Source organism: Empidonax traillii, unplaced genomic scaffold (assembly GCF_003031625.1).
Source record: "Empidonax traillii isolate 1590-97213 ecotype Southwest subspecies unplaced genomic scaffold, ASM303162v1 scaffold20:size5563877, whole genome shotgun sequence".
Lineage (NCBI taxonomy): Eukaryota > Metazoa > Chordata > Aves > Passeriformes > Tyrannidae > Empidonax > Empidonax traillii.
In genome coordinates this window covers 1,550,369-1,614,000 of record NW_020955213.1, presented here as the reverse complement: position 1 = coordinate 1,614,000, position 63,632 = coordinate 1,550,369, and the positions used below count along the sequence as shown (strand labels likewise).

Below are 63,632 nucleotides of genomic sequence, written 5' to 3'. Positions count from 1 at the left end.
AGAGAGTTAACTGGGGCCCAGGCAAGAACCAGGCAAGGAGAAGGTAAGGCACTTAAAGCCTATAAAAAAAAGCTCAACATAAACTGCAGACATGATGCTGGTAATGACTGGTGCTTTAGATAATGTTTAGCATATAAATAAAGTAATTGACCAATTAATGAGCACATGGTAGATGCTTGATACGCTGTAACAAGTAGGGAAGGGTGTGATACAACACCAGAAATTGATTAAAGCAATATAAAAGCAGAGCAGAGTGTGGGAGAGCAGTGCCTGGGCCCTGGGCCAGCTGCGGTGGGCAGGTTTGGGGTCAGGGCCACAAGAGCAGGGAGAGGGGACAAGGGTTTGGTTCCTGCTGGGGGGCAGAGTGGGGCACAGTGGACTGTGAGGGAAAGGGGATAACTGTGGGATAACTCATATGTACTTTAAGTCCAGAAAGCCAACCCTATCCTGGGCGACATCACAAAAAAGTGTGGACAGCAGGTCAAGGGAGGTGATTCTACTCCCTCTACTCTGCACTTCTGAGCTCCCACCTGGAGCGCTGAGTCCAGCTCTGGGGACACAACATAAGGACTTGCTGGAGCGAGTCCAGAATAGCCCATGAGGCCAGAGCCCCTCTCCTATGGAGGCAGGCCCAGAGCTGGGGCTGTCCAGCCTGGAGAAAAGAAGGCTCTGGAGAGAGAGCACCTTCCAGTACCTGAAGGGGCTACAAGAGAGATGGAGAGAGACGTTTTACAAGGGATAGGACAAGGGGGAGGACTGATAGGACAAGGGGGAATGGCTTTAAACTGAAAGAGGACAGGTTTAAATTAGGTCTTGGTAAGAAATTCTTCCCAGTGAGGGTGGTGAGGCACCAGTACAGTTGCCAGAGAAGCTGCGGCCACCCCATCCCTGAAGCGTTCCATCCAGGCTGGATGGAACTCCGAACAACCTGGTCTAGTGGAAGGTGTCCCTGCCCACGACAGGGCGCTGGGACGAGACGGTCTTTAGGGTCCCTTCCAGCCCCAGCCGTTCTGTGATTCTGTAACGCCAGGATGGATTAGGGAACCAGGAGGGGGATCTGCTGCCGTGCTCGGCGCAACACTGACATGCAGCGGCCGGGATGGGGGGAAACGCCTCCTCCTGCCACCGGCACGGCCACAGCCCCGGGGACCGCCGTGCTCCGGGGGCAGCCGCACGCAGCGAGCCTCAGGTTTATCCCTTCCGTGTCCTCGGTGAAGCAGATTTTTAATATCCTTCCAAGCCTTTCGACAAATATTGGATTTGAATTCCAAATATGGGCTGAGCAGGCTAATTACCCAAAAAATCCTGCAAAATTAATGTAAGAGCCACAGTCTGATCTGAGGCAAATAAATATAAATGGTGTTTATTTAATATTCCCCTGCCCTTTAAACAAGGGAAGTTTGCCAATGTTGAGGCAAAATGCCTCATTATGGAATAGCTGAAGCTGCGGCCTATCACAGATGCTGCAGATTACACAGAGCAATTAGGACATCACATCACACAGGGCTTAATTAATGGGTGCAGGTTTTCCCCAGGACCACCACCCACCCAGCATTGTTTGTTCTTCCCCACAACCCTCTCAAATGTAGTCAGAAAATCACTTAGGTTAGAAAAAATTTAGGATCATTTAAGTCCAACTCTTAACCCAGCACTGCCATGATCACCACTAAACCCTGTGCCCAAGAGCCACATCCACACACCTTTCAAACACTTCCCCAGGCAGCCTGTTCCAATGCCTGATCAACCTTACAGTGAAGAAGTGTTCCCTTATATCAAATCTAAACCTTCCCTGGAGCACTGAGATCGTTGCCTCTTGCCCTGTTTGGGAGAAGAGACCTGGCTACAATCTCCTTTCAGGCAGATGTAGAGTGACAAGGTCCTCCCCGAGACCCCTTTTCTCCAGGTCCCAGTTCCCTCAGACACTCCTTATCAGGCTTGTGCTCCAGACCTTCCCCCAGCAATGCTGCCTTTCTCTAGACCTGCTCCAGCACCTCTATGTCTTCCTTGTTGTGAGGGGCCCAAAACTGAACACAGGATGTGAGGTGTGGCCTCAGCAGTGGCCAGCACAGGGGGACAGTCACCATCCCGGTCCTACTGGCCACACTATTGCATCAGCATCCCCAACCCACATCCCTTCTCTGCCACATCAGCGGGAGAAGTAGGTGAGGGATGAACCCTCCTGCCACGGCAGGTACTCAGTTCCTCAAAGCTGGATTGGAAATGATTGTTTCAGCTCACCTTTCAGTGTCTGGGATGCCAGACAGTCCCCTGGTTTTTGGGTGGTGTTCAGTGGCCCCAGGGTGACCTTTGCCCAGGTTCACCCACCTCGCTGTGACAGCCCTGAGCCCAAGGCAGGCTGGTGGCTGCAGCCCCAGCCAAAGCCTCACCTCTCTTGCACTCCAGAAAATCCCAAAGACCAGAGTGACTTTGATAGAAGTATTTCATTTTAGAATGCTCTAATGAGTTAATTTAAAGTCTGAGTATTTAGCTTGGCTATTGTCCTTTTTAGGAATTCTTTCTCACCTCTAATGAGCTGGATAACTCTTACTCAATTCTCTTCCCAATTTGTCTGTGTCTTCCCTGCACTGCAGGCCAAGGGTTTGCAATCTTCTACAATTCACTCAGAAATAACCTCTAATTAATCAGAACAAAGCTAATCACGAGAGTCTTACTGATCAAGTCTATAAGCGCTAAAATCTCTTTAACATTCAGTATTACAAACACAGCCAAGACAACACCCCCCTGTCCCAAACCTGATTACTGAAAGCACAGAGCACCAGGAATGCTCAACTTTTCATGAAAGTTCCCTTTCTCTGGATTACATTAACAAAAACCCACCAAAACACCAACAAACCAAACCTTCAGAATATTTAAGAGACAAGCAAGTCTCTGTGTTTAATAATATTAATATCTGACCCAAGAGGAGATCTCAATGAACTTTGGCTGCCTCAAATGAAAGGTGTAAACTTGACTGAATGCAGGAAGGCAAACCCTGATGTGTCACTTCACAGCAGGCACCACACTTCTATTATACGACAGGTGCAGAAGACTCCTCAGCAAATTCAGAAACCACCTTCCCACAAATTCCAATTAATATCCCATTTTTATAATAAGCCATAAAGCAATAAAGCGACCACACAGAGAATGATTTACGACCCATTGAGAAAACTATTGTTTATTTAGAAAAAAGGTTACACTGGTAGAATTCAGCAGATAAAAAAATTCTTTTTTTTTTTTTTTTTAAAAATGTCATTGTGAAATCTTCAGACTAAAGTTCAGCAATACAAAGCTCCTGTAGCTGTAACTGAAACTTAATTTATTTCAGTTTTGAAGAGAGCATTTCCAATCAATCTAAAAACAACATGACAAACAAAAGGTGTGACAAGGGACAACTGAGCACAGGTTTAGGCTGGGATGGGACAGGGCTCATTCTTTGTTTCTTTAAACAAGTCAACGTTATACACAATATACAAATAATCCCTAAGCATTGCATGAAAACAGTGCTCCCACTTAACTTTTGTTTTTTTAGTTACTGATATTAAAAACAGGCCAAGTAATAAATAAAAACTGAGTTTAAATGAGGTAAATCCAAAAAGGTTCAATAACTGTTTATTTGTGGTTTTCAAACATCTAAAAGAATGCAATTTCAAATTGAAAGAATTACTAAATTCAGGCAGTATTTTCGACAAACTAAAGTGGAACTATGTACACATGAAACCTCATTTGCACTATGGCAACTGTTTGTTTGCAGCACATTGTGCTAAAATATGGAATAGGTAACACTTTCAGCCAGGTACTGAAAATAAATGTGTAAGAAACTAAGCAACAAGTTAAAAATACAGTAATGTACAACTTAACAATTAAGTCCTTAGCACGGGGAAATAAAGCAGAGAACTGAATAATTTAAGGAGATGCAGATGGGTCCTCTTCATTCACAATTTTCTGTGCAATCTATACTCTGGAAAATACATTTCTGGTCACAGCTGGGTATCTTCCCATTTCAATGTCACCTGCAACAAAGGCACACATAATTGGAATTAGATGTTGTTCAAATGAACACTGATCTCACAACTTCACATTTTGCTCCACTCACAATTCAAAGAATAGATAGGGGAAATAAAATTATTTTCACCATTGTCCAACTCTAGTTTATTCCCCAGCAAGAACTCCATTAATTTAAGCACTGCACTGTAAGTAGTGAAACACCAATTAAGAGACACAAATAGGAAACAAGCAGTCACTTGTGAAGGTATAAACTCTTTTGGAAGTACAATCCCCTCAAAATGTTACCATCTCTAAATCAGGCAAGAAATAAATGCAGTCAATCAGATATCGTCCATTAGGAAGAAGGTTGAAGATTTAACAAACAGGAGCAGGGGATCAGATTCCACAGCTGTGCTGCTACACACAAGGCACTTCTTCGTCCTTCACTGTGCACACCACGTGGTGCTGTCACTATTCCAGGCCAGATGCTCCAGTTTACACAGCTGGATGGGAATTCTACTGTGCAAGTGACATTTACCTGAGCACTCATTACTTACAGTCATCAGAACACAGTTGGGCTATTTTAGCTGATGACAATCCTCACTTTATATTGAATTGCTAGTAAAAACTTCACATTTTATTATTAAAGAAGCTGCAACTGCTCTGTAGTAACTTCATCTACCAAGACTGCCTTTTTTTCTTTTTTTTCCAAAGTAACATTTAAAGAAATGGAGGGAAAAATGAAGATCCATCCACAGTGATCAGACAATATGGCTATGAAGGACAGAGAGTCAAAAAAATTCTATTAAATTCTTTCCAGAAAGCTCATAGTTTTCAGTTTGGAAACTATTGACAGAAGTATCTTCACAATTTCAAGAAGATTAAAAAAAAAAAAAAAAAAAGAATCGTACTAAGAAGCAATAACCTGAACTCCCATCCTTTCTACTATCAACACCCTTCAAAGAGCACATGGTATCAGCATGTGCTGTTACCCAAAACCCCTCCATGTGTGCCCTCACCTTCAGTGGGTGAATGAGCCTCAACATCAAACACAACACAAGACCCTCTTTGCAATAAGCCCCCCCTTTGCTCGAGGCCACAATCCATGAGTGGAGACTTTCTCCCCACAAGACATTTCTAGATGATTGAAAGGTTTCAGAATTCAAATGTTGTTCCTAGTTTGTTTTGTTGGACCCTCAGCAGAACATCCTGTATTTATGGAAGCAAACCTGCAATCCTTAGGCCTCTTGGACAAGGATTTCCAACAGCAAAGCAATTACACCTTTCAGATTTGGTCCCTGTTAGACAGAGGCAAACAGAAGAACTGGAGACTACGTCACAGTCTTTCCCTGACAACCACTACAAGGAGCAATGTTCATCTCAGAGTCCACAGCCAATAAATCTCATCACTAAATTTCGCCTTAAGTATTCCCAAACCTGATATCCATATAATTGAATTTCAAAACCAATGAGGTTGGAAGGGACCTCTGAAGACTGTCCAGTCCAACACCCTTGCTCAAAAGGCAGAATGAACTAGAGCAGTTGGTAGTAGACTGATTTTCAGCTATTTCAACTCTCCCTCAAAATCTGAGACAGAGAAGAACTTGGGTATTCAGAAATGCTGACTTCCCTCTCCAACAGTATGGGTTTGTCTGATACAAAAGAAAACTGCCTGTCTTACTTGGTTTTCAGTATCACTCTATGAAAGCAAATAACTTCAAACCGTGAAAAATGCATGGCTGAATAAAAAATTGTTTCTACTTCATTTCACAACTGCTCATAGAGTCTACAAAGTTTTAATAGAAACAATTCATCAATTCTAAATAGAGAACAAACACAAGAATTATAAAGCACTTGGGCAATTTGAAAATCAGGAGAGGAAGAAGTCATTCTTTGATATTTGTTGAATATTTTCAGTCATTTTCATGCTTACCCAACACAACTACACTTTTAAAAATGTAAAATTGTCTACTGCTTTATGAAGAAAGATTAATAGCAGTCTGTGACTGAAGTTGCATAGGTAAGGTGAACTCATTTTAAGTTCCCTGGGGCACTGTCCTACCCAAATAACTGAAAACAAACATTTTATATCTCTTAAAATGGCTCAAAGAAAAGAGGAGAAAAAAATCCCACCCTCACACCTGTAAAACAAAATACAAGCGTCCACACGTTTGCATAGGTCTGAAAAAAACCAAATCCTGAAACACTCAGGGGACCATCAACTTCAAAGAACAATTGACTTTTCCAAAAGATCTAGTCTGAATATGGGTTATTCAAAATACCCTAAAGTTTCCTTTTTTTCTTTAAATAGTCAGTGCTTCTATGCCAAAGTTTTCCTTTATCTTCTTCCTCCTCAATTCTGATCAGATAAAAGGATAAACAGAGATACTGAACTGACTTACTACACTGTGTAGCATTTTGGTTTAAAAGTTGCTGCTTTTGTTAAGTAAGAAGAGGATACAAAACTTGATTTTACAACATATTAGGCAAGACACTTCTAATTAACAGGTAGATGCTCCTAAATCACAACCAGCCCAAAAAAATCCCCACAAAACAACCAAAAAACCCCAAAACCCCACCCAGCCAGCCTGGGTGATTTCAGGTTGTTTTGTCTGTATATCCTTTACCAGTCAACAGGACCCCTGGGAGATATCAAACCAAACAAAGTAAATAACAAAAATTTTTACCTTGACTGAACGAATCTTCATTATCTATGCTTGTCTGAAGACTTATGAGTAGACTCAATGTTAAGGAAAAAAAAAAATATAAATTTTGCTACATATAATAAAAAGGAAGCTCATTTTCAGTAATTCTCTGAAATACTAATGAGTAAAAGGATATTGTTTCTTTTCTTCCTTCCCTCCAGCACTGTCCCGTTTATCTTTCTTCTCTGCTTTTTCTTTATCGTGTCTTGATTCCTTTAAAAACACACATATGGGAAACAGCTCATTATGGTGCACATTGTGCAATCTGATTAGAACTGTAATATTTAACCTTACAACTGGGCACAGTTTAAAAAAAAAAAGTCAGAATGACAGTACTCGGCTTCTGTGACTTCTGGTATTATTTTAACTTCCTCTTCCAGTTCTTTCATGACCACTGGCACCAGAGTTACAACTTGCTGCTACTGTTTGGTGGTTTACAAACACAACTACAACGTATCTACCTGTTTTCACCAAAAAAAAGCTGTGCTGACACAGGCATGTGAAAATGCAATATTAAGCTTGCTTTCATCTCTTTGCTTTCTACAGCAATCTGCAAATATTCTAGATTATTCAAAACCTGAAGGGCAAGTTCTGAATTTTCTTGGTTACTGCCAAAATGAACTAGTCCTCCATTTATCCTGCAAGGTGAAATATTTAAAGCCAGAAGATACAGAAGTTTCAGAAGTGTTTTCCTACACATTCACAGCGTATCTTTTTAATTTAGGTCATAAAGCAGCAATAAAATTTTTGGGGGGGATGGGGGAATCAGCTTGTTCTGTCAACAACAACAACAAAAACATCAACAAAATTAAAACAGCTTATTTTACCTTTTTGCTACCAGAGGAACTCTTCTCCATCTTTTCTGCCTTGATTGAATCACCTTTCTCTTTTCCTGAAGATTTTGATTTGTTTTTCTCCTTCTCTTTTTCATTTAAGCGAGGGGAATCAGAAGGACTTTCACTTTTGCTGTGTTTCGAAGAACCAGCTAAAAAGAGAACAGAAAGTTGTAACCCCCAGCAAGCAAAAGCCTGATGAACATCCCCACAGAAAGTGAAACACATACTTGTGCCATTTTCCTCCTTGCGTCGTTTTGTGGAATCCTGCGGTACCTCTCGGTCACTGTTTGAATGATCCTGGCACCAAACACAATTAGCAGATGTTAGACTAAAACACACTCCTGAAGCAGCACCTGCTCATAGTGTCACTTTGTTGACTACTTGAAATGTAACTGGAGTTGTTACATCTTGTGTAAAGTTCCTTGAGATCGGTTTGGAGGGGGAGAAGTTTTGAATCTGTTACTGTAAACCAACTTTTGAAAGGGTAACAGAACAAAAAGCCAGCTCTGATACCTGATCTGAGTCACTTCTACTCAGATGGGCTGCACAGCCAATTATTACTGCAAGGACTCGGAACAGAAGGCTTCCCAAGCATATCCCAACTGTCTAAACTGGTTCATTAAAAATGTCACCAACCCTTTTTCGTTCTTTCCTGTCCTTCTCATCTTTCTTCTCTCTCTCTCTGGATCTCTCCCTTGACTTGTCCAAATCTTTCTTCTCCACTTCTCTCTCCTTACTCTTGGACATTGTTGGAGTGGTGTGGTTTATGTAGTGCTGTTAAATTAAGGCAACATCACCAAATATTAATATGTACAGCTAGATGTGTAAATAAAAAGTCTTACTCTAACATACCAGTTCTAGCTCAAAGACCAAAATTAAACATAAATATTTTAGCAGCAAAACAAGTGATTGAAGACACGTTCAAACTCGTCATCTATAATTTAACCTTAACTTTAAGCTTATTGACTCAAGACTGGAAAATCAAGAATATTTTCTCTTAACTGAAACACTTATATTTAAATACACACAACGCTGTTCATCCCAGCCCTGTCGAATGCATGAACACAAATCAGACAGTAGGGCTACAGGAACACGATATGCACATCACTGGACTGAATTAACACTTGCAATCTTGCCTGAAACAAATGAATGGAATCAGCTGCTTAAACAAGTTATTATTAATTTTCAAGGAATAATCTTTATCAGCCAAGTATTTAAGCCAATACTTTGAAAAATGTGTCTTTTCATCTAACTCCTAAACTTCAAATGATAAAAACATCTGAACATAGACGAGAATTGGTTTTTTCTCCAACGTGTTTTAGATTTACTCCACAATCTCCTCTAACCAATTCTGATAAGCTCTGTAAAGCATACTAGTTCCACAAAGCTGAATATTTTGAATATAAACTGTGGTCACAGGGGAGGAGAACAGAAAGTAAGTCACAGTAATGTCAAATGTAGCACTTGTTGAAGTTTAAATGCTACTGTATATATACACATATATACAAGGTAGCACATATGTTATATAAATACCTACATTACAGTAACTAAATCTGTTTTTTTAAATATAGTTTTAAGTTAGATCTCACTAAGAAACATTAAGAGCATATTTTAAGTAAGTCTATCAAATACCAAGGAAGTTGGTTTTAAGTTACAGCAGCACACAGATTTAAACCAGTATAACTTTAATCTTTCCTCAGTTCCATAACATAACAATTTTATTTTGGGAAAAAAATATTTTCTTCAAATGTTCTCTTTATTTCTTTTTTGAGAGACACCTTACTTAAAAGGACACCAACAAAAAAGGTAAGTGAAAGATTACTTCAGAATGATCTACAAATCACTTAAACCAAACCAGTTAGAGCTTCAAGTAACTTTATTCTTTTAATTAAACTAATCCTGTCCTTCCCCAGTTTCAGTAGATATTTAACTTACCAAAACCTGATGTTACTGGTCCTATGTTAAAATTCACACTGACAATCTTAGGTCTGTTTTCCTTTATTGCTTAACTGGAATTTTATTTTCCTCCTACAACACGGACTGAACCTTCAATACTTCACGGGATGTCTTTCTTTTTGTTCTTTTTCCTCACTCCTCCTCTTTTCTTATTCCATTTCCTACAATGCCATTCCACAAGTAAATTTATCCTTGCTCCCTTCTTTGCTGACAGTGACATGCAAACATGTTTTCTCTAAGCAGCTCCATTCAGTTGTCTCCCAGAGATGATTTCCATGTGAGAAAATAAACACGTAGTTCTGTTTCTGCTATTCCATTTATGTTCTCATGGCTGTTCACAACAGGTTCCACTGCTCTTCTACCATTCCAATGCAGAGTTTTGGAAAACTACATCCATCCTGCCCAGCTTTACAGGAAAAGCTTTATCAACTTGCTTCTAGAAGTGCTGCCAACTGGAACCACATCAAATTTGGGGCACTGCTGTAAATTGTAACTTGGGCAAATGACAAAGAAGAATAAACACAAACCTAACTCAGGTTTGGCACCATTTATTTTATAACCTGCAATGTAAACCAACATTTCCATAGTCTGCCTCTGGAAAATGAGCCAAGTGAGGAAAAAAAAGCAAGCCTATAAGCAGACAACAGCACTAAACTTCTAAACTTTCAGTGGAAGCTGAACTCACATCTTACAGGCTCCTGAATATCCCATCCCTTCCCCAAACCCGTACATGGCAGTAAAGAGAGTTTTCTCTTATGCCACGGACAGGGGACATAGTCATGAAGTGCTTTAAGTCGGCTAGAATGGCACTGAAGAATGAAGATTATTCATTAAGCAGAAAGATCAGAAAAGAGCATTTAGAAGAGGAAGGAAAGGTTTGGACACACCCACTCCCAAAACACTAAAAGAATAAATCCATTAAAAAGTCACACAACTGTAATATTCTTCTAGCTAAGTCTACACAGAGTTATTTCTAAAATGTAACTTTTCAAATTAAGAAAAATAAAGCTGTTTGTTAATCATTTAATTACAAATAGCTCCACCGTCTGCTTGATTACATCAATGTGCTAACAAGCAGAATACATATTTTTAATTAAAAATTTAGATTAACTAATGAAAATGTGAGCAAAATTTCAATTAGGCAGTTGAATAAATAAAGGAGGGAAGAGTGAGATTATACAGATTCCTACATACCCCACTACAGATAGAGGTGAGCTCAACAAAAATATTGTAATCTTCTAATTTAAAAAGAAATTAATTAAATATATAAGATACCATGATGATGATTTATAAAAGTATCTGGATTCAATCTACAGACACTAATTTCATCAACTGTAAGACTAAAAGGACACTCCCTATATACACTCTCCTATAAACAGGTATAGTTGGTATTGAAAAGATTCAATTAAAAATCCATCAGCAAGTGCCCATTACAGACTCACAGCTACTTTGATTGAAAACATACCAAGTGTTCTCAACACTGTTTACACAAAAAGAGCTACAATTAAAACAACAGTGTAAACACAATAGGAAGTGGTAAGCCATTATGTGCATTTTTAAATGAAGTGAATATAAGTAATAAATTATCCAGGAAGTCCAAATGGTTGGCCTTTTCCAAGTGATAAATATCTGTACTGTTTAGTTACACACTGGTACTGACTGTGCAGCCAAAGATCTTTATAGCAGCTTTAGAAGATCAGATCCATCTCCCATTAGTCACACACCCAGAATGTATTGGCACATTTGCAGTGGTTGTGACTGTTACTGTACAAGTTATTATGTGCTTGAGTTCTAAAAACAACAACACAACAGTTACAGAATCTGTCTAAAATACAATATTCCAAGGGCTTGTCAGGCCACACCTGGAACACTGGGCTCAGTTTTGGCCTCTGCTGTACAAAAAAGATGTGGACAGGCTAGAGATGGTCCAGGGTAGGGCCACAAAGATGACCCTTGCGAGGAAAGGCAGAGAGAATGGGTTTGGGGAAATCTCATCACCATGTCCCAGTATTTGAAGGGCAGCTACAAACGGGATGGAGACGCGAAAGACAAGGGGTAATGGGTACAAATTACTCCTGGGGAGATTCCAATTGGACACAGGAGGAAAAACAATCAGCCATTGGAATAACCTCCTCAGGGAAGGGATGGACTCCCCAACACTGGACACGAAGCTCTGGCTGCACAGGGTGCTGGGCCATCTTGCCCATACCATGTTTTGGTCAAGGCAGGCTGGACCAGCTGATTCCTGAGGTCCCTTCCAACCTGGGATTCTGATTTATGAACTCCTGAGAGCATTCTTTAGTAATACTTCTCATAAGATAGTGAATCTGAAGAGCATTTACAGGAAGCAAATGCACAAAGATGATACTTTAGGAGTTGTCTATGATGCTCAGAAACAGCACTAAAGCACAAAAACACAAATACAATTGTATGGGGAAAGAGGAACAATACTGCAGAGATATGTCTCAAATATTCTTTAACTAGCTGGTTTTTAATTTGTATACTCAAACTCCCCAAACTACTCTAAGAACTATTTTAGCTATTTATTAGGTTTTCAACCAAATGAAGGACTTTACCATAAGGATACTTCTATATATTTACAAGTTTCAGAGGGGAACAGAAAACATACTGATCTATAAAATCTCTTCAAAATATTGACAGAATGGTTAATTCAAGGGATTTTTGTTATGTAGCTTCTACATAACCAATCCTCTCTCCTGTGTAGAGGTTTTTTTATGGCAGGACAAAAAAAATCCCTGTTAGTACACTAACATTTAAAGGAATGGAATTTGAATTTTTGGATGGAGTTTGCCACAAGAGCAAAAGTTCACTTGTCTCTGCAACAAAGCATGAAAATAAACTTGGGTGCTTTCTAAAAGATTCAAACCTTTGCTGAAGAGTCCTTGAGTTCGTTGAGGTTGTCCTGTAGAAAATGAACGGAGATGACACGTGAGCTGGAATAGTTTTCAGAAACCAGAGGGACTTTGGGAAGCACGGCCGTACCCTTGAAACAAAAAACAGCTACTCCTTCTGGAATAAATCTTATGTTAATACTGTACTCTGAACAAAGTTAGGAACTGATATACTTATTAAAAAGAAAGAAGAAGGGGAAAAAAAAAAAGACAGTCATATCTATTCTCTAGACTCCTATTAAATAAACTATAAAATGTGTCTATAATTAATTCTTCCTAAAACAGTAAAAAAACACTCTCTGCCTAGACAAAATATAAAGAAAAGGTAGTCTTAACTCTGAATATAGGTGAACCAGAGGTGAGACAGGTTTAAAATACTTTAAAACCTGTATCTTCTCCACTTTCAGTTAAAGGTGGTAGAAGTAATTTTGGAATGATTTTATGCTGCCATTTACAAAAAACTCGATCATTATGAGTAGTTATCACTGTCACCTGTTTCCTCAAAACTAGTTAAAGCTATTTGAGTTTTACAAAATTAAGCTAAAACTTTCAAGTAAATCTTACATAGAAAAAGATGTACTCTTTGAAAAAAAAAAAAAACAGGAAAAAAAAAAGAAGAGGTTGTTCTAGAGTTGGTAAGATGGTGAAGTTTAAAGACCCACATAATCCATCACAGTGCTCTCGATGAAGTATTAGTAACTTACAGTTTTAAATGTTCAACGTACTGCAAATTCAAAGATTCCATGAACATAGATGGTTTAGAAATAATACAAACATGGAGCAAGGAATGGCTACCCTGAGTCTTCAAGTAGGCTACGCCCATGGTTTTGTGCTGCGCTTGAGTGCTTGGGGTTTCTCTTTGCTGGATAGGAGGCTTGGTGGCCACATCTGGTTTTATCGTAACGCAGGGCTCAACATGGTGGGAACCCATTGGGATTAAACAAACCTCGAAGGGAAGGTACAACAGAAGCTGCATGCGCACTGAATTTACACAACTACAGGAGAACTGATCACCAAGGAGACTTTAAAATGGAACTCCTTTCCAGACTCCTCCTTAGAAGGCACATATCGGTATGATGCTCATCAAGAAGCCTGATGATTTCAGAGGTATCGCACATCCCGTATCATCCAGGAATCTTCAGTGCTACAGATTCTTCAATAGAAGTGCAGAAAAATATGCTCCACTCTGTTGCAAAGACTCATTTGCTTGTAGCTACCATTGCACTCCAAAAAAACTGACTGCTTAAAGCAATGAGGCACTTCTGTGTAAAAATTCTCTTGCCATTTCCAAACACTATTTTACAAAATTTGTGCTAGGTCCTTGAAGTTATTACTTTGGTTAATTAAAAAATATTTTTATAGAAAAAAGACAGTCCGCCAATAAAGAAAAGGAATGCATTTTCTAATGCAACAAAAAACCTCCAGTGGTTCCAGTGTATACTTGGCACAAAACTTGAAGGAAGTCGAATACTGGCATCCCAAACTCGTGAGCCTAACATGGGTGCTGCCTTCCTCAGGCTATACTAACCTTTACTGTTGAGGAATGTGACGGAGAAGAATGTGTATCAACTTTGCGGCGTTTTTGTTCTGGGGAAAGAACAGAACAATGGCATTACTCAAACACAGCTAAAAGAGGATAATGCAATAGAATCACTTTCTGAAGTACCAATGCAATTTAAGCTAGAACTCATTTTTTACCACTACGTAAATTTTGTTTTCCTTACGCTATCTAGAGTTACCAGCATGCTTTGACCCTCTTTATGAAGGGAACAAACTGCTGCTAAATTATGCTCACTTCAAACTTCCACTTAATGGAAGTCAGTATCTGAATTTCAGAGTTGCTACGAAGACCCTGAAAATGTGAACCCAATGAAAAGCATTACAACCCTCCCTTATATGGTTTGCCTTAAGCAGCACAAGTACGAAACTCAACATCAACCTCGGATCATAAAGGTTGAAAATATCAACGTTAAGGATTTGCTAACCCTTAATATAGGAAGCAACTAATAAAGCTTCCTGTGTCCTTCTTAAGGACACAGACCTACATCTTCCACTCTCCCTCTTTTCTTCCAATACATGGAGAGTTTTTGTGATGAAACTCTCCAGAGTACAGTACTGAGGTTTTTGCATTACATTTTTGCAAAACTTGAAAGGCTTAAAGTTTTACAAATATATTTTAATAGAAGACTGTCCTAGACTTATAGTAGAAAAAAACCTGACAGGCTTTGTGAAAACAAGCATTCACAGAAGACACGTGAAGTTCACACATTCATAGTTTGCCTTTTTGAGATATCCTGATCATCTATTTTAGATACTGTATTGAAAAGCCAATGCCAAAATCCCAGCTATTACACAGGGATTCTTTTTCACCTTCTCCTGCATTTTTTGATGTTCAGTGGTTTTGCGGTGACATTCTATTTTCCTAGACAAGAACAGATATCCAAACTTACCCCTTTCAGATTCTGATGTTTCTGATCGGGGAACAGGTGACTTCAAGGACCCAGCTACTGGCACCTTTTCTCCTCCTTTAGCATTTTCCTTGGATTTCATTTCCTTCGCTAGATCTCTCTCTCTGGACGGCTCCTTTTCTCTCTCCTTTTCTGCAGTCGACTTTGACTCAACGATGGTAACAACCGTCTTGGACTTCTCTTCTTTTGAAGCTTTTTCTTCTTTCTTGACTTTTTCCTTCTCCTTGTCAGATTTCGGCGTTTTCTCCTTGATCTCTCTTGCTTTCTCCTCTTTGTTTGCCCGTTCTTCCTTCGGTTTATCTTTCCCATCCTTCCCAAGTGCCTTCATCTCCGGAGTGGCAGCTGGAGTCTTGTCTTTTTTTTCTTTATCTTTTTCCTTCCCGCTTTTTTCTTTATCATCTTTCTCTTTAATTATTTTGCTGCATCAAAAAATACAAAGGCCAATTAGCATGCATGCAAAAGACAGCTCTAGTTTTATCACGTTTTACTTTTAAGGTTTGATAGCATTTCCTGAAGCAGTCAATGCAAGATTTCAGATTTGCTGTTTCTTTACAGAACAGCAACAAGCAAATGTTCTCATTTGCTTTATCTCTGTTTAGCTAAAATGGAATGCATTTAACAACAATGTCTGATTAGTAGAGCTGTGTATTTTAAAAGGAATAATCTCATTTATAAAGAAATGGAAACAATCTATTCAGAACTTGAAAGTAAAAATAAAAGGCAGGTCATTTTCAAGTATAGTTCTGTGGCTTGGAAGGAAGAAAACTGAGAATAGGTAAGAATAGTTTTTCTCACCTATTAGATGCACTATTTCCATTGCTTGTTGTCACTTTTGGTGTAGCATTGACAGTTTTATTAATAACTTTCACCACACCCTGAGACTTCTCCTTCAGTTTATCTGTTTAAAAAAACAGAACAGCTCTATTTTAACAAGCTAATATACCCTATTGGTTAAAATAAAACAAGTAGCTAAGCATATTCATGTCTGGTCACGTGTAGCTAGCTAGCAGCTAAAATAGGCAATTAGATTAAGAACACCCCCTCCCAAAATCAAGTAAAAATACAGAATGTACACTGACCCTATTTAGCACCACATCTATATTTTTTCAGCTTAATGAGCCAAATTCTGAGAGAAGCCTGTAATGTCAGAAGAACTCTACCAAGAAATAAACATATAATAATCATAGGTGTGTTTACCAGTCTCCTCAGCAGTGCCCTCTTCCAGTCTAACTGTATTTATTGTGAGAGACGTTGGCATCCCAGCACCACCTGGCCCATTTTGTACTGTTGCAGGTACAGCATTCCTGGCAGGTGGGTCTTTGTGGTGAAATTCATTTTCAGGTATCATGAAAGGCTTCCTACTTTTCAACTGTCCAGAATAGCTGCAAGTCGCACAGATTGTTAAATATGCACAAACATAAAGCAAAACATGGGTTGAATCTTAAATGAGGATCTAATCTAACAGTTCATCTGTTATTTATTTCACAGTTTTTCCTAACTGATACGCAGTTTCTTCCCCCTTTATTGATGGGCTCAAAAGAAAAGAAAAACAAACAAACCCACTAGACACAGAAGCAGCCCTACCTCCACACCCTCTTCATCACCACCACACACACACACACACACACACCTGTCAAACACACAGAACCGCTGACAAAACTTAACTGTTCGGGCAACCTGAACTGCCCCTCAGGCACACGAGGATGATTCCACATTCACCACAGAAAGATGGAACATGTAATTTAGCATTTCTGAATCATAAACTTCCAAAATCTAAGCAGTCTTGCAGAAATAGCCCTTGGCTTTCTTCATTTTACTCTCCCTCCTATCTCCTTGCTGCTACACTATTTCTCTAAAATACAGCTATGCCCCTGCGAGTGGAAATCTGTACTATTTAAAGTGTTTCACTAGAGTCTTGTAAAGGAAATTAGTGATCATCCAGCACAAAATGAATGTTTCCATTCACACTGCCAGCACCGAGACGCAGGATAGCAAATCTTCTGTGATAAGGTAAAAACCAAACGTTAGGACTGTAACAGTTCCGAGTCTTTAGATGCCTTTCATGATCCACTTTTAACCACTTTCTTAAAGTAAGTTGTTGTTACCCCATAGCCAATGCATATAGATCAGGTCTCTTCTCTTTCTCTTCCTGACATATCTTGTGTACTCTTCTTTCCAAGGCTTGACCCAGGTTCAGCACTTTTGGATACCAGGGAAGGATTTTGGTCAGCACAATCAGGATGTTTCTGATATGTGTATATTCACCCGTTTCCAGGCAGTGCACAGAAGCCTAAAGCACAAATTAAACTTAATGAAGTTGTTTGGTTTGGTTTTTTTTTTATTAAAGCTTCCAAAAATCTCAGGTTTCTGGCATCTCTATTTACCTTAGTTAATTTATAGTGCCATTTGTGTACCACGTGTCTAAAATTCTCATAATCCAACTGATCAGCCTTATTTCCACCATCAAATCCAGTTGCCCGTAATATAGTCAGGAAGCCTGGATAGTTGCCACATTCCTACATTTGCATCAAAGAAAAGAAAAAAATCATTTTTCAGGAAACAAAACTGGTAATTTTAAATTCTAAAGTCTAAAGAATAAGACACAATCACACTTTACAAGACTTACACACAGACTTTTTTTCTAAAAGTTTATTTATGTCAAAATTTTAGCTGTGGGTGAGAGAACAGATTATTCATAATTTAACTAGGTTTTTTTGCAAGGAGTATTAGGAGAGTTTCTACATGTTCCCTAAATTATCTTCCAAGACAAGCTAAGTGAAAAATCAGAAATAGAAGGGTTTTTTTTAGCCAACATATTAAAATCCAACCACACTGTTTTTAAATCTAACTAAATTTCACTAAATCCATTTTTACTAGGCTGAATTACATATTCCAAAGTGGTCATGAGATATTCCAAGGAGAAGCTCACACACCTTTTCATATATGACTCTGTCACTGTGCCATCTAGTCACGGTTTCCAGCATGCAGCACAAAAACCTGCCATATCTACTGGCTTCATTTTCGGTGCAACTTGCAACTGTATATATAATATCAGAGAAAACCTGTGAATAGAGCAAGAAAAAGTTATATGGTTTTACTGAACAACAAAAACTACAAGAATTACAAATTCCTCTCATCTAACCCACCATCAAGCTGGTTTCTATAAACAACAGAAATGGTTTATAAAATACTTTGTTTGTTTTCAAGCCTTTGTTACCCAACTGCTGGCCCTCCACACTTCACCCAGAACGGAAGCACTGTGTACAGCTGCTGCTGACACACTTTTCCATAGTTCAAGTGTCTTCACTGACACAGCTCTTTTGTTTTCCTCTAAGAGGAGGTCGTGGAAATGTATAGTGCTTAAAAGGTTGCAAAACCTGAAAGCAACTCCTATGTCTGCTAATGGCTTTGCTCTGGAACTCTACCCTCGTTAGGGTACAACACAAACATAAACCCCTGAAGCTTTAAGAAAACTTGGCATGTAAGACCTGAAGTATAAAAGTGAACTTCTGGTTGTTAGAGACTGTGGAATTAAACTGCAGTAATTACTTGTTTACCTCTTTTGAGAGGTAGTGGAGACACTCGTGGTAATGATGTACACACACACACACAGTTGTAGCTACTTACTCGGTCATAGCAGAGAAGTGTGGAGAAGTTGGGTGTTTTCTGCTGATGCACCAGTTCAACAAAGTGAGCACAGTAAACTGCATCAATTGCCGAAAAAATGCATCGAGGAAATATGCACAGTTGCAAGAATTTGGTGATAGTCTCATTTTTGGTAGATTCTTCAGAAACAAAGAAGTTGAGAGGGGAAAAAAGAAAGGAAAAATAAAGTAAGTGAATGGGTCAACATTCAGCTACTCTCTTCCCAAGATGTTCAGTTATCACATATCCATACTCTGGTGTTGGTACATTTGGTCACTTGTATTCCAGACATCCCTTTGGTACTCATCAGAAAAAGTCAAAGTGAGTGTAACTGTTTGAGGATGGGGGAAGGATAGCAGGGTGGATGTAGCAAATGTTTATTTCTTATTGAGAAAATTCTTCTACTACACAATGCAGGAGAAAGGTTCTGGAAAAGCTTCAGTAAAGTTCTCCACTTGCTCCAATTGGGCACATCAGCAAAAGGAACACCCCCTGCTATTTCTCTACAAGACTTGCTTTCACCTTTCTAGACAGGGCTGACTTTCAGCTCTGTTTCCTTAGAAACTGAAGAACTTGCTGTCTACATACAATCCATTAAGAATAATTTTTCCAATCAGTCAATTAGAGGAATTTAAAGAGGAACAGTCTTCAGAAAACCACCACCCCAACACACACATTTTGTGAAAGTTTCATTCTAGCACTGAGTAGAAGACTGCACAGTATGCTCGAGTTATCTGTTTCCATTTGACCAACCACTAGTTGGTAAACTCAACAGCCAAACACATTCCCAAACTCGTCCTCAAATGGCAAAGAGGAGCATAAAAACAAACCAGGAGGGATGTGCAGCACAGAAAGAAGGTCGGAAGAAAAACATACAGATGAAAGCCTGGAACTGAAGCCTGCAAGTGGATGCCTTCAGAGGAAGAACAGCCATGATCCTTCTGAGGGCAACTGGTGGTTTTGCACAGGTCACAAGTCATTAATAACCAGGATTTACTTTGATTTTGTGATGCTCACAGAATAAAACTTGTTCAAGAAAGGACTGTCAGTTTTTGCTAACTAAAATCTTCATGTTAAGTTTGTTCAATTTTACTATCTACCCCTCAAAGGTTGTAACAAACCTTTGGCACTTTGAAAAAATATATGAAGAGAACCACAGTTCACAGGACAATCAAGTGTGTGTTACTTCAAAAATTGTACAAATAAAGCAAGTAAGCAGCCAGTCAGAACAGCTAGTCTCCAACTGCTAAAGGTACCAGTCTACTTAATCTGCCAAAAATTAACCAATTCTTAATGATATACTCTATTAAAACTTTCTACACAAGAAGCCAGTCTTTTTAAAAAATTAATTAAATCTTAGTAATTTTAAAAGTAATAATAAAACCCCACTACTACAGCAGATGTGCTGTTCAATTTCCTCATATAGTACAATTACAGATTATTTATTTCAAGGGGGAAACTGCTGAAACAGTGTTTGTCTCTGGATACAATACTGGGAAACTTCTTGCAGCTGAAGCCTGAGCACTCAAGAGCCAACAATAAGCTACTCCCAGTATCCCACAAATGCTTGTACTGTGAAGAGCATGTGTTTATACACAGATAACATCTACACAATTTTCTGCACACTTTTGGGTGCTTTCTTAAGCAGACAAATTTACCACAGAAGCTCTAGACCAAGCTTTAGTCAGGTAGTAATTTTTCAACCAGTAATTTCACGAAGCTCATTCGCTGTCCACACCAGCACATTAAACATTTATAGGGAGTAACTTCTCTTGATTTAATTGTGTTTCTTCATTAAGTCAGGTGGGTGGATCTTACAGGAGTCGGACAATAAAACTCTTTTCCACTGGGTTACTCTAGGCTCCTTGGGACAGACGAACTACTACTTCCAGTTACAAACTCAAAGTTCATCCAGAGAAGAAAACTGACCAGAGAAAAACATTTCAGATTAACCATATCAAGCAGAGTTCACAATCAACATGAAACATTACAGAGGCTTTGTAGGAGAAAAAAAACTTGGTTCTGCCTCCTGCATATCTGCCATATGAAACGTGCATGCTGGTTCACTGTGTGGTGCTGTTATGCTGCCACAATACCTGTCATTGGAATGTGGTTTATGCTGCTGCCCAAACACTGGCATATTGCTCCCAAGCACAGGATTCACAATAAGTTAACTCAAACCACTTACTGAGACTCTCTACATGCCTACTTCTTTTAAAGCAGCCATTACCCTAACTCAGCAGCATTTTAACTGTGAGCAAGTACAAGCCAGCTTGCAATTACAACCTTCCACTGAATTGGTCAACCTCGTACTTATTTCCTAAATCAATACAATGTTTAAAAGGTCTTGAGATTGCAAGAAATACATAGAACATCTCTCTGAAAACCTCAGCATTTGCACAGACACATTACATTCTAACTAAAAATTTACCTTGCTAGCAGACCTCAACATGTAAAGAGATCGAATTTTCAAATAACCATTAAAGTTATTAGTGTAAGCAAATTCTGGGGATAGTAATAACTACAAAAATATCCACAGCATTTCCCCTGGACACACTTACTTGCCAGAAGCCAGTTATCTTTCTCTAGTTTCAGTCTCTGTAGAACCCTCTGCACATGCTCCAACTGCTTCTTCTCCTCTTCAAGGAGCTTGTCCTGCAGAGCTGTGCAACGTTCTTTTTCTTTTTTCTTTTTATTTGGAGGCTACAAAATGTCAACATAACTCATTTACTGTTATACTAATATGTGCTAGAGACAGAGCAATAAGTTCCTGGAAACACTAAAGAATATTTGAAAACCTTTCCATTTCAGTCAATACTTTTCTGCTCTAGCAATAAACTGATTTTATGAACACTAGTTGACTAAAGATAAAAGCAAACAGATAAACCACAGATACATGTGTCAAGAACTGCTTTCTGAAACAAATTTTCTAATAATTCTCACTAAGTGGAGTCGCTGGTACTTTTAACGTGGGAATTACAAAGAAATACAAATCATGTTAATGTGACAAATCAGAATGGATGAACCAGGTGACAAAACCTCCCAGATCTAAACAACCTCAATAAAATGCTTCATGAAAAGATAGTCTGGACCACAAAATTGCATGTACATACCATTTCCTGATTGTCATCTATGGCTTTCATCTGGACTTTAAGTTTATTGACTTCTCTGTCATAGCTGCTGTGTGGGACGGCAAGGTCATACATAGTCAAAGACCAGAATGTGGCATAAAACTGAGGGCTGATGTCATCCCAAACTTTGGGGAGGTGCAGAGAAATCACAGCTTCGTGAACAGGAGCCATCACCAGCTCACACGATGTAATATATTTGTGAACTTTGTGCTGCTGTTTATTCCCCTTCTCTGCCTTTTTTAGTTCATCATACTTTGACTGCGGGTTAGAAAACATGAAAAACAAACTGTAATCTATATACCCACACAAAATTTAAACTTTAGCAATATAATTTTTCTCAGAACCTCTCGATGTAACATTTACACACATGAAATGTCATTTAGGTACATTAAGCACTGAAGAACATGACACAGAACTTTAAGTATTCATTTGTCTTCACTGATGCTGCTACCCGTTGTTATACTACACCAAGTAAAAACTGTTCTCCATATTTAATATTTTAGATGAGGGAGCAAATTTATTTCCAACACTTTCAGTTACCACACCATTTGGCAGTTGCAACACTTTCCTCCACAGCAAAAATCTAGAACACCTGCAGAAGAACTTACACCTTTGGGGGAATAGGGAGGGGGAGAACTCCTACTGATGACCCAAGACATCAGCTTTGTTAGCTACAACTTCTGTCAGTTGTATGAAAGTCGACACGTGGACTGCATTTTCCAAGAAGACTGAGGACAGCTTCTATTTCGAACTCTACTCACAAAACTTTGCAAGCTTTTTTTCTGCCAATTTTATCAGGAACCTAACGTATCTACTGGTAACACCTCACAGAGCAAGCCCAAAAGCAGCCAAATGGCAGGGTTGTACTCACTGAAATGTGGTGTGCATACATGGGCCTGGAGAGGAAAAACGCAGCATCGTGAGGGGTGTGGAACTCGTTACAGAGAACATCGATAGAAGGCACTCGCTTAATGTAATCCTCTGTGCTCAGGTTGGACGCTAAAAACCCACCAAACTGCACCAGGGTGTCGTGGCACTACAAGTGAAAGACACAAAAAGTTAGCAAACAGTATTATTTTGTTCAAAAACTAAGTCAGGGAGAGAGCTTGAAAGCTTGCTTTTTTTGCAATGCCACAGAGTAGAGCAAGAATTTGAAAGCCAGTAGAACTGTAAGAGCATTTTGTTCTGCCAGAATGGAATGCAACCAGTTCCTATTGCCTAAGGCAGCAAAAGAATTCCTTTAAAAAAAAAAAAAAAAAGGAAGTTCCACTACCAAAGTAAGATCAGAAAAACATGATGGACAACTAAGGAGGTGTTCTCATAAATACAGGTGGTTTTACTTGCCTGATCATACAGCTTTCCCACCAGCTTCAGATGTTTTTCCCCTCCCTCTTGAAAGATCACACCATTTCTCTGTTGAGCCATAAGCAGACACAGTGGGAGGGCAAGATCATGGTCCAATAATGCATCTTTTAATCTCTGAGATGATTTCTTTGTATTCCTGATTTGGCCAAAGTATCCACCCTGCACAGTACAGAAAAAGTTACCCAAGTTTGAAAACAGTACCTCACAAACACAATTCGTGTGTGCTGGCTGCAGGAACACTGATGAATTAACATCAATTTTCTGTCCATCAGTATAACTCCCTGGGTCTTGTACTGCAATGTATGGATAGAAGAATCAGAAACTAATGAGTCTTGCTTGCTATTAACTAGTTTTTTTACTCCCTCACCAGGGAGCTGCTACCCCCAAGGCAGGGCTGTGCCAGCAGGGCTGCACCACATCCCAGCTCGCTGGCTGCTGCAGGTCACAGGCCATGGCTCATCAACAGCAGATGCTGTGACACAGTTCGGGTCCCCATGCCCTGCCCTGCCTGCCCGTCTCAAGCCCTGTAAGCTCAGCATAGGGGGAAGCCCTGATGAAAACACATCACCTTTCTCAGCTATGCTGCCAGAGCTCGTGAATCAGAATCTTTAGAACCAGCAGGAATGAGCAACAGCTGTTATTCTATTTAACACAAACACACCTCAGCCTTCAGCTGTTCTCCACCAGTCATGGCTTCCAACTGCTCCATTGTCATTTCTTCAGTAATTTCTATCCCTGCCATTTTCTGCACGACCTCCTTTAAAATGAGCAAATCGAAGCTGCAAATAAAACAAGAAAGTAGATTAAAGACAAGACAATTTGTTTAAGAAATGGAAGCTATGATATTCAATACACATTAAAAAGCAACACTACAGTGCATGTTAAAACAACATTTTCATTCTTTCTGAAGAAGAAACTAGTATGCTGAGCACAAGGGTTTCTTTATTGCAAGTAAAAAGTTAGTGCTTAAAATCAATGCAAGCAGTTCAGCAGCTGGATTTTAGAACCCCTTCAGAACAACTTCATTGCTTTTGAAGCTGATAGTGAGTATGGTGCTATTAACTTGTAAGTATCATCAAAGTAATCACAAAGTTTATTGCTCCCTTTTGTTGTTTGCCGTGTTTCAAAGTGTATCTGTGCAGTTATTTCATCAACATGGAATATTTCTTTATTTTGCTAGAAGTTTCTAAACCAGTACACAGCCTTGGAAATGTACTGGAGAGGTCAGTCTGGAAAGGTTATTTGAAAAGACAGAAGACTTTTTTCCTTTACTTAACACACAGAACACAAAACATTCCAATAATCACCCTGTCCAGAGACAGGCTTTACTTCCTACTCTGAATTCCATAAGGACAATGACTTTTCCCCAACACAAGTATAGTAAATTGTATCACAACCACGCAAATCAGAAATGTTTTCCAGTTACTTCTGAGATTTGTGTGACCTGCTTATAAAAATCATTGACCCATGCCCTCCAAAACAGAGCTTTATATTTCAATAATTTATACGGCTTACATTTTAGTTTGCTATTCCTAACAATAAGCATGTTTTCTGTCTAAGAAATATGCAACACCAGGATATTCTCCCAATTCAAACACCTGAATATTGCAGTCCTATGGAATTGGTCCTACTGGTAAATCCACTTTATTGTTACGATCCCAAGTACTAAACCGATTTTTTTTCCCCCCTATTACTTAAAGTCTTAATTCTGGGGAAAGACAATAAACATCACTTACCCTTCCTCTGTAGCTCAATGTGATTGTACCATCATCAGAACAAAACAAATTAGGGACAGGGGAGCACATGAGACTGAGTGTCTACATTGCAGGGAAGGGGAAAAAACTAGATTTCTCAACATAAAAACCCTAAAATAACATGCCATGTGATCAGCACTGGTAAGTTACCTTTCCATAACCATATGGGGATTCCTACTAGAAAAAAAGTTGATAATCACCTATGTGATAAAATTAAATAAGTAAATGAAAACAATAATACTAAGTGATGACAATGGAAAGACAAAAGGAAATCTGCATTGCAAACCTTGTTTATAAGTATTTTTTGAGTTATGATTTACACTGGCATATGAAGAAGCAAGTCAACTGCCATTAAATACATTGCTTAAAGTATTTAAATAAGATGTTAAGAGCTGTCCCTACAGGGAAGACATTATGAGAAAGGAAAAATTAAAACTGTAACGTTCACCTTCCTTTATATTGGATACTTGTTTTTGAAATAACAAACAATAGCTTCTATGATAAAACAGACTGGCAGGTTTTCTCCCCATTTGGTTAGCTGTTAAAAAAAACTATTAAAATAAGTTACAGATGAAAAGTCAGTACTTCAAGAATGTCACAGTTATATAATTAGAGGAAAAATGTACTAAAGAGATATTATTCTTTCTGCTATTTAAATTTTTTAACCTTTCCAGTGACTGTAGGTGGAGTTTTACCACTACTAAAGCAACTACTACATCGAGTGCCCACATAGCAGTAAACACACAAATAATACATTATAAAAATGGAGTTCATAAAGATCAATTATGCAAGACTTGCCTTTTCCCAGCTTTCAGTTGGTTGGCTACATACTGCAGTAGACCAGCAAGTTCAATTGGGTATTTTCGGAAAACTGCACCACAAAAGCTTGCCAGACCTAAACCAGAGAGAAACAGCTGTGACTGCACCTCATGGGATACTAAGCATTAAATAAACATTAACAAAGTGCATATGGGATGTTAGCAATAAATGCATTTTTGCATTACAAAGGAAACACTATTTTCCTATTGATTAAACTTGCCAGCTCTCCATTTTGTTTAAAAGAGTAGCCAGTAAAGTGCAAGTGAAATATTGATCACAGTGATCAATGGTATAGTAGATCACAGGGAGGGTGAAGTATTTGAAACACTAATGCAACAAATAAACCAAGAATACTAACTCTGCAGCCAGCTCGAGATTGTAGTGTCATCATGCTTCATCCTCTCCTTCTCAGGGTTCGCCAGTGCTTCAATGATACAATCTTTAGTGGAGTTAAAGACAATATTTTTCCTCAACATGTAAAAACAGAAGATACACAGACCTCTTTTTCTGGCTTCACAGTTTGTAATATATGAACATGATAGGCAAGTACAGAAAATCCACTAACACAGTTATGGTATAAAAATATGAACCCATGAAAGGTACAATAACTTCAAAACAGTATTTACCTTACTATTTATAAGATTGTTTTGCCTTCAAGAACAGAGTGAAAGTAATTAAAACCCCTTAAAAATAAAGAACAATTTTCACAGATGAAAGAATTAATAGAGAGGGTTCCATAATCCACTAGAAGTACAAAGGTATTTGCAAACCTCACTAAAATTTCCAGCAAAAAGCAGCAAGAATAGAAAGCAACAGAAGGTATTTACTTACAGACAACAGATTAAATCTGCCTACAGCTGCAGCTTCATCAACAACTAATGGATTGGTTTACATTAAAGGATACATGCCAAGACATCGTAGTTGAGGGAAGTGAGGTATTTCAATGAATCAACGACCGGAGTTATTAAGTTATCATATTTTTGTATTTGTGATAAGATCTGAAATTACAAAAGACATGGAGCTGAACACGGACAGTATTCTGTATCTTTCACAAAATAAAACCATTTGTCTTTAAAACCTACAAAAAACATGCTTTGAAATTCATTTTTTCAGAAGATTCTAAACCACTGTTAAAGCAACAGATCATCTTATTAATTTCTGGTATCTTAAAAGATACCAGTGAAATATATCTCAGACCTGTGCACTACTAAAAAATGACCACATGTTAAAATTTGCATCAGAAGTAAAAAATAATGAAATCAGAACTGCAGGTCCCTTCCTGCACTTCAATATCTGTTGTCAGAATAAAATAGGATTTAAATACATGTAGCTACATACATAATCAAATAAAATTGTAGGATTGCTGTGGCTGAGCTTCCCAATTTGTCTCCCAGAGGGTTTCACATTTTCCTTAGTTAAACGCCTGTAAAAGAGAACACATTTTATTGCAACAGACAAGCTGAAAGAATATTAAAGCAACAGGTTAGTTCCAATCATGAAACATCTTTATTAGTCTCAGAGATTTAATTCTCACTAGCAGGTGTGTTTTCAAAAAATCTAAGCACATAAATACTACTCCTCTGAGAATCAGAAACTGATGATCCCACAAGACACAGATGGTACAACCAAACCAGTTGTCCCTGTACTACTATGGGCCATATTCTCATTTCACGTTGGAGCACTTGGCTTTCAGAAGTCACCAGTGAAACCTGCACCACATATAAAACTACCATGTGATGCTGCTGATCCCTCCTGAAAATTTATTTTAGCCACAGATTGTTTTATATTTGTTGCATTCTGTTCACTGAAAAACAATATGAATTTCTTTGTATTACACTTGCACAGTGGAAATCCACCCTACAAGGGAAGGGAGGGAAAGTTTTATGGCCTTTGCAGCAAGTTAGAAAGGAATCAGAATCAGTGTTTCTGGCTTTCACAGCTCCAAGTCCAACCCAGTTACACACAGAAAGGTTCTGTTATCCATGTTATAATCCCACACCATCTGCTTTTGGCAACAACAAATGGAGAATCCAAATCCCTGACAATGTCAGAGACATTAACTGTGAGGTAAACCTGAAACTGCTGTGAACCCACATGAGAACGAATCATTTTGTTCAACTTACTGCCCTCCATTCAAACCTACAGAAACTGTGACAAGATTTTAGAGACTCTTTGAATGAAAGGGTCTCCATACTCAGAGAAAATATGTTGCAGTCTTATATTTCCATAAGTGAAGTAACTTAGGAAACCATAGTATACCCATGGAAAAGGTTTTAAATCACTTAATGGGACATTTCTCACAGATTAAATACCCTTGTTGGTGACAAATTTGTCTGTATTCTTGCTTAGTTGACATTTTTTAACCACAGTAACATTAAATACTTCACAAACAAGGACTATCAGTGAAATTACAGAGTCATCAGAAAGGGCATATATTTACCAAATCTGGGTTTTTTTCCTTCAGTTGGTGACATGCAGTACATTGTATCACAGCTCCTAATTATTTATGGGAACAGATTACTTACTTCATGATATACTTGGCTCGGTCAATGGTCTGAGCTTTAACTTTCACCAGAAGTGGGTGACTGTTGTACGTTTCGTTCTTCCACTGCCCGTACAGGCGGTACCTTGGGACGTTATAATGGAAAATTAACTTCAGTACTGACAATTCAAAGGATCATTGCAAAGAGTGGAAATTAATTATTCTACCCACCTGTACTGGTATGGGAAAGTTTTGAACATCCCCCATAATTCCTCAGACATGCAGGCATTGCAGTCCATCAGGGAAAGGGATGGAAGCAAGACTTGATCGGTGATGCTCAACAAACAGCTGAACAGCGTCTCCTGAGAGGAACAAAACTCCAGTAACTCCCAAGGAAGGGCCTCAGGAGGAATGCTATGCATGCAGTGCAGACACGGTACCAATTTCTGTATTTTTAGTATCCCATCCTTACCCCTTCCTAAACATTTCTCTTTGCCATTAAGCTATTTTAGAATCACTGTAGCAGCAATTAAAAAAATCCAAAAAAACAAAAAAACCTGAAGAGACTAATTTTCTCTGCAATTATTCAGGAAGTCAGAAAATCATGTTAAGCGAGAAAGAGGAGGAACAAGTAATAATGAAAAGTGCACAGACTTCATACTTAAAATTCACTTGGTGATTTAAGGAAAAACAACAACTTGTTTTTTAAGCTAGATTTCAGCTGGAGACTTGTGAACAATCTTGATAATTCAATAACTTAGACAATTTAGAAGTAAATAAATTAACCAATTTAAAAAATAACCACTGTACTAATAAACACCTCCACTACTTCCAATTTCTCTTTTTCTCTATGCTTTCCCCAGTAAATTCTTTTAGATACCATGAAAAGTGTATTTACAGAATAAATAGCTGGAGGTTCTCCAGTTGATTCTGAGAAAAAAGGAAGTAAGATGCACTGGACTAAAGAGAATAAGATTAGGTCTGAGGAATGCAGGGAGAAAGAAAAACTAAAAAAAGAAAAAAGGACAGGAATACAAAGAAACCCTTGAGACTGGATTGTATTTACCTATAAGAAAAAAAGACAAGTCTATACCTTTATTATAGTATAAAACTCTACAGAATTTTACAGAGTTCTACAGAGGTGTCTTAACAGTTGTTAAACATTTGGTCACAACTACAATCTTCCATAAAAACACCTTCCTTCAAAATAAACTCACCATTTTCTCTTTATCTTCTTGTTTGCTTCCATCAGACTGAAACTATAACACAGACACACACGTTATTGTAGCACAGTTAACACAACAGTTGCAGTTTCAGAACAAGGGCTACTTCAGCAAAAGCACAAACCTGCAGGGCCACACATATATTAACTGTTCAATTTGCCAGATCTGCCAGCATTAAAATATTTTTTAACAGAAATTCAAATGCATAGCCTTTGCACAGTTTTGTCCAAAAAGAGAAAATAACTAAAACTACACAGAAATTTGCTATTATATATATGAAATACTGAATCTTCTTACTGGAGAGAGGAAAAAAAATGCCCTAAGCATTCACCTTCTACCTAAAATACCTCAGGACTTCGAATGCAATTATCAACAGCCATGGACTATTTCCCCAGCTTTCTCTCACAGTAACACTCTCTTAAGCTTTTAGTCTCCATTATTAAATTACTTTTCCACTCCTCTTGCTCCACTCACCATGAAAAGCATATTAAGCTATCACACCAGTAAGTGCACGATTATTTTAAAGGTACACTTAAGCATGAAAGCTGCAGTGCAATGTTAGTAGTCTACCTTTTAAACTACTGGATGGGTTAACTTACAGTCAAATTACCTCCAGTTACTTCTACTGTGTGTTAAATGTAGTTTCACAACTAGAACATGCTGATGGAAACAGTGCATTAAAAATAACTTTCCCTATGTTACCTTAACCACTCTGTCACTGACGAATTTCTTCACAGTTCCAACCTAGAGCAAATAGCTAAAATGTTGCTCATTCTTGTCAGAAACACATTAAACTACTATATAAATAGATTCACAGTAAACCTGCACAAGAGATTCCTACAGCCAAGTAATCTCAGTTCCACTGCACATATCCACAGCAACAAGGGATTTCTCATAAACTGAAAGTGCCTTAAGTTGTTCATAAAAATGTTTATTGATCGTAAAAATGATCAAAAATGTGTAAAATTCTCCAAATTTGTCTTAAGTCAAAGAAATTTATGTTTTATGATTCGAATACCTACACAGTTATTAGACATGAGCATTTTTTGACATCAGAATAATTGGTATTTTTCCAGTTTTGACCAGTTGTTGTGTCATACCAACCTCTTTCATAAACGCTTTTCCAAGGCGCACGACTTTCGCAAACAAAATGGGATCGTGGGACAGATGAGGACCAAGGTAACAGAGCATGTTGAACACTTCCTTCCTTAACTCCTCAAAGCTCTCTGCTTGTTTTGGTGCTCTCTTGTTTGGCAAAGAAGCAATCGGTGACCCTTTCGCTCCTTTAGGAACACCAACTCTGAAAAATAAGACGTGCAGTATTTAATATGAAACAGAAGTGAAAATTTTAGAAATGCCTCAATAATTAGGCTTATTGGTGAACTCAAGCTTGGAAAGAAATGGTTTTCCCCTATAACAGAAAACTGATCTTCCCTTTACCTGCGGTACAGAGGCTCAATTGTCACGTGGACGAGCTGGCAAAGGGCGACCGCGATCGGCTTGTGCGAAGTAGCGTAAAAGGGAGGCATCTGATCCATAATACTTTGTGCATGGTGCCAATCACCAATTTTCAATAAGGCTTCCAATAAGCCAAGCTTCTGATTATCAGGAGGCTGCAAGATAATAAAGGAAAAGTCTATTCATGAAGTCTTTTTAATACTTGTTCTTAAGCAGCTGCAATCCAGAGCTAGAGAAGAAAAAGAAAAAAATTCAGCTAGACATTTAGACAATACGCAAACTTCAAAAGAAATAATAAAGCGGTCCACACAGAATCTAAGACCTGGATCAAAGAAAAAGTTAGTTAAAAATAAAATTTAAACCAGGAATTTATGAAGTTGCCTGACAAATATCTGATCATGTACTTTTCAAACTGTCACAATCTACTGCAGCTTATGTCTTTACCAGACATTTTAAGAACAATGCAAGCGTTTAAGAATCTTTTATGTTGTGTGTTTCTCTGGATTTAAAAGCACAAATTTCTCTTGCAAAAGCAGATTAAGATAGAAAAAAATAAAAAAAAGCACCAAACCAATCCCAAACCCTCTTCCTGTCTCTTAAGTGTGCCTGTACCAAAAGTTTCACATTACTAACTATTCCAGGAGATTCTGGACTTAAATGCAAGTCTCTCCCTATTACAGAGTCAAATGCATCTTAAAAGGCCAAAGCAGATAATGTATTTATCAATACTAAACAATTCATATTAGAGCTATGAGACAAAAATGAATTTTAACCACACAAAAATAAGCACTTTGTGGATTTAAAAGAAAAGTCACGTCAGTAATTGTTAAACACTGCTTTCCTTACCCAGGCATTTATTCCATGGTACTGTCTCAAAAATTGTATATTAAAATAACATCCTGGATAAGAAGTACTTAAATTTAGACCGTCAACAGCTTTCACATGTAGTTACTCCACTAATTGCTATGAAGTGCCCAGCTAAGCACAAATAAAAATACCTTTAACACAGAACAAGCTTTTCAAGAAACAGCATGTATTGCATAACAGTGTCTACAGTCACAGAAATTGTTTTTTGTTAAGTACAGCTCTTAATTTTCCCATCACACAGGCTCAGACTTTGTTATTTGTCATTTTAATCCTTCAGAAAAATGCTGCAGTTTCTGCTGCAGCTTAAAATTCCCTGGTTCTTAATTCTAAAGCTTAGCCATAAAAACTGTCTTAATTCTTCTGACATTACTTGCAATCCATTCACTCCCCATGTCCCATCAAGAGTTTGTTTTTCCATCAGATGATGGTGAAATTCCAGGCAGCCCCATCTGACTGCAGGGAAGGTGGACCAAAGCAATGCGGAGTAAGGGAGAAACCTAAAGCCAGTGAAAGGAATCAGTGTAAGCAGCTGCTGTGGCTGCAGCTGAGAGCCAGAGAGAGAAAAGTGTATCAGCTGCCTGAGGAGAGAAAAGGGAATTAGATTTTTCAAGCTACGCAAGAAGAAGGGAAGGAAGAAGAAAGGTCAGAGATTAATAGAATCAAGGAGGATACAGAAAATCAAAAAAGAAACTTTTAAGACTGATGGAGCCCTCCCCCCACTCCAGTATGCCACTTACAAAAAGCAAATATCAAGCTTTTCTCTAATTTTTTTTTTTGTTAAGGTAAGACGTTTGAGAACTACTTAGGCACTCAAATGAGCTGGACAACAGAAAGGTTGCTAAGAGATTAAATAATTTTGTTTCTAAAGTAAGGCTTGGACACACTGAAACAAATTAGACTTAGGGTAACATGAATATGACACAGTAGGAACTTAAATAAAGAGTATAATACAAATTTATGCATGTGGAGATACAGGTTTAAAGGAAAGTACAATGAACAGTTACAATTAAAAGTGCTCAATCACAACCTTTTTCTACAATGCAGGATAATTATACCAACATTCCTAAGTCTGGTAATTCTTTATATCCCAATTCTTCATTGAGAGAAATAGGGAATAAATTCTCACTGAAGTCCTTCCTTTTGTAAAATCAACTAGGGTTATACTTCCACAGGTCCTAGAAACACAGTTATTAAAGACTGTGAGGTGTATGAATGTTGGGACATACTGATACAATAAAAAGGGAGGAAGAAAAATTAGTCACTGAATCAAGAATATTAAACAGAGAAACCCAGACCAAACACCAAACCATGCATTTTTCACTTCCATATAATGGAAATACAGTCAGAGGATAGAGAAGCCATCCAAGAAGTACATAACTGTATTTCAAATAAAAACAAAACTGTTTTCAGAACAATTATTTTGTTTAGTTTGATGTAATTTAAAATCATTTTATTGAAAAGAAAGTTACTCAGATACACACCTTTTCGGTTTTCTCCTCCTCTTTTTCCTTTTCTTTCTCCTTTTCCTCAGTCTTTTCAGATGACAAGACAACCATTGTAAGTTTTCTGACAATCTGTTTGGCTTCCACTATCTCTCGCTTGTGCTCCTCCATGATGGCATTATCCCCTGGAAGAAGCTGAAAAAATAAAACAAATATATCTGAAAACTGAACTGACCTAGTGCTGCTCTGAATCACTTGAGCTCAGAGTAGAAGTTTGTCCTTCCTTGTTACTAATCAGGTTGCCTTTCAGGGAGTCCGTTTCTTTTCCTTGATGCCATCATCCCAGGGAATGACACCAGTAAGAGACTGTTCTAAAATCGAGGACTCATGAGAAATGACACTGCTCTATTTCTTCACAACCATCAGTTGTGCAAGCTCGTGTTCCCCTCCCCAGTTCACCATTCAGCTGTAGCTGTGAGGTGACAAATTCACACACAGATTCCACGATAACACTGACACAACTCAGTGCCTTTAAACCAAGTGAATATTCAAAGGCATGGATTTTCACTTGCTCATCCAAAGAAAAAAACATAATTTAATCACCAAGGAAAACCAGATAACCTACTTAGCCACACATTTTGACTGCCCCTTTAAAGCAATACCATTTAAAGCTTACTAAATTTTCTATTTATCAGCAATGTGGGTTAAACACATGTAACAGCTGCTCTTTAAAAGCCATCTTAGATTAAAAAGTACCTAGTATGATAAGACCTCAGCATAATCTTGTACTTGAGAATTATCAGGGTGAGGAACATAACCCTACGCTCAAAAATTAAAAGGTCAAAGTGTAAGACAAAAGAAAAGCTCTTTTTCTGACAAAGCCAAACCTTAATTTAGTTTTTAAAACCAAACTCAGTCTTAACTGCAAACAAGTAATCAAAACTTACTGCAGAGTCATGACCTCTTTGACACAATGATCTTTTCTTTAAATGTTTTTAACAAGGGATTTTTTTACTAGTTTTTCTTTCCCCAAACTGATGAGACAAAAAGAAAAGATAGTAGGATTCCTACACTTCACAGAAAACTGGGGAAGAAAAAAATACCACTTGGAAAGGTAAAGGGTTTAAAGAGCTGCACTTTCTCATTTGAAAACACAGGGAACCAACAAACACCTAGTGCAGACTTTCAGTGGGTAAATTGTGTCTTCAGGATGCAATACACATTCTCAAGGGCTGTGTTTATATACACACCAACAGAGAACAGCTCTTACAGGCTTTGGAGGGAGGGCAGAGGTGGGGAGAACATTTTGGGTATAACAATAATCCTACAGTGCTCTTGCTCACAACATGCACTGCCTCAGACTCAACACCTACATGCTAATTATTTTCTAGAAACTGTAAGTTAAACGAAGCTTGAACTGGAAAGAGATAAAAAAATATGCCATCCCAAACCGACACAGAGACTTGGCAGAAAGATTCTGGAACAAGACTAAGAATCACCATCACTCAGGTGAAGAGTGATGTCACAGGACAGGTCCTCACCTGCACAGTCTAAGTTGAGATTGCACAGGCCACTCTAACCCCAAGTCTGAGCATGTTCTGTAGGCTTACAAACATTCCTGAACAAACAAGCACTATCATCACACATTCCTCCCTCCACACCAATTATCTGAGACATGCACTCCTCCTCCACCCAACACATTTTTAGCCAAAATACTCAACAGTTATTGACAAGTCAGATTGTGACTAATGGTACGAACTGCCACACAAATTGATGGCAGGACTACCTTCCAAAACTTCCACAGCTGTAACTAGAGCTCATTCCCTTGATTTCAGTGCAAGAGCTGAGTCTTAAAATACCTCATCTTGAAATATCTAAGGATATTCTGGAATTAAAAATTCTTGTATAATGTAAAATTCATCTGCTAACTGTAACATTCTGTCTGCCATTTGTCAAATTGGGATGGTGGGTGATTGATGTCTGACTGTCAGACTGCAGAGAAGTCTCTGATTAAATCTGAACATGACTCCATTTCTCTTTCAACCTAGCAAATGGTCAAGATTGTTGTGGAGAATGAGAGACCTATTCAGAAACATGCAGGAGCTTAAAAAATCTAATCCTACTACTAAACTAAACAAAGAATGTTAGGAGCCAGCTGTCCTACCGTTTTTTTTTCAAAAACTGATCTTGTAAAGTAAAATTCAAAGGGTCTAACTCTTCAAAAGGTTACTTCGGGAAAGTTACTGGGTTACTGACCTCCTATTCAGCCAGGAGGTAAACAATCTGGAGAATGTTACGTAGATAATTCAAATAAAGTTTGTCACCATTTGTGTTTCAGTGTGTGCTTTTTAGAAAGCACTGAAAATTTTAAAAGATGTTCAATAATGCACACATATAGGCATTAAACAGTATGCCATGAATCTGAAGATTCAGATATAGGGTAAGGAATCTGATTTTTTTTTTAAATGTCCTAATGGCATTTGACAAGGGTAGTACTTACATGAACATAAAGATCTTCCAAATCGATGAGATTGTGTTGCAAAAGGACAGCAGCAACTCTGTATAAGGAGGAAGGTGTCTCACCACTCGGATCCTAAAAAGGGCAACATTGCAAATTCAAGAAAAAGGCAATCAGACCACTGTAAAAGGTTATGAAACAGAAAAGAAACCACTCAAACTTCAGATGAAACATTAACTCACAGTTCTTCTTGTTATCATGTTATTTAACTGCTGTTTCTCCAAACCCACTGGACTTACTGCGATACACAATCAGTATTTTCAGAAACAAAACCATTCAACTTTCATCACAACTTATGGTGGTGCTTGCATGCAATTGATAATTATACATTTAAATAAAAACCTTCAATATTTTATCAAGTATCAACTATGACTCCCCTGTAAACATGCTCTTCCCTCTCAGGATCAAGTCTGTTGTTTATAAAGTACAATCTCTTTGTTCATGCCAGTCCTTACATAATTACACAAGTTCAAGTGGAAGATATCAGGACTGTTTTCAGTTCTTTTAGGGAACCCCAAGCATTCTCCCATAAGAGACTTCCACTTAAATGATGAAATTATTGCTTTTAATATTGGAATTTTACTCATTAAAAATCTGCAGAAAATCTCCTATCACTGAGTGCAATTCAACATTGTGTATAACCAGCCATCCAATCCAACAATTAAGAAAAGAAATATATTACCTGATAAAATTTGAATTTGAACCCAAGGATATGGCAGAGAGTTTGAGGTTCACACATGTACATGTAAGACTCTATCAGTGGTACAAAGAAGTCATCATACTCAGGCCTGCACTCATAGACTTCAAGGATAATATCCAAAACTCTGTTAGGATCAAGGTTGAAACATCCTAGTGGAGAAGAACAGAGTAGAGAAGTTTAACATTGTTAATTTTCATCTTAAATCTGTTTCTAAAATACAATTGCATTAATTTTTAAAATTAATTTTTTTTCAGTTAAAATTGAGCCTGGACTTATCTGCAGCAAAATAATCTGGATCATCCATAAATACAGCACTTATCATTTTGTCTTGCTGGATATTGAACCAGGCAAAAATACTAAACAGGACTTTCAATTCAGATTATAGAAAAAGAACGAATTAACACCCTAAGAGGAACATTTAATAAGTAAAACCCCAGCCTCACTAACACCACAGTGCCAGCAAAAGGCATGGGCTGCTGCTTCTCCCTTGTGCTGACACATATATCCATTCAGTCACACCCATCAGCCAGGTAGTAATTATTTTACACTTATTTATTTTATCCAGACACATCCACTGTGCAGATACAGAACTGCATCAGTCTTTCCTCCCCCAAAGACATTTCCATTTCATGAGAACCTACTGCAAGTCAGTACTTTCAAAGAACTGACACTTTGTATGAAGTCTATTTGCAATTCCTAAAATTCCAGAAGACAGAGAAATGTCTTGTTACAAAATTCCTCCGAGTGTATTTTTTGCTGTAATAACTAGCAAACCCATCCTTCTCTCCAGATCTCTTCCTAAACAAGTATTATTGTTACAGGGATTTGATACTCAGGCAAAATACTGCGATAAATGAAATGATTTTTTGTTATAACATAGCAGCATAACCTTTTGCCCATTACTGCAGTGGCAACATATGAAACAGGCACTGGTGTAAACATCAATGTATTGTATAGAAGTCTTTATTCTAAAACTGTAAAACATGGGTAACTACAGGTATTTCCTGTTTTTAACTTATTTTGCACTTTGATGTGACATTCTCATCGAGATCCAACTTGGAAACATGGACAAATCACTAAAAGAACCAGATAAAGGAAGAATATTTACTACTTCTTATTTCTCTTCATAAGGAATCGCTCGTTCAGCTTCTCCAAGAATAAAAGAATATTCATGCACTGAACTGAGCACCTTAAATAGCAAAAAGCATTACTTTGTTACACTCCAATCTGCCTGCTGAGATGAGAAGCACACCATGAGAAGATACTGCTGAAATGAATTGAAATCACAGCATATTTGAGGTTGTACCATAAATTCAGTATCTACAGTAAATTTACATACACAACATTCCCAAAATTAAATTTTCCACAGAAACAGGAACTGCTAAACATTGTCTTTCTATCCAAGGTGATCTACTTTCTGTAGTCATAAGATCATAAAGGAAAACCAAAGCCCATATTCTTTCAATAATTCCTTACCTATTAAAGATTTGATATTTTCAAGGATTAAATCACTAGTGATATTTCCAGATAAGTCTTGACCCAGTTCTGCAATGAGCTTTGCATAACCTTCATTCTCCTCTCTTAGTAAATTAAACTTCTGTTGCTTATAACTGCAAATAAACAGAAATTAAATACTACTGTGTAACACGTATCCAGTGAAGCCATTTATGCCCCCAGCAACTTGTTATACAAAATGCTAATTTTGAACACATTTTTAAGAACTTGTAATTTGCTTGAGCTATTGCAGAAAGCAGTGAATGCAGTATATGGATTCCTGTAAGGCAGCAAGCACTCTCCAAACAAATCCAGCTCTTATTTCAAACGCACACCATTTAAAATATGCTTAAAATTACCAGGAAAGCTTGTTCTTACACATGACACTGGAGAACTGTTCTCTAGCAGTCCGTGTTTAAGGATCTATTCTAGTTCTTTTGTCAATGACAAGGTAAAATGCAACAAAACATTTCCCAAGAAAAACTGAGTACCTTTGAAGAAACATTACACACTGGTAGCAAACACTGTTACCATTGCCCCTCCCCAAACAACCTCTTGGCCCCAAAACTTACAATAGTTTTGTCTTTATTTTAACAGATTTTTGATTGAACTGTTGAGACTGCTTGATGAGTCCCAATGACTCCAGTGTCTCTGGATCTAAACGCTCCTTCAGGACAGTGTCAGATACAAGATACTAAAAAACACCAAGAACAAACACCAAACTTGTGAATTACAAAGACCTAGAAACCATGGGATTATTACTTTAGGCTACATATGCATTCTGACTACAAGAAAAACAATTTCATGATAATCAATGCATTCTGATTCAAACACAAAAGTGAACAAAACAAACTATTAACCGAAATTGGAATTTTACAGTGGCAGATTTTATATACAAGAGCACCTTGAAGAAACAAGCGCCTAGAGTCTAATTGCTGGTTACCAAATACACATTGCACAGCATCTGGGAATATTATTACCAAGAGCTGCATATTTACAAAGCCTTATTCTCATATTCTGGGAGAAAAGCCTTATTTTCATATGCTGAACTTCCCTACAAATCCAGCTCATTCCCTGTGGTTAGGAATGCTCCTTCTAAAGACAAAGGAGGTTGCATGAAGGAAAAGTGCAACTCCAAGCACACTTCAGTAGCAAAATTTCTGTTGAACTGACAGGTAGAAAAATTAAAGTTCTCTCAAAACTTTTCAAAGAATTCAAAGGAGAGCTGCACAATTTTGCCAAAAGACCTCCTAGGTGCAACTTACCAAACAGGCCAATACCAGTTGTGTAAAATGATCCCTCTTATTTTTTTCCTCTAAACAACTTGTTTCAATGTCTACAAAAGAAGATGGAGGGGAAAAAAAGAAATCGTTACTTGTGAAATTTTAAGAGTTCCTTCTTTCAAAAACTATTCTGATAAATGCTGATGATACCAAGGCAAAGCAGCTGATTGATAACATGGTAGTTTCTTGCCACCCACTCATCCCTCATGAGGTCCACCTAATGTTGTGATGATAATTCTCAACATCCAGAAGTCTCATAGAAAGGTAAAACAGAAACCAGAGGAATGCCTTAGTAATTCTTCTTGCCCTTCTTTTGCTGCAATAACATTTAGGCAAGCATTAAAAATCAATAAGCACGAAAACAGAACTCCATGATCCCAACCTCAATGTGATGTCCTACATAACTACGTAAAAATCAGACCCACAGAGAAGACATGAACAACACAGATGTGAGAAAGAAGACCCTAAAGGAACTGAAAACTGATGATGTAGTGGAAGTGGGGCTGGAATCAACAGATCCTACAGCCCAGCCTCGCAGCCAAAGAACAATCTGCTGGAAAATGTTAGTCCAGGGAATGTGGATGAGTGGATATATCCCAGTTCTCATACACAGGAAACTGCTGATAGTTGTAAATACTGATTAAAGAGAAAAAGTGTTAAAGAAACAAGCAATGTCCTTTGTCTCAGAATTTGAAATCTAGCTCCTTAACCTTACCACTCTCTGCTACTAATCAAGGGATGGTATTAGGCTGCACACTAATTTGAAGGAGAAAAAAAAGAAGAAATACAAAAAAAAGGCAGACAGATAGAAAAGTAATTATTACAAGAAGATGGTACAAGTACACAGAACAAAGCACTGTCAAAAAAAACAAAATCACAATTCATCATTCAGATGTTCAGACCAAGGTTGCACATGTAAGCTTAATTAGGTGCCTTTTCACAGGCAGCCATTGGACAGAGGACACCTCACTCCTTTAGGACAGAGAACAGCAGGATCTGTGATATGCAGACCATTAATAGAATTTTCTGAACATTTTCAATTTGTTGAAAAGCAGACATGGAGCAAGACAGAAACTGCAAGCAGTTAAAGCTACAATCTGGAGAAATGTGTACAGGATTAAAATGCTAAAAACATGAGAGAAACAGCTTTGGATCAACATGACAACATAAAAATCCAGTAGTTATCACAGTATAAGATGTACAGATCTTTGAAGCCTGCTCAGCTGGCAGACAGTAACTTGCCCAATGATGCCATTTGCCTTTAGATTTAAGGACATTTTGCATAAGGTCCATTTCACTAACACTGACTGTATAGATAAAAATATTTACAGAACACATTCTGAGAAGAGAGGATCTACCTACCAGTAAGTCAACTTTTATTTAAAATATTTAAGAATGATAACATCAGTAAGTCACTGATTCCATTAGCTAACACTGACATTCTTACAAGCCAGCTCCTTCAACTGTTCTTGGCACATCAACTTCCACTGCCTTTAATAGGCAAACTGCTGGAAACTGAATGAAAATACATCAACAACTAAGATCCAGATACACTGGAAGGGAACTCAACTTACCTAATATGCAGAATACATCAGCTAGGATAGAAGGCATGTCTTCTCGAAATTCCTAGGAAGGGAAAAGATCCCACTTAATAAGAACAGAATTCCAATATGCACACTTACCAAATTCTTATTCCACTATATAAAACACTTTATAATAAAGTAAGTTCGGATTAATTATTAATTCACATTATTTATATTATTAATAATTCATGTTAATAATGAAGATGCTTAATTATTGACTAATATCTAACATAAGTGCTGTACTAATCATTGATAGATAATGAAACACCGTAACATTTTAATGTAATTTAAAGGTGTATCAAGTGACCGAGAGGGGAAAAAACCCCTGGTCAGTACCTCTATTTCTCCATCCCAGTGGAACTCCCTGTGTGAGGAGCAGCCTGTCACATGCCATCCCAAAAGCCAGGTGCCCTACAGGCTTGACTGCCCTCAGACCCAATGCACAAGTTTAAAGAGCACAGAAAGGTTAAACCAGATTAATGCAACGTACTTTTCCTTAATGTTCCATGCACATCAATACAGCAAACCAAGAACTTGCAAAGAATAAGAAATTCTTGCTAGAAGATTTTTTTCATGTATTTTTTCTGGGTTATTTTTTTAAGGAACAGTGGTATTTGGTTGTTTTGAAGGTTTAGAGGAAAATACTCTTTTCCCTACTTTCTCCTTTTATTCAAAGCATTCTAAGAAAAACCTTTTTTCAAACAACACAATATGCATTATTAATAATGCATTATTTTGAAGGTCATCACAGAACCTGGACATCCCACCAGTAAAATGGCAGACGTTGTTACACTGTTATAAAAACCAGTAGGTGGCATTACAGATGTGCTGCATGAGCAAGTGACATTTTTGACATTTATTAGAAACTTCAGGCTTCATATGCCCTTAAAAAATTACTTAATTTTTAATTTATGCTGAAATGAACACATCTATTCCTCACCACAAAAACTACGGGGGAAAATGAAACCCTGCCAGACTACATATATATCAAGTGCACCCAAATGAAGAAAAAGAGCTTGACAAGAATGACTTTTCAGACACAGAAAAAAAATCTCCTGAATATTGTCATGCTTGGATTTCATTTGGACTTTTGTAATAAAGTAAAAATTTAGTAAGTATGCCAGGATTACAAATATATACTTACTATGACATCACCAAGAACATTAGAGGCTTGATCATGCTTTAAGTTTCCTCTGACAACGTGGTATGCAAGCTCATACAGAGCCTGCTGGATATCTGTGGAAAGAAAAGAGATGATTAAGGAACATATTAGGTAATCCTTCACCTCACTGCTAAAGCAATATTTACAGTAATGCTGTAGAATACAGACACCCTGCAAGGAAACAGGATATGTTTCTCTTACCAATGAGAGGGATTACTTTGCTACTGCTGATAGATTAAAATTGATCATCAATATCTAAAACTTCACACAAGCAGACAGTAAGAGATGATCCACTTATCTAGAGAGTTTATGGAATAACTGTAATACAGGACGAAAAACTACTGGCAGTTGGTTTAACAAAGACACTTTTACCTTATTCATACAAATACCAGATTCTACATCCACAAAAAATTCTTGCACATTTTCCTAACCATGTCTCATCACAGATATGCTTTCAAAAACCATTTTTCTTGAAGTAAAATTTAACTGGACAAAAAAGTGCTTAATAAGGATTTTTTAAATTTTTTTTAAGAAAGTCTCCTATAACTCAAGAATGAAACCTTACAAAAGGCTATATTAAGCTGAAGCACTAAAGAGAGGTACTGCATTTGAGAAAAATCTCACAACGTTAAACACAGCTGTTGGAAAATCAGCTGTGGTAAACCTGCAAGGTTCCTAAACAACACACCACAGTGCTGTGACACTTTTTACTATATGAAAAATAACCCCCCATGCTTTCACCTTGCACTTGTACCATGTGGTTTGCTCAATAAACAATATTCAGTAAAGAAGTTGCAGATGCCTCAAACCAAGTACTCAGTAACATGGTGACTGCAGACCACTGTAGCTGAATTAAATTCAATTTTATTTTTTAAACAGGCAGGCTAATTTCACACTTGCACACATTAGTGTTCATATATTTAAATTTTAGAATAAAATCTAGATGCATGTTGAGTTTGCAAAATGCAATCCCATTTTCTACAGCAGAGATCCAATAGTGGATGATGCTGCCACCACTCACTGAAGACAATGCCAGTTGTGGATGCTTGTACTGCTTTAGTGTTTATAGTATTTGCCTTTAGCACCCACTAATGGTCACCATGTAAGAACATTCCAAGCACATACTGCAGAGGTACCACTGTCAACTGTTTCCAGGCTTTTTTTGGTTTAATTCAACTTAAACCAATCAACAAACCACACAACTTACCTCTGAAACCCACATCATGGTTTTTGTTTTCGCTGAGAGCACGACACAGCTGCACACTGAAATAAAAAAAATTATTAAAAGAAAAATTTGTTAGATATTGGCATACACAGAAATGTTTTGGGGTTCTTGTTTTTGTTGTTGCTCTGGCTAAAGCAGCTTTAGATTCGGGTGGCTTAAATGGTTGACTACATTTAATTTTTCCATTAATTCAGAGAACTTACACAGCAAAGAAACAAGACTCCCAAGAGATCTCATAAACATGTGAATCACAGACTTAAAAAAATATTCTTCCTAACATTTAATACTCTTACACACAGAAAGGTGAGAACACGAGGCAATTTTAGTATTATGGAATGGAAGCGTGGAAGTGGCAGCAATAACCTACTGTTGTTATCCAATGAAGAAATTCTTCTCACAGAATTACTACGACTATGATAGTTTTCAAACTCTGGCCTGTAAAAAAACCTTTCAACATTAAACTATGTGCATGATGTTCTACCAGCAGTAAGGCAGAATTTTATATAAGAGGATCCAGTATAGGATGAGACCTGTCACGTTCCATTGTCAATGGTCTCTCCTGGGGCTCCCTCAACCCAACAGCCATATGCAAAAAGTACACTAAGTACTCCACAGACTGTTCCATGAAATAAATTAATGGCTCTCTGTGTTATAAAATAAATGCTTAAAGAGCAGGCTTCTCCACTACACTGACAGCTTAGAAATGGTCAGGCTTCCAAGATACGAGGATCTTCCTTCTTCTCTACCACTACTGTCACCCCAACATGAGGCTTCAAAAGTAGTTTCACATTTAGAAGTGACAGTTTTTAAAAAAGGGTAGTGATTTACCTGTATTATAACAGACACCAATGAATATTTTAAGAACCTTTGTCACATTTGCACATTTTCAACCAAAAGTTCACATATTTTTCCAAGTATCTTTGCCGTGCATCCACTGAGGGCAGTATCAGAGCTGTGCTGCATTCCTACAGAAGATGACAAGACTACAGTTTCCTGTGGGAGACATTTTTAAGTTGTCTCAAACAAGGCAGGTATGTCCAATTATTACAGAGGCTTATCATGAAAAATCAACAGTAAAAGATACTTCTGTGGCAATCCATTACTCATTCTGTTTGCCTCCTATGTAGATCTCCGCCTCTCTAACAGGACTAAACAGTTGTTCCAGCAATCAGAGGATTATAATTAGCAAATATAAGGTATACACACCCTTTACAGACAACTGGAAAATGGGGAGTTTCACACAATGTAATCAGCAGAAATAGAGAAGCTGAGCAAAAAGCAAGTGCATGGCTAAGATGTTGTAAATGCTACTGAAGAGAATGCAATGTATTTGGAAACAACCAGAACAGAGACAGCAAAATAGGGGAATAGGTATTTTATTTTTCATGAGCATTAAGTGCGTGTTTTTTAAATAATAGATTTTATCCCCAGCTGTCCTCAAAGGGTGTATCAATTCAATATAAATCAATTGCCTCAAACTTTAATTACTCCTCCATAAAGAAAGTACCCTAGAAGCACTCATTTCTACACTCTGTACACAAGTAACAGTAAAATGAAACATTTGATTCCAAAAAAAATTATCTGAGATGCACATTTTGACCCCTATGTCATAAGGTGGTGTCATCAACCAGGTTACCTGAGCAACAACCCTGTCTGCTTGAACTGATGAGTTCACTTACAAGCATCTTAATACACAGAGTTTTAGTCTCTTCCCATTCCCTTTCCAGCAGTACCAAACAGTACTATCAACTTTCCATTACTTTAAGACATGAACCAGCTTGATCAATGTGACAAGAAACTCAATATTAAAGATCAGTCTGCAAAACAACTTGCTTAATATTTGCAATTAGAACCCGCTGAATTATTAAACTGGAAGAAAAGTTGGTAAAAGAATTTCTTTTTGTGTGTCTTTTCTACAGGCACTCTCTCTCCAAAGGAAGATGACCTTTCCTGCAGGCAGTGCCAGGCAGTACAGGCAAGCTGATTCAATGACTTGGAGCAGAAATGGACGCATTCACCAACTCTTCTTCCCTTCTCAGCCCCACAGTTCCAGACCTCGTGTGAGCTACATCAGTGCCACTGACAAGCCTGGCAGAAAACTGGTCAGAAACCAAGCCTTCAGCCAACTTGAAGCAGCTCACCAGCATGTCAGACAGGTTACCCAGGTGACCAAAGACAGGGCAGAAGCCCTACCTTCCAGTAACTGTGAGATTAGTTCATCTATCTCAACTGAATAGAAATATCAACGCTGGTAACAGTTTGTTAAGAGTTCATTTGCAACTTTTATTACTCTGATGTAGCTCACTGCTGCAAGCTGAGGATGGAGAACTTCCTTGCTCTACTAAAATACATCCCTTTAAACGAAGATAAAACTGTGTGAAACAAGAAATTCTGAAGCAGCGTGAGCACCTATTAAACAACTTTGTATGGCAGAGCCAGTAACTGAACCAAGGCCTCCCAACTCATACACCACATCCTATAACCTCCATTTCACTCCCACACATGGATTAAAGCAGTAATTATCAAAGTGCATGTGCCTGCTAACATTTAAGTATATGCATAATTTAACTGATGTGGGTAGTTCTCCAGTTGAGATAAAGTACAATCAACTGCATTTTACAGTCAGGATGGCAAATCCACAACTGAGCAGTTTCCCTGACTCTCAGCCCTTTACTTGCACGAGCAATGCCATAGAGCGGTGTTAATGTTGGGAGTGCCTGACAGATCAGGTCTCAAAATTTCACACTCACAGAATGTTAAGCTTTTTCAGTTTATTTTGAGGCTTAACATATTTTATAAACGGCCAGGAAAGTACTTTACTAAAGTCCTCCATCCACACTAAAGGCTCCTTGATGTGTTGAATATCTCACAAAACAGGGTATCAGTCAGTGCTTGCCACTGCATGAGTACTGTAAATGTCCATATGGGCTTCAGTCACCGACCAGCACCTTGTTGGGAAGATGTGACAAAACAATCCCACTACATGGGCAGTACACAAATAGGTCTACAAAGAGTCCAGACTGAGCAGCAGCATAAGTAGTCATCCTCAGATTCCAACTCCATCTGCACACAATATCTGGCAGTAGTCACAAATGAACATAATAAATTGTATTTAGATAGAGAAGGGTCTGAACAAATTAAAAAATGACAGATAGCATGACCACATCCTGACCAATGTCTAGTTTTGGGAGCTAAGAACACTTGAAACTACCACAATATACATTTATGTATTTGAATTAGATATTACACATCAGTATCTTGAGTAATTAAATTCAAAGCTTATACAGTTTTGAATAAGGTCTCTGAACAATTTCCTGGGAGCAAACTGTCACTGTTGCCCTACTAATTAACATTATGACACTCTAAGACACACAAAATCCTTACCACCTTCTGGTTTTTGGATACTACTGTTAAATCATGGCACCACACCACTCAAAGAGAAAATTTAAAAAAAAAAGACAACTATTATCTTAAGCATCCATTATTTCTCCCAGTACAAGATGAAATACAAAATTAAAACAAATCATTTGCTTCTCACAATACAATTTCTTATTCCTCCAGAACATAAAACTGTGCTTTCATTTAGGTAACAAGTAACTGCCAAAATACTATCTCAACTGATCTAGTCAGATCATGAAAGCCATTTCATGCTTCAGCAAGTCAATATTTTTTCCATAAGACCTAATCTTTTCTTTCTACTAATTATGAGGGGGGGGTTTCCTCACTTTTCAAAGAAGTTGGTATTTGTCTCCCTGTGAATAAGCCCACCACTTTGTTTCAAAAACAAACCAAACCCCTCCATACAGAAGTGAATGCTCTCTGACTTCATGTGTGGGCTTTATCAGACCAGGCTTCCATAAACTAACAAGAAAAACCCACCAAACCCCACTATCCTCTATTTACTAGCAATGTCAGTTTTCTCCTTTTGCAGTATCTTCCCCTTTGCACTTTTCTAACTTATCATGATAATGCATTGTCTTAATTTTGAACCACAAAGCCTATGACTGGACTTAGGCCTAGACCTCATTTATGTTCCTGGGCATACTGATATTAGATAAGTAATCCAATAAAATAAAGTATCATTACATTTATTCCCTTTTTCCTTTAATATTCAAAAATATTCCATATTTCAATATTTCATTTTGAAATGACAGCACCCTGGTTTTGTTTTTCTGTAGTAAAACAGAAGATAGGAAATTTTGGAAAAAGAAACATGGATTTACACACTGAAGACTCTCCCAATAAAGTTGGCTTCCTAAAAAGTTCTCCACATATTGGTTACAGATATGTACTTTAGGTTCTAGAAAGTAAGTTCATGCACGTTCCTTTATGTTTACAAAGCTACCACTGCAAAACCTCACAGCTGTTATCCAAGACACAATCACATTACTTTTAAAACATGTGGCCTCTCCTGAAAACTGCTCTTCAAGTCATGGCTGGAAGTGCATTTCAGCAGTATTCCAAATGAAGGGCAAATGCCACAAATATAGGATTTTAGCTCATCATTTTGGTTTTTTGGTCCTGCAGCACTTTATTCCCATCCTGGTTAAGAAGCATTGCTCTGAGGGGAGGGGAGAATCCTAAAAGGTTTTATCATGGTCAAAAGCTGAGGTGACTTGCTCAAAGTGCTGAGAATTCCACGTGAACAGAGCAGTTGCCTTTATGTGATCAGCTATGACATTTCTGCCCTCGTGCAAACTCCACACAACCTTCCAGCATGTTTAACTCGCACACTAACACGATAATGGCTCCAGCATAATTCAAACCAAAAGTTACATGGCTATAAAGAGGGGCCCCTTCACTACAAAATGGAGGACCTGCAAAGAACCGTGTTTTGTGCAGGGATCCTCTACATTCTCTGTTCTCTAACCCACTACCTTTTTCTTTGTGCACAAGGAAGATCATTACCAAAGCTGCACTCTCTTTTAAGAAACACGAACAAAAGAAAATAAGAAAAAGAGAGACTCTCAAGAAGCGTTTCTCAAAGCGATCCCCCAAACACCCGTTATTTACAACTGTAGGATTTTTCAGTTACAAAAAAAGCCCACAAGTGCACGGAAGAAATAAGAGCATTTAAAAAACGCATAGTTAGTACACAGAGCACCGCTGTTAAAGCTAACAGAGCAACGTGAAATGGCCAAACTGGTAAATGACCCCTGAAGAGATGCAGTCCTGGAACGCAGCACACGGCAGTCAGTTAACTTGCCAAAATGGCTTAAAACAGACACTCAGAAGGTCCCGAACGGAAAGCTCCCAGCACACCTGGACTGGTCTGGGAGGCTGCACCCAGGCCCCTCGGTGCACAAAGGTTACTTTGTGGGATAGAACAGGCACGACTGGTTGATCCCCCCTCGCCTGGGTCAGAGAACACAGCGCCAGTCCCTTCGGAACCGACAGAAATATGCAAAAGGGGGCCGAGGCCTCTACCAGAAGGGCCAGCACAGCGGGGCCAGCGGAAGGGGAACGCGGCAGGGTCCGCATTAGCGCGGGGGGCGGATGAAGAGAGGCCCGACCCCCTGCGAGCCGGGCCCAGCGGCTGGAAGGAAGGGGGCGCTCGGGGCGCCGGGCCCGGCTGCGGGGGCAGAGCGTGGGGCGGGCGGCAGCACCGGCCGGGGCGGAGGCCCGGGCCCTCCGCCCGACCGCGGCTTCGACCCCCAGCCCGGCAGCAAGGACGCAGGCCTGGCCGCCGTTTCCCCCGCCGCCCCCCGCCCCGCTCCCGCAGGCCGCGGTGCCCCATCCCGCCCCGCGGCCGGGCCCCGGCACTCACAACTCGCTCTTGCCGCCTTTCTCCCAGTTCTTTATCCACTCCGCCGGGAGCAAGGCCGCCATCTTCCCCGCGAGGCGCCGAGGGCCCGGATGGAGCGGCGGCGGCGGCGCCGGGTCAGGGGGGACGGGCGGGCCGCGGGAGCCGCGGGGCGCGGCGGGCGGGAGGGCGGCGGGGCGGGGGCTGCGCCTGCGCGCTGCGCTCGGGGCCGCGGGGCGGGGCCAAGGGCCGCGCGCGTGCGCGTGACGGGAGCGCGGGGAGGGGCGGGGCGGGGCGGGCGCGCAGGCCCGGGGATCGGGCCTGTAAAAATGGATAAAATGGTGAATCGCAGGGGGGGGTGGGGTTATGGTTATTTAAAAAAAAAAAAAAAATAACAAGAGCTAAAACGGTGAATCTTTAGTTCTAAAAAAAAGAATAAAATGGCCAAGCGGTGAATCGGAGGGGTATTGTTATTATTTTTTAAAAATTAGGCTTGCTAAAACACTGAATCATGTTTTAGAATCATTATTTAGAAACAAAAATGCCTAAAATGGCAATTTGTGGGGGTTTTCTTAATTTTTTTTTTTAATCAAAATGGCTAAACCAGCAAATTTTGTTTTTATTATTATTTTTAAAAAGTAAAATGTCTAAAACAGCAAGTCGTGGAGGTTTTTATTATTATTACTTTAAAAAATAAAAATGGCTAAAACGGTGAATCGTTTAAATAAATGCTGTTAAAAAAAGCTGTTAAGGGTTTCTGTAAACATTGCTGTGTAGCATCTAAATGGTCTCTCTCTCTGGATATAAATCTCACAGGTCTTTTCCAACCCAGTTGATTCTGTGGTCTCTGTTAAATCTCCCCAGGTTGTTCTGTGTTTTCAGTTGCTGATCAAGGTATAAGAGTTAAAAACATTCCATGTGGTCAGGCTCCACATGTTTTTAATCTTGCCAGACACTCCTCTTGCCTACCAGGACATCTTTTTTTCACTGCCTCCTCAGTCTCCTACATGACTCCTCCTCTACTGAAGTGTAAATCATTACACAAATACACTGAAACTTCAGAAAATGGAGAATTAGAAATAAAAATAAATAAAAGATGAGGTGAATACAATGAAACAGAAGAAAATGGCGAATTTTAAATTAAATCAAAAGCTGAGGCCTCACTGTGCCTGTGGCAGTGCCAGCACTGCTGTCTTTTCTCTGCTTTGTACTGTGATCTCCACATTTAACCAAAATGAACAGTTTGCAAGCACTTGGTGTAAAAGTGGTTTTGCACTCACAAAATAGCCCTGATGAGAAAGTCTGTAGGATTTCAGCAAACCCACTGTACTTGATTAAGATGCATGGTATATACATATACATGGTAAATACATATATGTCTCTCAAACGTAGAGACTCACACATTTTAATACAATAATGCATCTTTCTCAGTACCACCTGATGTGAGCTGAATTGTGAGGAACACCTCGGTTAAAAAATCAGACCTGTATTTTAGTTCTGTAAAACAGCCTTTATACTTTATTATCCATCTTCTCATGAGGCTTTTGTGGGCTAGAAAAAGCATCGTGGGCATCCTAAGATTTGTACCAGTGAGTCAGAGAGCCTTGTTAAAAGCTAAGACAGCTTTATGTTTCCTTCTGTTATTTACACAGGTTGACTTTTACCTTTCTAAATAAAGGGATAAAAGAAAATTTTGAAAAGAAGGAAAAATGATGATGACTGCAAAAGCAGGATCTGTCACACCACAGTCTCAAGCCACCTACTGTGCTTCCTGCCTGAATAAGTACACTGAAGGTTTTGTCCCAACTACATTAAAGAAAATGCCTATGTCACCACTATGGTAACAGCTGGATAGCAGCAGGAAGTTATTTAGCTTAATGGAAAATACAAGGTTTTCAAGGGTGTAGTACATTATCCAGTAAATACATAGCCAGAAAAGTATCAGTGGTAATTTAAACTTATACAAATGTATTTGTTCTTCGTTTTCTAAATAAATACTACAGACACCCATTAGGAGAGCTGGAAATATAAAAAAGCAGAAGAGATAAAACACCTAACACCTAATTTCCTCTATATTACCCCACTCCATGGGTTCATATGACAAGACGCAACTTTAACAACTGAGTGCTTTGCTTTATTTTCCAGGCACAGACGTTTAAGAATGACTGGAATAAAATGTCCTTTATTATTTGGCTTATCACGTCCATGTAAGAATTAATTGTCCTAAGTTCCCAATTTTTTTTTTTTTTTTCAATAAGTCATTGTTTGGCAATTGCTCCTGTTCTTTTTCTGGAGACATTTCCAAAATTCTCACGCGGAAGAAAAATGATACAAAGAAGGCATGCTTCCACATTTTCTAGATGATTTCCATTTGGAAAATGATGTTTAGGTAAGTAAGAATCCTAAACGTTAGCTGGTACCAGCTGTTTCCATTCCTCTGGGCAACTGAAAAGAGAAACATTCTCAGACAGTGATTGTCAAACACATCTTACAACTTTGGAGTTTTTTCCACAGCTAAACTCAATGTCACTTCATCATCCTGAGCTATAAAATGTCCTAGATTTAATTAAGATCAGTGGATGTGGAGGAGCACACTGTTTGGGGAAGGTTTGCTTGTTTTCAGCTCTCAGAAAGCAGGGTTGTTTCAATCAGAGTTGTTGTTATTTGCCTTTCTTACCCACTTGCCAACACAGGCAAGAGCCAGCTGCAGATTTAGGTTCCATTTCCAAACCCTGTTGACCTGGAAGTCTTCTGGTCAAGGCTTAAGTTGTTGGGTCTGTGAATGTTCATGCAACCTGGTGAAAAATGAAAGGCAGAAAGACTAATTAAACTCTTCCACATGATGCCTGTGAAGAAGGGGCTTTGTTTGTTAAAAACGGTGCTGGGAGCAATGCCTGGAGTAATGTGATTGGAACAGCACTTCACAGGCAGCAGATCAATTATTTGCTTCACAATATGTTTCATTCCTTCAATGTGTATTTCTCTCTGATTGAAGTGTATAGCTCTAAAGAGTCCTGTTTGGTTTTTTCCTAATTAGCATTGATAAGGAAAGCCAAAAAGACCCCCAATACCTCTGTTTCAGCAACAGCTTTGAACAATGGGGAACCTACAAATACAGGAAAAAGGATTATTATTTCTTTAATCACGGTCTCACCAAACAGCAACACGTTGGTGCAGAAGTGGAGATTTGTGAGACACTGCAGGGATTTGTTTGAAGGATGTAGACAAGCTGTTCTAATGGGCTTTACTCCCAGCCTGTGCTGGAACCATTGCATGAACAATTCCTGTTTGTCTGCTCTGAAGAACAACAGCACAGTAGAAAGCTAATAACTTAATTAAACATTTTGTCTGATGCGGAGGACAAACAAAAGAAGCAAGAGGAATACAAGAAATGGCGCGTGATATATGAAAAATACTAAAAGGACTCTTGCCTAATAACATGGATGTTTGCAGGCAGTTTAAATCTGATTAGTAAATGAATAGAATGTTCTGTAGTCGTTTGACTAATGTTTATTATGTTTACTGTTAATGCATGCTTTTTAATGTTTGTACCCCAGTTATATTTGTTATATTATATTTGGACATGTATGAACATGTTAGTCCCCTCATGAATTTTCTCCTCCCTGATTGGTCAAGGTTTCCCTCTCCCTCATTGGCCAGGATTTGCCACAGTGTGGGCGGTCCTGCCATTTCCCTCCTTCCATGTTATTGGCTCCTAGCTAAGTTATGCATGTTGCTGAATCCCCATTGGTTGTTTAGTCCCATGCTCCTCCCAGTTTCCAGATCCTTCCACCCCGGACCCTATATAAGGGTTAGCTCTCCCTTCAGTTGAGGATAGTGTCCCTGTGTTAGTAAACACCTACGACAGAGCAAGAACCCCTCATGCTGTCGTCGCCTCTCCTTTCACCGGGCTGCGGCAGTCTTCCAGTACGTACACCTTCCTAGAAAAGGCCTTATCAAGGTCAGCTATTGGGATTTCAAGATAATAGTATATTAAGTGTGAAAAGATGAAAAAACCCTAGGAAGTTAGCATGTTTTGCAAGCCAAGCAGTGACAGTATCACTGCAGTGCGATTCAGAGTCTTGCAGTGCTTCCTGAGTCTACTAATGCAGAAAAGCAGAGTACAACTTGTAAAGCAGATATTCCTGTGCTCACAGCTCATCACTCACTTGCTGATCTAATAGCTGGTTATTCTTCAGGAGGGGTCTGTATCATTACACCTCTCGGCTGGCACACATCCCACAGAAAATGGGATGACTTACTGCACTCTACTGATAAAATCCCTCTGGTAACCTCAGCCCATCACTGGCCTGTGGTCATCCATACAAAGGAGCTGTTGCAGCAGCTCCCTGGCAGCGTCTCTCCAGCGTTGGGACAGTCAGGCAGCCCACGCTGGTGTCCCAGCAGTCCTGCAGGAAGTGCTTACAGCTCATGCTCCTCTCCTCTGCATGTGTGCAGTGACTCTCCATGTGGCTGGAGCCTCTGAGCGGGGTTGGCTGGGTGCTGGTGATGCAGGAAGTGTAGGAAGCCAAAGTTTACAAACAGTCACCACTTACAGTGGGTGGACAGTACCTACCAGAGCTATTGACTGTTGCCAACAGCTGTTGCACTGGGCAGGCCCTTATCCCACAGCACAGGTGCCTCGTGCTGCTTTCTTGTGAGAGGTAGGAGAATTTATTAGTGCACTGAGAGAATATGAAGGTTTGAAGGTAAAACCTAAATTTGGTAAGTCAGACTCTTACCAACACAGTCCACACCCTTGTTTGGGTTGTGTACCCCAGATACCAAGTATGTTAAAGTGAAAGTGTGTCTGTGGCTAATGATAATGACGTAAGAGAAATCCTGAATGGCTACCTAACCTTGGCAGACTGTTAGCAGTCAAAGAAGCTGTTTCTGAAACTCTGGGTCCTGATTCCTCATTTGTGATCCCAGTCTGCAGTCTGGGGCACTTTGTCCACTGTTCTGTGTTCTGCTGCTGCATCTCTTTCTGGCAGTTTGACTCTGAGGGACTTCAAATTCAGAAGATACTTGATCAAATACACCTGCCTTTGACATGTGAAGAATATCTTTTTTAAGCTTCTACTCAACCAGCAACATAAAGCATTTAAGAACTACTGAAAAGTTTGCTCAGCTAAGATTTGGATGGTCATGGTGAGTTTCCCCCATATATAAAAATTCTCAGACATCATCAGTAGGACGTGGGGAAAATGAATGACCAAATTGATCAGTTAAAAAGGACATGGTTGTTAACCACAGCATTCCTCTTTGCTCCTCTCTACCTCTTTTCTCAGGTATAACATGTGGAACATGCAGGGAATAGGGAAGCATTGCCTTGAACTTGTCTTTTTTTTACCTGTTATATCAAACTTAAAAAGTATCTGTGTGCCAGCAGTGATATTCCAGCATGAAGGAATTATGAATAGAAAACCACATATGTAATCATATGCCACATGCTTGCTAAGTCCAAAGTCTTGCATTAATCAGTTCAAACAGAACCAAAATAAATCACTAGTTGCATGTTTACCATTTTCCTCTTCATTTGGCATTTATCTTTGCTCTCCTGCTCAGTGAATTGTGAAAGAAAGTAAACACTGTCTCTGATTTGACACCACATGCTTTAGTACAACTTAGAAGTTTCAGTGAGCGGCATACTGAGATATCAAAAGAATATTTGGTTTTTACATGCTTAAATGTGAGCTTTTCCACAGTGCTGTTCCTGTTATATGATGGTTTTAATTTTAATGAGAAGGCATTTTATTATGCATTATCTGATCAGCAATGGATTTGGGAGTTATAGGAACATTTGTCCTGCATAGGATTTCAATGCTGAAATTGAAAAGGCTTATCATATTTTTTTCAACTTTTCCTGTTTCTGTACCATAATGATATCTCTATTTATCTCAAGCTTCCCTTGAGACTTTTCCACTACCTTCATGAAAATGTAATGAGAATGATGTCTGTCATCTGCTTGCAACAAAAGGAAAGAAAGAATGTTCTGTAAGTGCTGTGGATAAAAGGAAAGGGTGTCATACTGTTTTGGAAGGAGAATCAGATTTGATTTTCTATGGACCAGCATACAAATGCATGGCTTTCCTACCAAATGACTGCATCTCTTCTTCCAACGGTAGCAAGAACATTGGATGTAATTCAAGGGAAAAGACAGCTTTCAGACATCTGTTACTTATCAGTTATTTAATTTTCTTTTGTCATATACATGAGAAAATGTTCCTAATCAAGGCACTGTTTTGACATTTTTCCATATTTGATTTTTTTTGTCTGCTGCACCTCTGAAATTCCAGCTCTGGACTGCATAGCTTTTTTCACTCCATTCATTAATGTGATACTAATGGCCCAATTAATAAGTCAATAAGATGAGTGGGAAATAAATGACATTAATTTCTTAGGGAATATGTCAACAAACCACATATGAGTTTCCCATATTTGTGACTCATGACCCATTATTGACTAAACAGTTTGTGTCAAAGAATTGTGTGCTAAGTCCAGTTTATATTTACCTGACTCAAACAGGTCGGAACAGATTGAAATTTCAACACAATTGTGTAAAGAAAGTTTCAAACAGACTATACTTTTTGTATGATCTGATTTTTTCAAATGTATATTATTTGTTATATTTTTTAATGGAAAGGATTTCAGGAGGCAATTCCCCACATTACTCCAAAGCATGTATATAAATATTTGAAGTAGTATTAAAAAAAAAAAAGTCTAATTGTAATAGAAATTTTAGTATGGGTTACATTAAGGTAATTTCAAAAATGTTACCAACTCCAACAACACAAGGATGTTAAAAGATCATTTTTGAATGAAATAACCTGAAACATTTGGCAATTGTCCAATTTGAAAATTGTCCAAGCTATGAGATGTTAATGTTTCACAGAAAGAAAAAAAAAACCGACCAAACAAAACCCAACCCAAACCTCGTGCAGAAAATCCCTCTGAATCCACCTCCTGGACTTTGCTTAGTCAGACATCGGCAGTGGTTGGCAGGTCCCCGTTATGCCTCCAAGTATTGCCCCTTCATTAAGTAGAAGTGTCTTTTCAAGTGAGCTGCAGCCAGAACCACTGCTCCCAGACACTTCAGATTCCTGAGCCAGCTTGTGCTTACTTTTTAAAATGACATTTTAAATTAAGAACAGCAGTTTAAATCAACCCTATGTGATAACGTGTAGAGAAAGTTACTTTTCATAGTAGAAGAAATGAATTTTCTGTGAAATACTCCCAGGCTTGGGAGAACAGTGTGTATGTAAAGTGCCACCATGTGTGCTATAGAGCATTGACTTTCCAAGATAACTGTCTGGTTTCTTTACTTATTCTTTGCATAAATAACGTGAGCTGAAAAAATACAATGCAGACCTCACATACATAATGCAGGGAGACATAACTACAGAAACCCCATTGTGCACATGCATGTGTACACTTCTACATTTCAGTTCTTTTCTTCATTTGTTTGTTTCTCAGTTTATCTGGACTAAAATACAGGACTAAGACAAAGATACTCAGAGTATGGAATTGCTCTGTGATCAGTTAAGGCCCATAACGTAGTTGGTACAAGTCCTTCCACAAGGAAAAGCAGATAGAAAAGCTCAGAGAGACTACATCTATATGAAGTCAGTAAACTGATGTTTTTCTTTGTTTTAATGCAGAATACTCAACAAATTTTAGGTACAATTTTGTTCATTCCATTTCAGATGAAAGAGGGAATACAGCAAATGCAACGCTTGTTCACATCCACTTTGCGTTGACAGAGATATTGCTTGAAATTTTCTTGCAAGTTTAATTGCTTTCTGTAGCTCGGGTATCACTGTTGTACAGTTCTATTGACATTCAGAACTATTTTGAAGTAATACAATTAGTTCTAATGGTTTTGGGTCACCAAAGGCTTCATGTTGGCTTTATAGTACAACTGTACTCTTTCACTTACAGTTCCACTGACTCATTCAGAACTTTATTCAAACTGCACTTTAAGTTGGTTAAACTCAACAGATAACAAAGAAATAGCTTGGTAAGAAAATAAAGATTTTATGAGTATTTTTGTCCTTTTTGATTATGTTTTTCTTTTTCATTGTTTTCTTGTTTTCTAGTTCTTCTATATATAGAAGAGCTTTTTGACTTAAACCTTTACCAAACTTTTTGATTTAGACATCAAAAGCTGAAAGCGGCCCACTGCAAAAACACCTTGTGACCTCTAACAACAATCTGCTTCATTTGGAAAAGTATCAAAACCTCAACAGAGCAAAGGCCTTTGTGAAAATCATTGCTAATGAATGTATTAATAATGTGGTATGACAAGGAATTAGAAGATTAAATATTCATGTTCACGTCGCTGTGTTACCTCTTACTGTATTGTATTACAGCAAAGATTCTTAAATAAATGATCTGGCTTTGGACTGATGTGCAGTGAGTTTAGATTTATGTGACTCACTATTGCAGTAGAGCTGTTTGTTTCTTATAGGCTCTGAATCACCCATATGCTGCATAAGTAAATATTAGTTTTGGGTTGTGGGTCATTCTTTTTTGAATCCAGCTGGGGTTTTAGTAGGTGCTGGACAGCAAAGCGAGAAACAATCCTTATTCAAAAGGGGTCTTAGTCTAAGTCCTGGAATCTGCAAACTTTCTGGTAAATCGTATAGTTACACTGTGTCTCCTGAAATTATCCCAGACTATCTGCCACTAGTCTTTGGAGATACATGATCTGAAAAAAGTAAGTCACTACTGTTCATATGCACAGTGGAAAAACCAAAAAAGTTTGAGGGCATTACTCCAAGTAGCTGAGTTTTCTTGAGGACAGCAGGGAGCAGGTCCCCTACGTACAGCCAACTATCCTGACTACATTAAAATGTGTTGGGTCAACCATGAGGGCACCTGAGCTTCTAAAACAGAACATTTTAATGTCCAAAACCATGTTAGTCTTAGTCAGAATGGGTAGATGATTTTGGGATGAGCAGAAACCATCTGGAAAAGATGGTGCGACGTGAAGGGGCTGCCGGAGATGCTGAGGGGAGGGGAGGCAAGGGCGGTGCGGAGCCGGGGCACTGAGGGGACGGGGACACGAGAGCAGCGGAGGCGCGGGGCTGAGGGGGCTGAGGGGTTTGAGGGGTCTGAGGGGTTTGAAGGGACTGAAGGGTTTGAAGGGGACTGAAGGGTTTGAGGGGGCTGAAGGGTTTGAGAGCTCCCGACCTGCAGTTCCCGCCGCCGCCGCCACGCGCCGCCCTCCGCCGGCCGGATCCGCCCCGCCGCGCCCCCACCGGCCCGGCAGGGGGCGCCGCTCCCGCCCGCGGGGCGCTGAGGCTGCCGGGAGCCGCCATCTTCTCAGCGTGCGGCACCGCCAGAGGATCCCGTGCCGGGGCCGCGCCGAGCGGGACGGGACGGGACGGGACACGACGCGCCCGGTGAGTTGTCAGGTCAGAGGAGCACTGCCGCGCCCGGCAGTGCCCGGGGCAGCGGTGGGACCGGCGGCAGCGGGCGGGACCCCGGGGCGGGTCGAGCTGCACGGTTGCCCGCGCTGGCGGGTCTCGCTGCCCCACGCGGCTCGGCGGGGTCCCCACGCGGGGCAGGGGGCTCGGTGTCCCAGCGCCGCCCTCACGGCGGTGCCCCGGGGGTGCCGAGGGCCGGCGGGGCCGCCGCTGTTCCTGCCTGGCCGCTGGCGAGGCCGGCGGGGCGTTGCCATGGGGACGGGCACCGCCGCCGCCCGGGGCTGCCCCGAACCCAGCCCTGCCCGCTCTGTTATTGTTGTTCTTTTATTAGACCCAACAGGCTTTCTAGAATTCCCTTTCTGCCTCTTCTTAATAAAAATGCGATTTTGTTCTGTTTTGCTTTGTTAAGATCGCGGTAGTTTTTAAGAATTCCGCAGGGAGAAGTTCAGTCAGGTAATATTTTTTTTTTTTAGATGTAATTGAAACTTCAAGCAATTCTCTTTTGCACAATAGCTATGCTTTTACGCTTATATATTTCTCTTTAAGTTTACCTCTGCTTTTGTGTTACTATCGGATGCTCCTGTTTTCCTGCTAGAAGCCCTATAAATGATTTTAAATACTCATTTCAGTCTGGGTAATGTTTGTCTTGTTCAACTGTTGTTAATCTGCATCTGCTACAAAGTTCAAATATGTTTGCATCACTGCTTTCATGATCCTTTCCCTGCTACAATCTTACTATTTTCCTTGCTGTTTTCCTTGCTATACTTGTAGCTAACTGGGAGGATGCTATTTCTTCAATGAACGGTTTGAAACTACAAGATCTTAGAATAGACCGATTTGGAAGGGAAAGCAACCAACTGTATGAAAAATCACTTTTTTGTCAAATACTTTCTTTAAAATCTAATACTTTTAAGAAGAGCAGTAGGAAATATATTTACTTAATTTTCTCATTGTTTATCCTGAAGTAAATCCCCATGTAACAGAGAAGACAACAGTGAAGTATTCTCTCATGTAGTGGATTGGTTGATTGAGCTTTTATTTGGATATTTTTCATTTTCTTAATTGCTTCATTATGCTATCTGCTTGATTGCTTGGCAGTTTTCTTTGAAGTCCTTTAAAGAACCTTCAACTACTTCCTTCCGTAGAAAGCTTGGCACCCACAGCATTGGCCAAGAAGGGCAAAGGAACAAGTTAATGATTGTTCTGCTCCTCCTCTGACCTTGCCCTTTGTAACCAGCAGCAAAAGTGAAAGAATTCTGATGAGGGTGGTTGGTTGGTTGCGGTATTTTTTGACTGCTTCCACTGATATGAGTAAAAAAAAAATGTGCAATCATATCTCGATTTTAGAAGTATGAAAAAGGATTTCATTTCAGCGTGTACCTGTGATAGGGCTTCTGTGTCTCTTGCTGTCCTCCCAGGCTGGGTGAGACAGCATCAGGGAGCTGAAGAGTTCCAGAAAATCCAATTTTTAGTCGATACAGAATTTCTTAGGAGAGAGAAGTCTGGATCATGGGATTTTGTTCTGTCTGCTGTTACAGTCTTTCTCCTTTTTACTGCCCTCTAGTTTTTAATTCCAGGACTTTGTTTTGTTTTCTTTGGATTTTTTGGAGTATCTCCAATTTATGTCCCTTGCTAGTTTTAGTAAAACATCTACATTTCAGATTTTCCCTGACCTCAGACTCTTTCAACTTAAGAATATATTTTAGTTTGGATTTCTTGACGGAGAGAGAATTTTAAAATGTTTTTCTGGTCATAATTTTGAACTTGTGCCTTCAGAAACAATGCTAAAGGTTATGTGAAAAGGAAGTTTTTTAACCTCTGGTTTTTTTCTATCAACAGGAATGTAAATACTGTAATTTCTTCTAAAGATTGGTGGAAAATAGGGATGAAACCAGTATCTGCTTTGAATAATCTATTGCTATACTTGGTCTGATTGGATGCTAATTTCTTAGGGAGAACTATTGTAAGTACCTTTTGTATTTTTTTGTTTCAGCAACTAACAGTGTACAGTCTTTTGCTGCTTCTTATTTTTCATAGTATGTGGTCTTTTTCATGGAGTTGTAATCCAAAATATTCTGAACGTGGTGATTTAAAGTCAGGCTCTAGGAATAGCAAGATTTATGAACATGAAAAAGGTAGCTGTGTATGAAGATTAACAGGCTGTTAAGAATGAAGAAAGCATACTGAAACTTGAATGGATTGTCACTCCTATCGTAAAAATGTAAAATGAAGCTTCACCTATCCTGCAGATCATTGTCTTTCTCCTTCTGTGTTTTGGAGAGCTTCTTATTAAATAGAAAGGCAAACAGAGCGTTTCCAACAGGTGCAACTTTCATTTTTGGTACAGTATTATAATTGAGATTAATCCCCAATTCGAATTTCAGATTAAAATACAGAGGATAATTTAAGACAAACTTCCAAGTTTGTGTATATATATATGTACATATGTAAAATATACATGCAGATTCTTCTCACTGTTTAATAGCAAAACCTTCATGCCAGTGGCACAGCAAATATGTGCCCCAGGCTGCAGCAGTGACCGTGCCCTGAGCTCAACTGGCTGGGCCTGAGCTCTGTCTAGGGCAGGGAACGCCCTTGGCAGGGCGAGGCAGGAGCCACCGACTCCCTGAGCTTGGGCATTTCTGCAGCTTGGCTTTAGAATGCAGGAGGTTCAGCAGTTTTGCTGTGGCATTAATCACGTTGCTGTAGCTAAAGCTCCATAGCATTACATCTCCCTGATGAGAGATGCCCTCTTTTCCTGTAGTTTTCTTTAGGTTTGAAGAGTTTGTAAAAGGATGTAACACTAAATCTGAAGCACGGCTCATACTCAGGGCACTGCAAGTTTTGATGGGTGTCTTGTGCTGTTGCCTGTTGTCCTTACTAACCCCTGCTGACTGGGTAATTTTTGTGTTTCTTAGCCAAAGGAGCAGTAACTTTGGCTTTGGCGTGTCAGTTTTTCTCATACATACAGCTGTACTTCATCTGAAGACGTTTAACTCTCAAGTTGACAAAAAAAATTCTTTTTTTTCTCTACCCTTAGCAGATGCAAATTTCTCCCACTCTTATCTATGGAGAGCCCTGCTGTGAATCCATTTTTCTTGTTTATTGCTCTATTCTGTACCCATATTACTTCTTCATGAAGAAAAATACAATGTGAAAATAATTCTCAGAATGGTATGTTCCTGTTGGCCTGGTAATGTACTTTTCAAAGATGGGGAGAATGTGAGAGTCTTGGTGGCTAAAGTAAAGAATTAGGAGGCTCTAATAGCCTGCTGTAACCTTGAGCAGCTGACTGACTTCCTGTGATGACTGACCCTGATGGGAGGCTAAGTAGGACCTGTCTGAAGAACAGACAGATGAAGCTGAGCTGATGGGTTACGTAAGCTTTGGCACTGAATCAAGAGGCATTCTGTAGACACACACCTTCTCTCTAAAATAAAGTAAAAAAATCTCCAAGCAGAATTTTTTTAAAAATTGCTATTGATAATTATATGTAAATATGCTAAAATTTGTAAAGACTGTTCAAATAAATTCTGTGTTTCTGGTAGTTTTAATCCTTATAAGTACACTTCCAGTTAGCAGCACGCACCTTCCTTGATCTGGTTGCGGCTGAGCAGGCAGAAACTGAAGTTCACTGAAGTGACATGTGCATAATCTGTGTGTCAGCCAGTACAGTATGTTCTGTTTGATATTTACTTGGTGCACTACTCACATTTCAAAATTCAGTCAACAATAAACACTAGCGTTGCTCTTACAGTCAGCAAGCAAGGGGCAGAAGCTCCATGTTTATGTACCCTTTGGTCAGGAACACGAGGCTGTGCAAGTGCATTTCGTATTTGGAGGTTCCTGCCATGCTTGTTGTGTGGAAGAGTTAAAAATAACTCCTTAAAATGCCAATCTCTTTTAGGGTTAGGGCTAGAAATAACCATATCTAATAAAATCTACTTGAAAGGGACAGTGGGTTCTGTACTTTTCCTTCGAAGCATTTCAGATCTAGGTAATATGATAATGTCATATTTTTACATGAAATTGTACCTGTTAATATTTTTTAAGCTGAATTAAGCGTGGGTCTTTTTGCAGAACTACAGTATACACTTTTGCATTTTACATAAGTTAACATTTTTTTTCTATAAATTTTTGTCATTATCTGTTCTGCTGAAACATAATCAATGGACTACCTAAACTGGTACTTTGGCTTGGAAATGGGTGGTGTCTTGTGACAAATTGCCTTCAGGTGTTTAAAAGGAGGATTAAACTTGGCTCAGTTTCTGGAAGCCTTTTAGGCTAAAATAGATTTTGTTTACTCACTGTACAAGGAAATATCGAATGCTTCAATAATAGTTAAAATAGCTGGGTTTTATGAGTGAGGATGATCTCTAACATTTCTGGATGTTCTACTTTTGATTCATATGTGCTTAATTAAAGCCTAAGCAGAAAGGCTTAATTAACTTCTGCATACATAAAGTATAGTCTGAACTCAGCTTTGCTGCCGGTATGTATTATAAAGTCTTTTATACCTGTCTTAGGTGGCTGATTTTTGTGAAATTATGTTTCTTAGCCATAAACTATTCAAAAATTTACCCTCAGTCATTTTTCTTCTGCAGGTAATGCCTGTCTGAGCGCTGCTGTGATGCAGGATATTGCTCTAAATCTTTACTCCAACTAACTGGAGTGAGGCAACTGTTGAAATACCTGTGCAGAAATACTATTCGTGAACTAGTTCTAATTTCACACTTTGAATGGTTGTTTTTAACAGTTGTTTGAAATAGAAATAATTGAACTTGATGCTGCATTTAAAGCAGTACTAGTATTGTATATAAAACAGTACTTACGAAGGCAAGGAGTTTGCCTCAATGCTTAATGAGTATGGTAATGACTTTTTCTCGTAGATAAAATTATCCTGAAATGTAAACCAGCCATGTTTAGAGGGGCTGTTGTAAGGAAAGGGCTTCATAACGTGGATGGAGCATCATTAAAGCTGACAGATACCTGTGAGGGACTTGTTAGTTGAACCTTTCTGCTCCAAGAGATCATGATTCAACCATGTAGTTGATACAATTTGAAAAAGTGAGTTTAATAGAAAGAATTGATCTGTCATGACTGGACCTTTTGTGTCAGTACTTTCTGCTCTCTGGGTGTGTGCTTTTCATACTGTTTGGATTGTGAGGTTGAGGTAGATTGCTTACCTCCAGAGACTCCAAATGTGGCAAATATTTTGGTTATTGCCATGTTGAGGGCATAGTTTTTTTTAATTCACTGTTTTAACAGAAGTATTGAAGTGTTCATAGCAGTCTAGAACAAACTGTTTGAAAGAATAAAGCTGATAATCTCAGGTTTCTTTGATGGTGGAGGGGTAGAGCTTTAGTGAAAGAATCCAGAAAAGCACTGCAAGGCTCAGGCTTGTTCATGCAGCATAGACTTAAATATGGTTTGAAGATCATCCCTG

At 38.9% G+C, this 63,632-nt stretch overlaps 2 protein-coding genes across 10 annotated transcripts in view; one reads left to right on the top strand and one right to left on the bottom strand.

Moving 5' to 3' along the window:
- Window positions 1-3,148: 3,148 nt before the first annotated feature.
- Window positions 3,149-48,915, bottom strand: THOC2 (THO complex 2). 4 transcript variants are annotated; one of them, XM_027898207.1, is made up of 40 exons: window positions 48,780-48,913; window positions 42,995-43,050; window positions 41,770-41,861; window positions 40,617-40,668; window positions 39,025-39,095; window positions 38,332-38,453; window positions 37,742-37,875; window positions 36,248-36,414; window positions 35,548-35,640; window positions 33,087-33,242; window positions 30,721-30,893; window positions 30,385-30,580; window positions 29,983-30,024; window positions 29,275-29,316; window positions 28,289-28,419; window positions 28,101-28,202; window positions 26,914-26,998; window positions 26,480-26,573; window positions 25,934-26,014; window positions 25,555-25,651; window positions 23,664-23,781; window positions 22,982-23,161; window positions 22,509-22,673; window positions 21,620-21,895; window positions 21,068-21,209; window positions 18,489-18,646; window positions 17,795-17,923; window positions 17,246-17,377; window positions 16,967-17,151; window positions 16,059-16,243; window positions 15,657-15,759; window positions 14,844-15,280; window positions 13,922-13,980; window positions 12,369-12,404; window positions 8,162-8,299; window positions 7,753-7,822; window positions 7,517-7,674; window positions 6,826-6,902; window positions 6,672-6,719; window positions 3,149-4,010 (listed from the first exon to the last, which is right to left on the bottom strand). In XM_027898207.1, exons 1-39 carry the CDS (start codon window positions 48,839-48,841, stop codon window positions 6,692-6,694), a joined length of 4,824 nt encoding a protein of 1,607 aa, XP_027754008.1. In that variant the 5' UTR covers window positions 48,842-48,913; the 3' UTR covers window positions 3,149-4,010; window positions 6,672-6,691. The 4 variants fall into 4 exon arrangements, 2 of the variants coding, with proteins under 2 accessions (XP_027754008.1, XP_027754015.1); XM_027898214.1 differs by lacking the exon at window positions 29,983-30,024; XR_003572816.1 differs by lacking the exons at window positions 3,149-4,010; window positions 6,672-6,719; window positions 6,826-6,902; window positions 7,517-7,674; window positions 7,753-7,822 and having other exon boundaries at window positions 8,219-8,299; window positions 13,098-13,980; window positions 48,780-48,915.
- A 9,128-nt stretch (window positions 48,916-58,043) lies between these two features.
- XIAP (X-linked inhibitor of apoptosis) overlaps window positions 58,044-63,632 on the top strand; it is a 15,104-nt gene continuing 9,515 nt past the window's right edge. For 2 of the 6 annotated variants that reach the window (XM_027898197.1, XM_027898150.1), the window contains exons 1-2: window positions 58,044-58,162; window positions 60,026-60,149. The gene's annotated coding sequence lies outside the window, so the exon portion shown is untranslated. Of the gene's footprint in view, window positions 58,163-58,429; window positions 58,640-60,025; window positions 60,150-61,226; window positions 61,361-62,790; window positions 62,858-63,632 lie in introns of those variants that run through there. The other 4 variants (XM_027898167.1, XM_027898178.1, XM_027898188.1 and 1 more) reach the window with 4 other exon arrangements.

Bases quoted from the DNA above. Each gene is read 5' to 3' on its own strand.
- THOC2 (XM_027898207.1), bottom strand. From the start codon at position 48,841: ATGGCGGCCTTGCTCCCGGCGGAGTGGATAAAGAACTGGGAGAAAGGC. The intron at 8,300-12,368 runs GTTTGAATCTTT...TTAATTTAACAG, and splicing joins TCAAGGACTCTTCAGCAAAG to CACTACATAAACCACACCAC. The intron at 7,675-7,752 runs GTATGTGTTTCA...TTCTCTTTTTAG, and splicing joins CAAGGAGGAAAATGGCACAA to CTGGTTCTTCGAAACACAGC.